The sequence below is a fragment of the Salmo trutta genome, chromosome 3 (genome assembly GCF_901001165.1).
Source record: "Salmo trutta chromosome 3, fSalTru1.1, whole genome shotgun sequence".
NCBI lineage: Eukaryota > Metazoa > Chordata > Actinopteri > Salmoniformes > Salmonidae > Salmo > Salmo trutta.
The window spans coordinates 71423095-71495183 of NC_042959.1; the positions used below are offsets into that span (position 1 = coordinate 71423095).

General features: G+C 43.8%; 2 protein-coding genes across 4 annotated transcripts; one reads left to right on the plus strand and one right to left on the minus strand.

The window, feature by feature from the left end:
• Window positions 1–397: 397 nt before the first annotated feature.
• LOC115187322 (multidrug resistance protein 1) lies at window positions 398–25636 on the plus strand. Of its 2 annotated transcripts, none has more exons than XM_029746399.1 (28): window positions 398–739; window positions 1215–1284; window positions 1507–1600; window positions 2591–2747; window positions 3403–3451; window positions 6761–6952; window positions 7420–7591; window positions 7737–7861; window positions 8269–8440; window positions 10202–10315; window positions 12617–12727; window positions 12823–12948; window positions 13065–13268; window positions 13536–13706; window positions 13826–13987; window positions 14146–14322; window positions 15033–15179; window positions 15343–15447; window positions 15769–15846; window positions 16956–17039; window positions 17111–17314; window positions 17490–17590; window positions 17763–17903; window positions 21250–21406; window positions 21596–21793; window positions 22386–22592; window positions 23366–23512; window positions 25393–25636. In XM_029746399.1, exons 2-28 carry the CDS (start codon window positions 1223–1225, stop codon window positions 25597–25599), a joined length of 3864 nt encoding a protein of 1287 aa, XP_029602259.1. In that variant the 5' UTR covers window positions 398–739; window positions 1215–1222; the 3' UTR covers window positions 25600–25636. The 2 variants fall into 2 exon arrangements, with proteins under 2 accessions (XP_029602259.1, XP_029602261.1); XM_029746401.1 differs by having other exon boundaries at window positions 401–739; window positions 1525–1600; window positions 25393–25635.
• Window positions 25637–27269: 1633 nt separating this feature from the next.
• On the minus strand, window positions 27270–54549 carry LOC115187336 (peroxisomal carnitine O-octanoyltransferase). 2 transcript variants are annotated; one of them, XM_029746408.1, is made up of 16 exons: window positions 54369–54549; window positions 38238–38357; window positions 38018–38142; window positions 36777–36958; window positions 34251–34375; window positions 32859–32967; window positions 32529–32622; window positions 32287–32412; window positions 32104–32205; window positions 31895–31978; window positions 31466–31573; window positions 31153–31283; window positions 30384–30507; window positions 30093–30265; window positions 29812–29931; window positions 27270–28835 (listed from the first exon to the last, which is right to left on the minus strand). In XM_029746408.1, the coding sequence occupies exons 2-16, from the start codon at window positions 38350–38352 to the stop codon at window positions 28715–28717; spliced, it is 1839 nt and encodes a 612-aa protein (XP_029602268.1). In that variant the 5' UTR covers window positions 38353–38357; window positions 54369–54549; the 3' UTR covers window positions 27270–28714. The 2 variants fall into 2 exon arrangements, with proteins under 2 accessions (XP_029602268.1, XP_029602274.1); XM_029746414.1 differs by lacking the exon at window positions 54369–54549 and adding an exon at window positions 54226–54331.
• Window positions 54550–72089: the final 17540 nt, after the last annotated feature.

The window sequence follows — 72089 nt, forward strand, 5'->3', positions numbered from 1 at the left end:
ACTGCCCTATAGGACTCTCAATCACGGTCGGATGTGATACAGTCTGGAATCGAACCAGGGACTGTGGTGACGCCTCTTGCACTGATATGCAGTGCCTTTGACCACTGCGCACTCGGGAGTTTTACTATAGGCTAGTCCTAGATCATTTATAGTCATTGTTCACTCTGTGTTCTAGGCACGTCAATAGATGAGACAGTCAATAAGATGTTCATTTTGCTGAACTGGTAGGCTCTCCATTCTTTATAAGAGATTGGACATATGGATGCTATATGGCTATATGGATGCCCCCTGCTGGTTCACGATGTTGTGAGAGAAAAATAACATCACTTTTGTAGAGTAGCGGTGGTTGTCTCTCAAATAGCGACAACATGAGATGGCCATGTTCGGTATCTAATGTAAGTTACACAGACACACACTCAGCCATAACCCTATAGGTCATTGTCGCCTCCCTTAAAGCAGCTCCTGACGTCGAAGTCAAGGACAGACAGACGTTTGATGGACATCAGAAGGTGTGATTTGAGCAGGGCGGCACGCGGCAGTGAATGATGTCACCGCGGTGTAACTATGATATAAGAGAGGAGCTGCTGCCTCGTTTCTCTATTGTGAGAACGAAACAGAGGTAGATAAAGAGAGGACAGCACCGGAGCTGGGGGGGTAAGCACCGATAGTGGACCAACTATTGTCAAAAATAGAAACGAGGGAAGAGAGAGGTCCTGTGCGGGGTGGCGGGAAAGAAGCGGTGAGTTTATCTAACAACCATTATGTATTTCTAATGTGCTCGACCGTTACACTTTGTAATGTCAACTGCTTTTTCTAATAGCCTACAAGACAAGTCTAGACTATAGCCTATACCACAAAACTATTTCAAAAGTAGGCTTAATAAATATGAAGTAGACTTCTGGGGCATATTGAGGGTGTTAATTCACTACCCAGTCCAGCCCATAGAAATATCATCTCATTCTAGTTCTGTGGTCAAGATGTTATGAACCGGAGTCAGTATCATGCAACCAGTTCGTTATCGTTTAAACAATGAATTCACACGCACGCCCATGATGAGTTTAGCCTGTGGGTTAGCCCCGTAAATACTTTATTGCAGGTGTCAAAGTTTGTCTTTCCCCAGACTCTTGAGGACGCTTAAATATCTTACCGTTATACGTCTTTGCGATCTAACCTGTACGGTTGTACCTGTCTGTATGTTTCCTACATGCCATAAGACCCAGACATGAGCAAGAAGGACGAGATAGCCTTGGCCAAAGTCAAGATTGAGCAAAACGGAGGCATTGGGTAAATATTTAGGTGCTATGCTGAGAATGTTGTCTTTGGGTGTTTGTATTTTGCCAACAATTGTTTCTATAGTCATTATAATATCGACTTGTGTTATTATTCCTTCATTGGGATTACGGTCTAGTTCCTGAGTTAACTAACTCAATAACTTAATAACTTTATCTACCGTTTTTAAAGTTGAAAGATTATTATATAAAATGTATTTATAAAATGATGTTGTAGATATTCTGTCTCTTCTAGAGAGGATAAAGATGAAGAGAAAAAGGGAGAAAAGGAGAAAGAGCCAAAGATGCCGATGATTGGTGCCATAGCTCTGGTGAGTAGCCCTGACAAACTGTCACATACTCCTCCAGCTTTACACACTGGAAACTAGTTATTATCAGGGTTCTGAGGTATTATTTGTGTGTGTGTGTGTGTGCGTGCGTGCGTGCGTTTGTGTGTATGGGTGGGTGGTTGCGCGAAGGTGTGTGCATGTGACTGTGTGCCTGCATGTGAACGTGTGCGTGCAACATACTTGCATGCTGTAATCATGTGGAAATAGGCGGGGTTGGGGAGTGGTCTGTTTCCTCTGGTCCCCTGCTGGGCCAGTAGAATAGCTGAAGGTTGAATTTCCTCTGGTCCCCTGCTGGGCCAGTAGAACAGCTGAAGGTTGCATTTCCTCTGGTCCCCTGCTGGACCAGTAGAATAGCTGAAGTTTGAATTTCCTCTGGTCCCCTGCTGGGCCAGTAGAACAGCTGAAGGTTACATTTCCTCTGGTCCTCTGCTGGGCCAGTAGAATAGCTGAAGGTTGAATTTCCTCTGGTCCCCTGCTGGGCCAGTAGAATAGCTGAAGGTTGCATTTCCTCTGGTCCTCTGCTGGGCCAGTAGAATAGCTGAAGTTTGAATTTCCTCTGGTCCTCTGCTGGGCCAGCAGAATAGCTGAAGATTGAATTTCCTCTGGTCCCCTGCTGGCCCAGTAGAATATCAGAAGGTTAAATTTCCTCTGGTCCCCTGCTGGACCAGTAGAATAGCAGAAGGTTACATTTCCTCTGGTTAGGAGCCTCTACCACTGGAGAAACATACTGGAGTTCTACATACAAAATTACTCAGAGTATTCATTACCTTCATATGTTCTCTTTCTCTCTGCTCATCTGTCCATCTCTGTCCCTTTTCCTCTCCACTTTCCTTCCCCTCTTTAATTCTTTCTCCCCTTCCCTCTCCCCTGCCCATTCTCACTCCCTTTCTCTCTCTCCTTCCCAATCTCTCACTTTCCTCATATCCCCACCCTGCCCCTCACTCTCGCTCCTCTTCCCCCATGCCTCTATAGTTCAGGTTTGCTGATGGTTGGGACAGGTTGATGATTGTGCTGGGGACCATCATGGCTATGGTTAATGGAACGGTCCTCCCTCTCATGTGTATCGTCTTTGGGGACATGACTGACAGCTTCATAGGAGACTCCATACAGACACAGAATAACTTCACCAGTGAGTCAGTCGCTACACACACACACACACACACACACACACACACACCCACGCACCCACCCACCCACCCACCCACCCACCCACCCACACACACACACACACATAAGCATGCACGCAAATATACACACACACACACACACACCCACACACACACACACACACACACACACACACACACACACACACACACACACACACACACACACTCATACACTCTTAAAGGACAACACCACCACTTTTCAACCTCATTTTCATCTCCAACGCAATACCAGTGCCTACATGTGAAAACAACGCATTTCTACATTTTTTTAGGAAAAAATATAAAGTTAAATAGTTATAGCTGATTACATCATAAAAAGCTAAAACAAAAAAAAAAACTGTGATTTTCAAACAATATGAGATTTGAGGTGATGCAGGGAGCAAGAAAATACCCTCTGGCTAGAAACTCATTGCAGGTTTTGAAAATCACAGTTTTTTTGTCACAGATAACAATTTTTGTTAGGACCTTTCTTCTTGTCTTTTTAACCACAGATCATAGAAACAGGCTGTTTTCACATATAGACACTGGTTTGGTGTTGGAGATAATGAACATGAGGTTGAAAAGTGTTGGAATTGCCCTTTAACTGTCTAACTGTCACATCTTTTCCTGCTCTAGACATCACATTCCCTGTTTCCAACACCACTCTGGGAGAGGAGATGACTGGGTGAGGCTAAGACTCAATGATATTTCAGTTAACCAAGAAGGGAGTAGTTCCTGATCTTTGACCGGATTTATTTCAGAGGCTCCGTATCCGTGAGTCCGCAAATTCTCACATCATCTCACGGGAACTTGGACTTAATCTATTTTCATAACCTAGACAGGGTGAACTGCATAGTTAAAGGGCAATTCCACCACTTTCAACCTCCTATTCATTATCTCCAGCACCATACCAGTGTCTCCATGCGGAAAGTATTCAGACCCCTTGACTTTTTCCACATTTTGTTACGTTACAGGCTTATTCTAAAATATATTAAATTGTTTTTTTCCCCTCGTCAGTCTACACACAATAATGACAAAGAAAAAACTGGTTTTTAGAAATGTTTGCTAATTTATAAAAAAAATTCTACTGAAATATCACATTCACATAAGTATTCAGACCGTTTACTCAGTACTTTGTTGAAGCCCCTTTGAAAATGATTACAGCTTCAAGTCTTCTTGGGTATGACGTTACAAGCTTGGGGAGTTTCTCCCATTCTTCTCTGCAGATCCTCTAAAGCTCTGTCAGGTTGGATGGGGAGCGTTGCTGCACAGCTATTTTCAGGTCTCTCCAGAGACGTTTGATCGGGTTCAAGTCCGGGCTTGGCTGTGTGCTTAGGGTCGTTGTCCTGTTGGAAGGTGAACGTTCACCCCAGTCTGAGGTCCTGAGCGCTCTGGAGCAGGTTTTCATCAAGGATCTCTCTGTAATTTGCTCTGTCATCTTTGCTTCAATCCTGACTAGTCTCCCAGTCCCTGCTGCTGAAAAACAACCCCACAGCATGATGCTGCCACCACCATGCTTCACCGTAGAGATGGAGCCAGGTTTCCTCCAGACGTGACGCTTGGGATTCAGGCCAAAGAGTTCAATCTTGGTTACATCAAATCAAATTTAATTTGTCACATACGCTGAATATGTACATGTAGGTAGAGTTATTAAAGTGACTATGCATAGATAATAACAGAGAGTAGCAGCAGCGTAGAGTGAGGGGAGGGGGTAATGCAAATAGTTTGGGTTGCCATCTGATTAGCTGTTCAGGAGTCTTATAGTCTTATGGCTTGGTGGTAGAAGCTGTTTAGAAGCCTCTTGGAGCTAGACTTGGTGCTCCAGTACCGCTTGCCGTGCAGTAGCAGAGAGAACAGTCTATGACTAGGGTGGCTGGAGTCTTTGACAATTTTTAGGGCCTTCCTCTGACACCGCCTGGTGTAGACTGGGACTTACGAAAGCTAAGGCTAGCTTTTTCTAACAGAAATTTGCATCCTGTAGCACTAATTTCAAAAAGTTTTGGGACACTGTAAAGTCCATGGAGAATAAGAGCACCTCCTCCCAGCTGCCCACTGCACTGAGGCTAGGAAACCCTGTCACCACCGATAAATCTACGATAATTGATCATTTCAATAAGCATTTTCTAAGGCTGGCCATGCTTTCCACCTGGCTACCCCTACCCTGGCCAACAGCTCTGCACCCCCTGCAGCAACTTTTAAAAAGAGGTCCTGGATGGTAGGAAGCTTGGCCCCGGTGATGTACTGGGCGGTGCTCACTACCCTCTACAGGGCCTTGCGGTCAGAGGCCGAGCAGTTGCCATACCAGGCAGGGATGCAGACCAGAGAATCTTGTTTCTTATGGTCTGAGAGTCTTTAGGTGCCTTTTGGCAAACTGCAAGTGGGCTGTCGTGCCTTTTACTGAGGAGTGGCTTCCGTCTGGCCACTCTACCATAAAGGCCTGATTGGTGGAGTGCTGCAGAGATGGTTGTCCTTCTGGAAGGTTCTCCAATCTCCACAGAGGAACTCTAGAGCTCTGTCAGAGTGACCACCTCCCTGACCAAGGCCCTTCTCCCCCGATTGCTCAGGTTGGCTGGGCGTCCAGCTCTAGGAAGAGTCTTGGTGGTTCCAAACTTCTTCCATTTAAGAACGATCGAGGCCACCATCTTCTTGAGGACCTTCAATGCTGCAGAAATATTTTGGTACCCTTCCCCAGATCTGTGCCTCAACAAAATCCTGTCTCGGAGCTCTACGGACAATTCCTTCGACCTCGTGGCTTGGTTTTTCCTCTGACATGCACTGTCAACTGTGGGACCTTATATAGACTGGTGTGTGCCTTTCCAAATCATGTCCAATCAATTGAATTTACCACAGGTGGACTCCAATCAAGTTGTAGAAACATCAAGGATGATCAATGGAAACAGGATGCACCTGAGCTCAATTTCGAGTATCATAGCAAAGGATCTGAATACTTATGTAAATAAGGTAATTTAAAAAAAAAAAGTTTTTTATACATTTGCAATAATTTCAAAAAAACTGTTTTAGCTTAGTCATTATGGGGTATTGTGTGTAGATTTCTGAGGAATGTTCTTTTTTAACCCATTTTAGAATAAGGCTGTAAAGTAACAAAATGTGGAAAAAGTCAAGGGCCTAAATACTTTCCGAAGGCACTGTATGTGAAAACTGTTTCTATGTCCTGTGGTTAAAAAGATAAGATAAAAGATCTTAAAAAATTCTGTCATTAAAAGTAAACACAATGAGATGAAGCGGTGACGCGGGTAGCAGGACAATTGCACTCCCCCCGGGCTTGAAACTCGTTGCAGGTTTTGAAAATCACTTTGTATTTTAATTTTAATTATATTAATTGTAAGGATCGACGCCTGGGACGAGAAGCAGGTACAGGGAGTGAACATTTAATTAACCACGAACATGGAACAGGACAGCGTCTGGACAGGAACACACAACGACATTAATGCAGACACAGGGAACACACGGGGAAGCAGACAGTTATAGACAGGGCAATCAACAAAGGGAAGGAGTCCAGGTGAGTCCAATGAGCACTGCTGCGCATAATGAGCGCCAGACAGGGAGAGCGGGAGCAGGCGTGACATTAATGAGGTCATAGGGTAGGATTGTGTAGGACCTTCTTTTATTTTGAACCACAGAACGTTGAAACACACCGATTTGACATATGTCAGATATGTGAACGGATACAGAGCCTCAGAATTTAAAGATCTGGTCCCAGATAAGGAGCTACTTCCCTATAAAATAAATTGTAATGTCAAATGGCATATTCAAGAGATCACCTTTACCTCTCTGCCTTTTGTATAGATTTATACGTATAGATTCACCTGTGTAATGTAAACACACATACAGTCACGTAATGCCCTGTGTCACCGTCATGTTTACAAAGTCATTATTCCCTAAAATGTACCTCTGTGCCCCAATTATCTACAAACCATCATTAAGGTTTTGTCTGTCTGGATGTGTGTTGACCAGCTGTATGTCTGTATTCCAGCCATGCTATCTACTACTCTATAATGGGTGCAGTGGTGTTGGTAGCAGCCTACATGCAGGTGGCCTTCTGGACCCTGGCGGCAGGCAGGCAGGTCAAACGCCTCAGGAAGCTCTTCTTCCACTGCATCATGCAGCAGGAGATCGGCTGGTTTGACGTCAACGAGACGGGAGAACTGAACACACGCCTAACAGAGTGAGGAGCTCCTATAGGAATGGATTGGTGTTTATAGGGGAAGGTGTTTTTACATTGATACCATCTGGATGTAGCTTCAGGGTTTAAACAGGCCTGGCCAATCAAATATGGGGAGTGTGCGCATGCGTGTGTGTGCACATGCATGTGTGTATGTTTGTGTGCGTGTTTATGTCTGTGTGTGTGTGTGTGTGTGTGTATGTACGTGTGCTTGCATGTATTTGTGTGTGTATGTGAGTGTGTGTGAGTGTGTGTGTGTATGTGAGTGTATGTGTGTGTATGTGTGTCTGTATGTGAATGTATGTGTGTGTATGTGAATGTGAGTGTGTATGTGAGTGTATGTGTGTGTGAGTGTGTGTGTGTATGTGTGTATGAGTGTATGTGTGTGTTTGCGTGTGTGTATTAGTTGTGTGTGTGTGTGTATGTGTGTATGTGTATATGTTATATTCTGTATTTCCTCCCCTCCACAGTGACATCTATAAGATCAATGAGGGGATAGGTGACAAGGTGGGCATGTTGATCCAGTCCTTCACCACCTTCATCGCTTCCTTCATCATCGGCTTCAGCAAAGGATGGAAGCTCACCCTGGTCATCCTGGCTGTCAGCCCTGTGCTGGGCTTCTCAGCTTTTATATTCAGCAAGGTGGGCTTCACACACACACACACACACACACACACACACACACACACACACACACACACACACACACACACACACACACACACACACACACACACACACACACACACACCTCTCTTGACTGTCTTTCTCCGTTGTGTGTCTCTAGGTACTGACGTCCTTCACATCCCTGGAGCAGAGTGCTTATGCTAAAGCTGGAGCCGTGGCTGAGGAGGTGATCTCTTCTGTCAGAACAGTCTTCGCCTTCGGTGGACAACAGAAGGAGATAACCAGGTGTGTGTGAGAGAGAGAGGGGGGGTAGAATGGAGGCTTTTTGCTAACGTTAAAGGAGCGGTAACTAAGGCAACAGACGGGTCACCAGGATAATGTTCCTAAAGGACTTGTTGCTGCTGTGAAGACCATTAGCCTGAGCAGAGTCAGTAGTTGTTATTGTTCTATAAGTGGATAGACCAGTCCACACCACTCTGTGTAAAACCATCAGTGAGGAGGATAATTGGATTAGTGTGGTGTGTTTGTATATGTATACCATCTCTCTCTCTCTCTCTCTCTCTCATTCCCTCTGTCTCACTCTGTATTTCCCTCTCATTCCCTCTGTCTCTCTGTGTTTTTCGCTCTCTTTCAATTCTTGTGCGTGTGCGTTTCTGTGTGTGTGTGTGTGTGTGTGTTGTTTTGTACCACAGGTACCAGAAAAACCTGGAGGATGCTAAGAACATGGGGATCCGTAAAGCCATCTCTGCTAACATCGCCATGGGCTTCACCTTCCTGATGATCTACTTGTCCTACGCTCTGTCCTTCTGGTACGGCAGCACACTCATCCTATCTGGAGAATACACCATTGGAACTGTCCTCACCGTGAGTACTCACACACACACACACACACACACACACACACACACACACACACACACACACACACACACACACACACACACACACACACACACACACACACACACACACACACAGTCTTGTATAACTAACCTAGTGGGGATACACAATTCAGTCTCATTCAAAATCTTATTTTCCCGAACCCCTAACCCTAGCCCTAACCCTAACCCTAGCCCTAACCTTAACCCCAAAACCTAACATTAACTCTAACCCTAACCCCTAACCCTAGCCCTAACCTTAACCCCAAAACCTAACATTAACTCTAACCCTAACCCTAACCCCTAGCCCTAACCTTAACCCCAAAACCTAACATTAACTCTAACCCTAACCCCTAGCCCTAACCTTAACCCCAAAACCTAACATTAACTCTAACCCTAACCCCTAACCCTAGCCCTAACCTTAACCCCAAAACCTAACATTAACTCTAACCCCTAACCCTAGCCCTAACCTTAACCCCAAAACCTAACATTAACTCTAACCCTAACCCCTAACCCATCCCTAACCTTAACCCCAAAACCTAACATTAACTCTAACCCTAACCCCTAACCCTAGCCCTAACATTAACTCTAACCCTAACCCTAGCCCTAACCTTAACCCCAAAACCTAATATTAACTCTAACCCTAACCCTAGCCCTAACCTTAACCCCAAAACCTAACATTAACTCTAACCCTAGCCCTAACCTTAACCCCAAAACCTAACATTAACTCTAACCCTAACCCCTAACCCTAGCCCTAACCTTAACCCCAAAACCTAACATTAACTCTAACCCTAACCCTAGCCCTAACCTTAACCCCAAAACCTAATATTAACTCTAACCCTAACCCTAGCCCTAACCTTAACCCCAAAACCTAACATTAACTCTAACCCTAGCCCTAACCTTAACCCCAAAACCTAACATTAACTCTAACCCTAACCCTAGCTCCTAAACCTAGAATGAACCCTAGCTCCTAACCCGAGAATTAACCCTAGCTCCTAACCCTAGAATTAACCCTAGCTCCTAACCCTAGAATTAACCCTAGCTCCTAACCCTAGAATTAACCCTAGCTCCTAAACCTAGAATTAACCCTAGAATTAATCCTAGCTCCTAAACCAAGAATTATCTCTAGCTCCTAACCCTAGAATTAACCCTAGCTCCTAACCCTAGAATTAACCCTAGCTCCTAACCCTAGAATTAATCCTAGCTCCAAACCCTAAACCTAATTCTAACCTTATGTAACGATCGTCTGGAAGAGGGGACCAAGGTGCAGCGGAGTTAGTGTTAATCTTGATTTTTAATGATACACTTCAAAAAACAAACAGGGAAAACGAAAGCCAACATTTCTGTCAGTGCAAACCACACAACAGAAACAACTACCCACAAAACCCCAAAGGAAAACAGGCTGCCTAAGTATGATTCCTAATCAGAAACAACGATAGACAGCTGCCTCTGATTAGGAACCCTACTCGGCCCAAAACAAAGAAATACAAAAACATAGAAAAAGGAACATAGAACGCCCACCCAATGTAACACCCTGGCCTAACCAAAATAAAGAACAAAAAACCCCTCTCTATGGCCAGGGCGTTACACCTTAACACTAATTCTAACCTTAACCCTAAACCCCACTAGAAATAACATTTGTAGGGACCAACAGAATGTCCTGAGTTGGTCAAATGTGTGTTTGTTTACTATAGTTACACACACACACACACACACACACACACTGATGTTTATTTGTGTCCTGTAGGTGTTCTTCACAGTGTTGATCGGGGCTTTTGCCATGGGACAGACTTCTCCTAATGTCCAGGCCTTTGCCAGTGCCCGGGGAGCGGCACACAAAGTCTACAACATCATCGACAACGTGAGACACACACCCTCTCCTCACACACACACACACACACACACCACACACACACACACACACACACACACACACACACACACACACACACACACACACACCACACACACACACTCTGGGCTGATCAGGGTTAACACGCAGCTAAGCATCACTGTGGTTATAGCAGAATGGACTGTTCTTAGTTCACTGTGCATTTGTGAATGGTTCACGATTGTTAATGTTTCACGATGACTTGAGTTTACAATGCACAGTCAGACAGTCAGAGCTGCTCTTATCATGCTTATATACAGTATTTACACACTGAGGAACGTGGTTGAATATGAATACCCTGACCATCAAAATGTTGTTGTAAAACTAACTTTTTACTATCAAGAGAAATCAAAGTTACATTCTTTAAACTCTCCCCCCAATCACACACACACACACACACACACACACACACACACACACACACACACACACACACACACACACACACACCAAAGACAAAAACAAGGGGAAACTGTGGAAGGGTGAGGTACCCAGGGGAACTTACATATTGTAAGATCTGAAAGAGAGAGAGAGAGACACAGACACACACACACTCCCTGGTACAGACACACACACACACACACACTAAAACACACACACACACTAAAACACAAACACACTAAAACACACACTGTAACAGACAGGCACACACACGTACTGTTCATGCTCTGTAACACGAAAACTAGTGTAAATTAACAGGGCTAAACTAACACGTAGATAAACCTGCCCTCTGGCTAACACTCTTCCTCCTATTGTCCCTCTGAGAGGGGAGAGAGAGGCGGGGGGCTCACAGAGAGAGGGGAGAGAGAGGCTGGGGACTCACAGAGAGGGGAGAGAGAGGCGGGGGACTCACAGAGAGGGGAGAGAGAGGCGAGGGACTCAGAGAGAGGGGAGAGAGAGGCGGGGGACTCACAGAGAGAGGGGAGAGAGAGGCGGGGGACTCACAGAGAGAGGGGAGAGAGAGGCAGGGGACTCACCGCGGGAGGGGAGAGAGAGGCGGGGGACTCACAGAGAGAGGGGAGAGCGAGGCGGGGGACTCACAGAGAGAGGGGAGAGAGAGGCGGGGGACTCACAGAGAGAGGGGAGAGAGAGGCGGGTGACTCATAGAGAGAGGGGAGAGAGAGAGGTGGGGGACTCATAGAGAGAGGGGAGAGAGAGGCGGGGGACTCACAGAGAGAGGGGAGAGAGAGGCGGGGGACTCACAGAGAGGGGAGAGAGAGGCGGGGGACTCACAGAGAGAGGGGAGAGAGAGGCGGGGGACTCACAGAGAGAGGGGAGAGAGAGGCGGGGGACTCACAGAGAGAGGGGAGAGAGAGGCGGGGGACTCATCGCGGGAGGGGAGAGAGGTGGGGGACTCATAGCGGGAGGGGAGAGAGGTGGGGGACTCATAGCGGGAGGGGAGAGAGAGAGACGGGGGACTCATAGAGAGAGGGGGGAGAGAGAGACGGGGGACTCATAGCGGGAGGGGAGAGAGAGGTGGGGGACTCATAGAGAGAGGGGAGAGAGAGACGGGCGACTCATAGAGAGAGGGGAGAGAGAGGTGGGGGACTCATAGCGGGAGGGGAGAGAGAGGCGGGGGACTCATAGAGAGAGGGGAGAGAGAGGCGGGGGACTCATAGAGAGAGGGGAGAGAGAGGTGGGGGACTCATAGAGAGAGGGGAGAGAGAGGCGGGGGACTCATAGAGAGAGGGGAGAGAGAGTTGGGGGACTCATAGAGAGAGGGAGGTCTGATGGAAAGAAGGAGGGTGGAGGGAGGGGACTAAAAGAGAGGGGCGTAGAGAGCAGGAGGCTAAAGCACAGTCCCCAATCACCAATCACCACACTCCCACCAGAATCAATCCTTTCTGATTTGGCCCACCATTGTAGCTGCAGGCTGCTCTGAGTGGGGCCTTGAATTCCAGCTGGAATTGCTGTCTACTTATATAATGTCTATGGTGTGAATGGGGAAACTTTTTGGACTCTGTAGAGCGCTTAACACACAGTAGAATAACACACATCTTTCCCCACTGAGCAGTCAGGAATACAGGGAGTCTTCAGAAGGGGATGTTTATGCTGCTGTATAAACCAGGCCTCTGTGTCTGTGTGTGTTTATGCTGCTGTATAAACCAGGATACTCTTCTCATGCACCATATTGGTTGAAAAATATTTACCGGCAATATACTACGCCTGTAGTATTTTATGGTATCATTTATGTGTACAGTAATTAGTTGAATGTTCCCAAGTATATGTTTATGTTCTAAGTCTCACTGCTGTTGATGTTTGTCTGTTCAGAAACCCCACATCAACAGCTACTCAGACCACGGCCACAAGCCTGATGTCATCAAAGGAAACATAGAGTTTAACAACATCCATTTCACCTACCCCTCACGACCCGACGTCAAAGTATGTGCTGCCTTCTTTACGTGTGCGCGTGTGTTGATGTCCAGTAGATGTTTGTAGATGTTAAACAGTGTGTTTCTGTGTGTGTCTCTTTGTAGGTGTTGAATGGAATGTCTCTGAGCGTGCGTAGTGGCCAGACCATAGCACTGGTAGGCAGTAGTGGCTGTGGGAAAAGCACCGCCGTTCAGCTGCTGCAGCGGTTCTATGATCCACAAGAGGGATCAGTGAGTATCATAGAAAACACACACACACACACACACACACACACACACACACACACACACACACACACACGCGCGCACAGTATCTGTTCTGTAACTATGCCCTCTGTGTTCTGTAGGTGTGTGTAGATGGTCATGACGTGCGCTCCCTGAATGTGCGCTTCCTGAGAGAGATGATTGGCGTTGTCAGTCAGGAGCCCATTCTGTTTGCTACCACCATCGCTGAGAACATCCGCTACGGTCGACCTGACGTCACACATCAGGAGATAGAACAGGCTGCTAGGGAGGCCAACGCCTACGACTTCATCATGACACTACCTGATGTACGTTACTGTGTCTGTGTGTGTGGTGTCTGTCTGTGAGTGTGGTGTCTGTCTGTCTGTCTGTCTGTCTGTCTGTCTGTCTGTCTGTCTGTCTGCCTGCCTGCCTGCCTGCCTGCCTGTGAGTGTGGTGTGTGTGTCTCTGTGTGTGTGTGTCTGTTTGTCTGTCTGTGTGTGTGTGTGTGTGTGTGTGTGGTAGTGGTAGTACTATAACTAATGCTAGATAATGATTGATTACAGTATATTGATAATATTGTTTCTGTTGAGCAGAAGTTTGAGACTCTAGTTGGAGACAGAGGAACCCAGATGAGTGGAGGACAGAAACAGAGGATCGCTATCGCACGCGCTCTCGTACGCAACCCCAAGATCCTCTTGTTGGATGAGGCTACCTCAGCCCTCGACGCCGAGAGTGAGACCATCGTACAGGCTGCTTTGGACAAGGTAGAGGACACACACACACACACACACCCTTTGCACCAGTTTATCAACATCTACTAAACATTGCTATGCCCCCCTCCTCCCCACTCCCTCCCTCCCTCCCACCCTCCCACCCCCTCCAGGTGAGACAGGGTCGTACTACCATCGTGGTGGCCCATCGTCTGTCTACTATCCGTAATGCTGATGTCATCGCAGGCTTCCAGAAGGGAGAGATCGTAGAGCTGGGAACACACAGCCAACTGATGGGAAAAAAAGGTGTCTACCACACACTGGTCACCATGCAGGTAACATACACACACACCCTCCTCACACCCTCTTCAAACATCTTGCATCTACGTCACCATTTAGGTAACAGCGTTATCAAAACAGTGTCACACACACGCCACATAACAAACAAATACACACATTTTACTCTATATTCTATTCTGTTGTGTTCTTCCAGACATTTAAGAGTCCTGAGGAGGGCAAGGAGGCTGTGGAGGAGCAGGTTCTGGAGGGGAAGAGTCCGTCAGTGACGCCGTTCTTAGAGACCACCCTCATCAGGAGGAAATCTACCAAGGGATCGTCCTTCATCAGCTCAGAGAAAGGAGACAAGGACAAGACTGAGGTGGAAGAAGAGGTAAGGCTATGGAGCTAGAGGTACTAGCTAGAATGGATATTCCCATTTCAATCCAGGATCAGTAGTGGACACACTGTGGGTCATAATTGGTGTACCATTCAGAATGTTTCTGATGATCTCTCTCTCTTTCTCTCTCTCCTTCCTTCCTTTCTCTCTCTCTTTCTCTCTCTGTCTTCTCTCTCTCCTTTTCTCTCTCTTTCTCTCTCTCTTCTCTCTCTCCTTCCTTCCTTTCTCTCTCTCTTTCTCTCTCTGTCTTCTCTCTCTCCTTTTCTCTCTCTTTCTCTCTCTCTTCTCTCTCTCCTTCCTTCCTCTCTCTCTTTCTCTCTCTCTTTCTCTCTCCTCTCTCTCCTTCCTTTCTCTCTCTGTCTTCTCTCTCTGTCTTCTCTCTCATTTTCTCTCTCTCTTCTCTCTCCTTCCTTTCTCTCTCTCTTTCTCTCTCTCTTTCTCTCTCCTCTCTCTCCTTCCTTTCTCTCTCTCTTTCTCTCTCCCTCTCTCTCTTTCTCTCTCTCTTCTCTCTCCTTCCTTTCTCTCTCTGTCTCCTCTCTCTCCTTCCTTTCTTTCTCTATCTTCTCTCTCTCTTTCTCTCTCATTCCTCTCACTCTCTGTCTTCTCTCTTTCTCTCTCTGTCTTCCCTCTCACTTATCTCTCCTTCCTTTCTCTCTCTCTTTCTCTCTCCTTCCTCTCTCTCTCTGTCTTCTCTGTCTCCCCAGGATGAGGAGATTCCTCCTGTGTCGTTTCTGAAGGTGTTGAAGCTGAACCTTCCTGAGTGGCCCTATATGGTGGTTGGTGTGATCTGTGCCACTATCAACGGGGGCATGCAGCCTCTATTCGCTGTCATCTTCTCTAAAATCATCGCTGTATGTTAAATATCAGTTAATACCAGATCTCATCATTCTACGTTTACTCATTTATTTCAGTTTATTCATCTTCTCCCACGTCATTACTGTAAGTTGAATTAGTCATATTCCATCAAATAGCATCACCTCAGATGATCAGGTTTGTGTTGTTGTCATGTTTCAGGTGTTTGCAGAGCAAGACCAGGAACTAGTTAGACAACGCTCCTCGTTCTACTCTATCATGTTCGCCTTCATTGGAGTCGTCTCCTTCATAACCATGTTCCTACAGGTACGCACACACCTCACCTAATGCTAAATAATATGATGAATGAGTGACAGAATGTGGGAGGGGCTTCGGTTTGTATCTATCCTACAGCAGGTCAGTGGTCCCTAATGTATTTCTATTGATCGACAGCATCTTAAAGTTTTACTTACTATGACTGTGATACGTGCTTGTTGTAGTTGTTGTGAATTGTTAGGTTATATTACTGTTAGATATTACTGCATGGTCGGAACTAGAAGCACAAGCATTTCACTACACTTGCATTAACATCTGCTAACCATGTGTATGTGACAAATCAATTTGATTTGATTTGATTCTTCTCTCCAGGGATTCTGTTTTGGGAAGGCCGGTGAGATTCTGACCATGAAGCTGAGACTGATGGCCTTTAAAGCCATGATGAGACAGGCAAGACAGTTTATTTAGGCTTATAGGGTGTTTAATAAATGTGTTTATTTAGGCTTATAGAGTGTTTAATAAAGGTGTTTATTTAGGCTTATAAAGTGTTTAATAAAGGTGTTTATTTAGGCTGATAGAGTGTTTAATAAATGTGTTTATTTAGGCTGATAGAGTGTTTAATAAAGGTGTTTATTTAGGCTGATAGAGTGTTTAATAAAGGTGTTTATTTAGGCTTATAGAGTGTTTAATAAATGTGTTTATTTAGGCCTATAGGGTGTTTAATAAAGGCAAGACAGTTTATTTAGGCTTATAGAGTGTTTAATAAATGTGTTTATTTAGGCTTATAGGGTGTTTAATAAAGTCAAGACAGTTTATTTAGGCTTATAGGGTGTTTAATAAAGGTTAGACAGTTTATTTAGGCTTATAGAGTGTTTAATAAATGTGTTTATTTAGGCCTATAGAGTGTTTAATAAAGGTGTTTATTTAGGCTTATAGAGTGTTTAATAAAGGTGTTTATTTAGGCTTATAGAGTGTTTAATAAAGGTGTTTATTTAGGCTTATATAGTGTTTAATAAAGGTGAGACAGTTTATTTAGGCTTATAGAGTGTTTAATAAATGTGTTTATTTAGGCTGATAGAGTGTTTAATAAATGTGTTTATTTAGGCTGATAGAGTGTTTAATAAAGGTGTTTATTTAGGCTTATAGAGTGTTTAATAAAGGTGTTTATTTAGGCTTATAGAGTGTTTAATAAAGGTGTTTATTTAGGCTTATAGAGTGTTTAATAAAGGCAAGACAGTTTATTTAGGCTTATAGAGTGTTTAATAAATGTGTTTATTTAGGCCTATAGAGTGTTTAATAAAGGTGTTTATTTAGGCTTATAGAGTGTTTAATAAAGGTGTTTATTTAGGCTTATAGAGTGTTTAATAAAGGTGTTTATTTATGTTTAATAAAGGTGTTTATTTAGGCTTATATAGTGTTTAATAAAGGTGAGACTGTTTATTTAGGCTTATTGAGTGTTTATAGGCTTATAGAGGTTATAGGGCTTATGGACTGTTTATAAAGGCTCAAATAGGTTACAGAGACAATTTTAACATGTCACTCTCTTCGTCCTCCTGTAGGAGTTGGGCTGGTATGACAGTCACAAGAACAGTGTTGGAGCTCTCACCACTAGACTGGCTACAGACGCAGCACAAGTACAGGGGGTAGGTAGTAAGTACACACATGAACACACAACACACACACACACACTAACCCTCCCTCCCTCCCTCTCCAGGCTACAGGAGTGCGTTTGGCCACTCTGGCCCAGAACGTGGCTAACCTGGGCACCAGTCTGATCATCTCGTTTGTGTACGGCTGGCAGCTGACTCTTCTCATCCTGTGTGTGGTACCTGTCATGGCTGTAGCTGGAGGCATACAGATGAAGATGCTCTCTGGTCACGCCGTCAAAGACAAGAAAGAGCTAGAGCAGGCTGGCAAGGTACACAACCACTCACACACACAGTCTTATTCACTCTCTTCATAGCTCCCAAAATTTGCCACGTTCTTCTCTCCAGTCTAACCAGTGCGTGTCTGTGTGTGTGTGTGTGTGTGTGCGTGCGTGTGTGCGTGCGTGTGTGTGTGCGTGTGCGTGTGTGTGTGTGTGTGTGTGTCAGATTGCCACAGAGGCCATAGAGAACATCCGTACGGTAGCGTCTCTCACCAGAGAGCAGAAGTTTGAGTCTCTGTACCAGGAGAACCTCATAGTGCCTTACAAGTACGTGTGCTACAAAGTTGATCATTTCCATGATAAAAAGTCCTAGTCATTGCTGTGTTTTTAATGTGTCAACAGTGTCAGTCTTGTAAATGTACTATATTACGTTTGTTTATGTAATCACCCCTCTCTTTAATCTCTCTCTCTCTCCCCCTCTCTCGCTTTTCCTCTGTAGGAACTCTCAGAAGAAGGCCCATGTGTATGGCATCACATTCTCCTTCTCTCAGGCCATGATCTACTTTGCCTATGCAGGTTGCTTCCGCTTCGGAGCCTGGCTCATAGAGGAAGGCATTATGACCTTTGAAAATGTCTTCCTGTGAGTACAGCAGCTACCTTTGATTGGGTTACTTCAGTCATGGGTCCATGTTCACAACTGACCTCATAGCCTTTTCCTATGTGACTATAAGGCCATGTTGGAACGACTCACTTGCTTCCCTAATATGGGTGCTGGGTGGAACAGTAGTGTACCGATGTGTGTATACATTGTACAATACAGCTCAGGTACAGTAGTGGAGGATGTGTGTGTGTACATTGTACAATACAGCTCAGGTACAGTAGTGGAGGATGTGTGTATACATTGTACAATACAGCTCAGGTACAGTAGTAGAGGATGTGTGTATACATTGTACAATACAGCTCAGGTACAGTAGTAGAGGATGTGTGTATACATTGTACAATACAGCTCAGGAACAGTAGTGGAGGATGTGTGTATACATTGTACAATACAGCTCAGGTACAGTAGTAGAGGATGCGTGTATACATTGTACAGTAGTGGAGGATGTGTGTATACATTGTACAATACAGCTCAGGTACAGTAGTAGAGGATGCGTGTATACATTGTACAATACAGCTCAGGTACAGTAGTGGAGGATGTGTGTATACATTGTACAATACAGCTCAGGTACAGTAGTGGAGGATGTGTGTGTACATTGTACAGCTCAGGTATAGTAGAACACACCCCGGCCCAGCTCATCTAGGCCTGACAGGAATGTCCAGTATTACAGTGGTCAAAGGTGGTTGTGGTTAATCATTACCTTACTGGGAAGTGTGTTGGAGGTCAACGCTGATCTAGGGACTCATCACCATAGCAACAATGGCCATATAGCCATGACATGTCTAACATGTGACCCATAGAAATGGATGTTATAGAGTAGATATCAAGACTAAAGGCTTAGATAACATTTTATTTGAAAAGGTGTACATAAGGCAGTCATAACACTGTCATAACAGCAACATAACGTCTGTCATAAACAGATGTTACTATTGTCATTAAAGCTGCAATATGCAACTTTTTGGGCGACCCAACCAAATTCACATAGAAATGTGAGTTATAGATCTGTCATTCTCATTGAAAGCAAGTCTAAGAAGCGGTAGATCTGTTCTATTTTCTATATTTCCATGCATTCGTTTTTTAAGTTTAGTTTTTGGGTCTTTTACTTTAGTTTTTTTTTTTTACAGCAGCTTCAAACAGCTGAAAATACCATATTTTGGGTTATTGAAAATATATTTCACAGCGGTTTAGATCGTACAATGATTCTCTTCTACTTGTTTTGTCACAAACTAAAATTAGGCACACTATTAGAATTTTAGCAACCAGGAAATGGCAGAGCGATTTCCTACATATTGCTCCTTTAAGTGTCATGCGGTTGTATTATTTCACTTTCAATGTGAAGATCAAATTTCTCTGGCATGACTTCAAGATAATTTAAGTTTAACCTAAATTGGACTTTAGCGAGCTTGATACAATAGTTTCCGAGCTTGATACACTGTTTTAGCATTTGTGACGCAAAACCAATGCAAATTTTTTCGTGCTTCATTTCCAAATCATAGCATCTTAAATTGATTGTGTAACTCGATGCAGTTATTTATCGCTTTTCATTACAGTGTTATCTCAAAGCTCTACATGGGCAAATCATTTGAATCAAGGCAGGAAATAGCAAAAGTAGGCTAGGTGCTAAAATACTTTTCAGATTAGGACTATGAGAAAGATAGTCTGTAGAAATGTGTTTTAAAGGCTCCAGTTGATGTAGCGGCTCTCAGATGGTCAGGGAGAGCATTCCATAGGCGAGGGGCAACGGAGCAGAAGACTCGGTGCCCCATAGTACAGAGACGTGCCTTGGGGACATGAAGCAGTGGTGATTTGGACATGATTTGAACATGAAGCTCGTAAATATAATATCGGTAACATTGACTTGCATTGGATTTGTGCCACGAATGCTAAAATGTTACCATTTGGAAACAGTGGCCAGGTAAACAAAACCAAAGCAGCCCATAGACTGCTTACAGGGTAAGGAAACCAATATGTAATTTTGAACTTTGGGTGAACTACCCCTTTAAGATACATGTTAGATAGAGAGAAACCTGTTCTCTCTGTCTCGCTCTCCAGGGTGATCTCTGCAATGTGAACTATCCTTTTAAGATACATGTTAGACAGAGAGAAACCTGCTCTCTCTGTCTCTCTCTCTCCAGGGTGATCTCTGCAGTGTGAACTATCCCTTTAAGATACATTATATATACAAAAGTATGTGGACACCCCTTCAAATGAGTGGATTTGGCTATTTTAGCCACACCCCTTGCTGACAGGTGTATAAAATTGAGCACATGGCCATGCAATCTCAATAGACAAACATTGGCAGTAGAATGGCCTTACTGAAAAGCTCAGTGACTTTCAACATGGGACCGTCATAGGATGCCATCTTTCCAACAAGTCAGTTCGTCAAATTTCTGCCCTGCTAGAGCTGCCCCAGTCAACTGTAAGTGCTGTTATTGTAAAGTGGAAACGTTTAGGAGCAACAACGGCTCTGCCGCGAAGTGGTAGGCCACACAAGCTCACAGAACGGAACCGTCGAGTCGAACTGCAAAATCGTTTGTCCTCGGTTGCAACACACTACCGAGTTCCAAACTGCCTGTGGAAGCAATGTCAGCACAATAACTGTTCGTCGGGAGCTTCATGAAATGGGTTTCCATGGCCAAGCAGCCGCACACAAGCCTGAGATCACCATGCACAATGCCAAGCGTCGGCTAGAGTGGTGTAAAGCTCGCCACCATTGGACTCTGGAGCAGTGGAAAATCGTTCTCTGGAGTGATGAATCACGCTTCACTATCTGGCAGTCCGGGTTTGGTGGATGCCAGGAGAACGCTACCTGGCCCAATGCATAGTGCCAACTGTAAAGTTTGGTGAAGGAGGAATAATGGTCTGGGGCTGTTTTTCATGGTTCAGGTTAGGCCCCTTAGTTCCAGTGAAGGGAAATCTTAACACTATAGCATACAATGACATTCTAGACGATTCTGTTCTTCCAACTTTGTGGCAACAGTTTGGTGAAGGCCCTTTCCTGTTTCAGCATGACAATGCCCCCATGCACAAAGCGAGGTCCATACAGAAATGGTTGGTAGAGAACAGTGAGGAAAAACTTGACTGGCCTGAACAGAGCCCTGACCTCAACCCCATCTAACACCTTTGGGATGAATTGGAACGTCATTGGGTCACGTGATGTTTAGAAGCCCAAAAAAACTTATTTGGCACTATATATAACCATTTGTTTTTAGTGTATAACCTGTTCTCTGTCTCTCTCTCTCTTCTGGGTGATCTCTGCAGTATGAACTATCCCTTTAAGATACATGTTAGATATATTGTAACCTGTTCTCTGTCTCTCTCTCTAAAGGGTGATCTCTGCAGTGCTGTACGGAGCCATGGCAGTAGGAGAGGCCAACTCCTTCACGCCTAACTACGCCAAAGCCAAGATATCAGCATCTCACCTTATGTTCCTCATCAACAGAGAACCTGCCATAGACAACTGCTCACAGGAGGGAGAAACACCGGTACACACACACACACACACACACACACACACACACACACACACACACACACACACACACACACACACACACACACACACATCACACCCAGTGGCTATCACAGTGGAGAATTGTGGAGGGATTGTATAGTACATGCCAGGAGATTATTTCATGAACGGATGTTCTTCTGCCTCCCTCTCTTCCCTCCAGGACCACTTTGATGGTAACGTGCGTTTCCAGGGGGTGAGGTTCAACTACCCGTCCCGTCCAGACCTTGCTGTCCTGCAGGGACTGGATCTGAAGGTGCAGAAGGGCCAGACTCTAGCCCTGGTGGGCAGCAGTGGCTGTGGGAAGAGTACGACCATACAATTACTGGAGAGGTTCTACGACCCACTACAGGGCACAGTGGTGAGTACACACACACACACACACACACACACACACACACACACACACACACACACACACACACACAAACACACGGGAGAAAATTGTTTTACTATCCTTATGAGGACTTTTGGAGATTTTAGGTCCCCACAAGGATAAAAGAACCAACCCACACACACACACACACACATTTTCACACACGTGTATACGCACATTGATTATTAAAGCTATATGTACTGTACGTTTAATGACCACTGTCATCAGTCAGACAGTGAGATATTTGCTGGAATTTTTATATGCAAAAATCCATGAAAACATAGAGCCCTCATGTGTCTCCATGTGTGACTGTGTAGATATTCTCCTACTGAAACACGGTTCTATAATTACTGATTGACAGGCCAGGATGTTGACACTGTTGCTCATAACGCTCTAATATACTGGCTTTACTGTACTGAGACCCTGTACTGAGACCTTGTGGGTTATGATCCTGCTCAAAGTGCATTTGTGTGTTCATGTGGAGGTTATTGCCCTGCTAAGGCCACTGATAAAATGACAAACACTAGAGGATTATCCAACTTTGATGTTAACTCTTCCTCCTCCTCTTCTTCCTCAGATGTTGGACAACAGTGATGCTAAGAAGCTGAACATCCATTGGCTCAGGGCCCAGATGGGCATCGTATCCCAGGAGCCTGTGCTGTTTGACTGTAGTCTGGCAGAGAACATTGCCTACGGAGACAACACACGCAAAGTTACCATGGAGGAGATCCAGAGTGCTGCTAAAGCTGCCAACATACACAGCTTCATAGACGACCTGCCTCAGGTACACACTAATACTACTACTGTCACCACTACTACTACCACCAATACTACTACTACTACTACTACTACTATTACTACTACTACTGTCACCACTACTACTATTGCTACTACTGTCACCAATAATACTGTACTACAACTGTCACTAATACTACTACTACTACTACTTCTACTACTACTTCTACTACCGCTACTGCTAATACTACTGTAAGCATCTTCTGCTTTTGTAAGCACCAATACACTAATAGTGGCTGCATGGTCAGATAACCACAGACAAACTGATAGTGGTATCAGCTTCTCTCAGATGCCGTGCCAGAGATAACACTGCAGGTCATTACTGGAGTAATGTCATCTTAGTGCTGTTCCCTGTGTAAGGGTGAACTGTCTTTCACTCTGAGGGCTTACCACCTGTAGGACTGAAAGAGGTTATGAGCTGGTTTCACACACAGATTAAGCCTAGTCCCAGACTAAAAATAGATTTTAAATGGCCTACGTGTGTTAGTCCCGGGCTAGTTTTAGGCTGGGATTCAATGCAAGGCACATTATAGGCACAGAGCACTACACAGCCAACAATGTGCCTTTCAAATACATTTTCCCCAGATGTTCACGGAGATCGCGTTCATGGGAAACGCTGCGCATGTCAGCTCAATCGTAAATTGAATCCCGGCCTTAATCTGTGTCCGTAAAACCAGCCCTAGGAGTTATGTCATGTGTGAGATGACGAGGATAACCTCTTTCTTTCCCTCCATCTCCTCTTCCCTCCATCTCACTGAGTAGAAGTATGACACCCAAGCTGGTGACAAGGGGACCCAGTTGTCAGGAGGACAGAAGCAGCGTATAGCCATTGCCAGAGCCATCCTCCGCAACCCCAAAGTCCTGCTGCTGGACGAGGCCACCTCCGCACTGGACACAGAGAGCGAGAGGGTGTGTGTGTGTTTGTGTTAAACTATATATACAGTGGGGAGAACAAGGATTTGATACACTGCCGATTTTGCAGGTTTTCCTACTTACAGAGCATGTAGAGGTCTGTAATTTTTATCATAGGTACACTTCAACTGTGAGAGACGGAATCTAAAACAAAAATCCAGAAAATCACATTGTATGATTTTTAAGTAATTCATTTGCATTTTATTGCATGACATAAGTATTTGATACATTAGAAAAGCAGAACTTAATATTTGGTACAGAAACCTTTGTTTGCAATTACAGAGATCATACGTTTCCTGTAGTTCTTGACCAGGTTTGCACACACTGTAGCAGGGATTTTGGCCCACTCCTCCATACAGACCTTCTCCAGATCCTTCAGGTTTCAGGGCTGTTGCTGGGCAATACGGACTTTCAGCTCCCTCCAAAGATTTTCTATTGGGTTCAGGTCTGGAGACTGGCTAGGCCACTCCAGGTCCTTGAGATGCTTCTTACGGAGCCACTCCTTAGTTGCCCTGGCTGTGTGTTTCGGGTCGTTGTCATGCTGGAAGACCCAGCCATGACCCATCTTCAATGCTCTTACTGAGGGAAGGAGGTTGTTGGCCAAGATCTCACGATACATGGCCCCATCCATCCTCCCCTCAATACGGTGCAGTCGTCCTGTCCCCTTTGCAGAAAAGCCTCCCCAAAGAATGTTTCCACCTCCATGCTTCACGGTTGGGATGGTGTTCTTGGGGTTGTACTCATCCTTCTTCTTCCTCCAAACACGGCGAGTGGAGTTTAGACCAAAAAGCTCTATTTTTGTCTCATCAGACCACATGACCTTCTCCCATTCCTCCTCTGGATCATCCAGATGGTCATTGGCAAACTTCAGACGGGCCTGGACATGCGCTGGCTTGAGCAGGGGGACCTTGCGTGCGCTGCAGGATTTTAATCCATGACGGCGTAGTGTGTTACTAATGGTTTTCTTCTTTCTTTCTCCAAAAAGTCCGATCTTTGTCCCCATGTGCAGTTGCAAACCGTAGTCTGGCTTTTTTATGCCGGTTTTGGATCAGTGGCTTCTTCCTTGCTGAGCGGCCTTTCAGGTTATGTCGATATAGGACTCATTTTACTGTGGATATAGATACTTTTGTACCGGTTTCCTCCAGCATCTTCACAAGGTTCTTTGCTGTTGTTCTGGGATTTATTTGCACTTTTCGCACCAAAGTACGTTCATCTCTAGGAGACAGAACGCGTCTCCTTCTTGAGCGGTATGACGGCTGCGTGGTCCCATGGTGTTTATACTTGCGTACTATTGTTTGTACAGATGAACGTGGTACCTTCAGGCATTTGGAAATTGCTCCCAAGGATGAACCAGACATGTGGAAGTCTACCATTTTTTTCTGAGGTCTTGGCTGATTTCTTTTCATTTTCCATTGATGTCAAGCAAAGAGGCACTGAGTTTGAAGGTAGGCCTTGAAATACATCCACAGGCACACCTCCAATTGACTCAAATGATGTCAATTAGCCTATAAGAAACTTCTAAAGCCATGACATCATTTTCTGGAATTTTCCAAGCTGTTTAAAGGCAGTCAACTTAGTGTATGTAAACTTCTGACCCACTGGAATTGTGATACAGTGAATTACAATTGAAATAATCCGTCTGTAAACAATTGTTTGAAAAATGACTTGTGTCATGCATAAAGGAGATGTCCTAACCGACTTGCCAAATCTATAGTTTGTTAACAAGAAATTTGTGGAGTGGTTGAAAAATGAGTTTTAATGACTCCAACATAAGTGTATGTAAACATCCGACTTCAACTGTAAATCTCTATGTGGATTCATGATACAGACGTTTTAACTACTGGATGTATTTGTCTCTGTTCTCCCTCCTTCCCCAGGTGGTGCAGGAGGCCCTGGATGTGGCTCGACAGGGCAGGACGTGTATCGTGGTGGCCCACCGCCTTTCCACCATCCAGAACGCTGACCTGATTGCTGTCTTCCAGAAGGGAGTGGTGGTGGAGCAGGGCACTCATCAACAACTACTGTCCCAGAGAGGAGTATACTACTCACTGGTTACCACACAGCTGGGCCATGGCAGAAACTGAGGGAGGAGAGGTGGATGGGGGGAGGGAGAGGCTGAGGGGGCAGGGGGTTGCTGGTAGGGGCTGAGTGTGCAGGGAGGGGTTGAGGGTGTATTTTGTATATAAAAGGAAGAGGTGGTGGTGCTGTATTTCAGTTATTTATTCAAAAAGTATCACATCTGTACCATAGAGTGTCTGTGTGCCAAATGAATACATGGAACGCACACACATATACACACACATCTGCGCATTACTGTAAACTGCACGGAACTAAGCCAATGAGACTCTGAAGCAGTGTGTATCCTCAACATTCAGATTATTACATTGATTTGTTCAATTGTTTTGGGCTGAAAGTAAAACTCCACCCAAAAACTATATTTTGGTATTTATTTCATTAGTCCAGGTTATGTAACTTTCAATATACAGAAATCATCCCTATATGGGGCAGCAGGTAGCCTAGTGGTTAGAGCATTGGACTAGAAACCGAAAGGTTGCTAAATCGAATCCCCGAGGTAAAAATCTGTCGTTCTGCCCCTGAACAAGGCAGCTAACCCACTGTTCCTAGGCCGTCATTGTAAAGGATTTGTTCTTAACTGACTTGCCTAGATAAATAAAATGATGCATTTTGCATCATATCATATGAAGCAAAAGGCATCATACAGGGATGATTTCTGTATTTTGAAAGATACATATCTTGACATTTTGAGTGCTGACAAGCAAAACATTTGGGACCATGTCAACAAAAATGAAACAAATACCACAATATCGTTTTTGGGTGGAGTTTTCCTTTAAAGGCCCAGTGCAGTCAAAAACTAGATTTCCCTGTGCTTTATTTATTTCCACACTATCAGGATGGAATAACACAGTACACAAAATAACTGCACTACACTGCATTTGCACTCTGTTCATCTCTCTGCATTTAGATATATTCATACTGATACTGTAAAATTGTACATCCACTGTATGTCATCTGTATACCAACTTATATATTTTCACACTATGAGAGAATAAAGGTGATTCTAAAATTGTGAAAATTATGAAAATGCCCTTTTAGTGTAAGAGCTGTTTGAAAAGCCCGCCTGAAATTTCTGCCTGCTTTGGTGGGATGGAGTTTTGGCCTGCCTGGTGACATCACCAGGCATACATTGGTTAATAGACCAAAAAGAAAGAGTTCCAAAACTCTGACAATAACAGCTAGTTTTCAGTTTTCCCCTCCCCACTCTGACAGTCCTAGCAAAATTCTTGCTTGAGAAATTGCTCTTCGCTAAGAAGTAATTTTTATTAAAAAAATTTACATTTTAATTGAAAACAATCACAATAAGGTACTTAATTGTTACCCAGAAATTATTTGATATTGCGATTAAAAACAGCTGCATTGGACCTTTAATTTTGAGAGGAATTATATTTTTAATTATCATGAGATGTGGCCTTCCAAACTGTCTCTGTGCTATCTATGCTCATGCTACTGGAAGTGCCTGAGGTATTTAAAAGGAGTTCCTGAATGTTTTGTTTAACTTAACTGTAGGTAATATGTTGAGTGATATACACACACACACCTGAGGGTTGGGGCTCAAGCACTAACAGTATATTGATACAAACCACGTTCCTGTTTCTACAATTGCACTGAATTAACTGACCTCTGCTTGGGTATGTACTTTATGTATGCATAACTTTTTTCCTTATGTAAACAGGAGTCATTAATAAAGATGTTTTATTTGAATATTTGGGCTCATGGCATGATTCATTCACTTTGATTTGTCAGTTCAATCACACCAAACAACTTTCATATTCAATGAAACATTTTCCAAGTTTACATTGTCAGTAAGTCAATACTATAATGTTCCTACTGTAAAGTGGGTTACATAATTTTCACTACTTTAGGCATTAAAACAGCTTCTTTTCATTCTGTTGAATCAAATGCAGCGCTCGTCTTTTATCACTTTTCTATCATTTACAACAAAAAAACATGCTGAAAACCTCAAGAATGTCTGAAAGGTATTAACACAATGGCAGTGTTCGAGAGCATCAAAACCGTGATGTATCATGGGTAAATTGTGACAGGAATGTTCATTATTACAGACATCTACTACATAAAATGGCATATTGCATAGGGTGGCAGCCTATGGATCTGGCATAGGAGTGGTAGAGTTATTCAGCAGCTTTTGAAGTCTAAAAAGTCAGGTCAATTAGGGAGCTATTCAATCAAAACCACTAACCAGATCTCTGGGGACAGACTAAAATAAGGACACAGCAAAAAGGCACATTTGAATTTACTTGGGTTTCTTTCCGTCTCATCCAAACACCGTTTCATTGATCATATCCAGCCAAATGCATAATCCTCTAGTGATGTGCAAAACATAAAAACAATAATATTTCTTGCCCTGGAAACTGGAAAACAGTTTTGATTGAGTAGGGCCCTTACATAATACCCATGAAGCCTGAGGTGAGACAGTAGTCAAAGACAACATGACCCGTTTCTCTCTGTTTCTTAATTTCACAGCTACAACGACAGTTACGTTCTAAAAGAGTCATTTCAACCAATCAAGAACATCTATACTTCAGTCACTCTTCTGGAAAAGCCAACCAATATAGAAAAATAATACTATTCATGAATCACTAATGACCAGGGACAGGTGACGCGATGCTACGCTGGTCACTGCAGGCTGGAAGTGTTATGGTGAGGGCGAGTTAGGATGTGTATGTTAGCTTAGCGGTGTACAATGCATGACATGGGTTAACACTAAAGGTTTCTCACAACATAAAAACAACAAACTAAATCGTGGTAGGAAATTCAATCTATACATTTTGAAAACAAGGAATCCCCGATCTAGCTGCTACATAAATCGCAGAGAATGATTCACTAAGTGCAAAATAAACTAATTTGTTGAGCTGCATTTAAACAAATAATAAAATTTTATTTTTTAAATGTAGAAAACAATAAATGTGCCTTTGCATTGATCTGTGCAGAACTAAACTATTATTGACTACCATCTACAAATTGTGTGTGTGTGTGTGTGTGTGTGTGTGTGTGTGTGTGTGTGTGTGTGTGTGTGTGTGTGTGTGTGTGTGTGTGTGTGTGTGTGTGTGTGTGTGTGTGTGTGTGTGTGTGTGTGTGTGTGTGTGTGTGTGTGTGTGTGTGTTAGAGCTGAGCTGTGGTAGCGAGATGTAGCATCTCATGTAGGGAGGTAACCAGGTTCTGGAACAGTGTCTCTGCATCTGTCTCTGGACTGGACTTCCACGCCGAACAGGAAGCCACGATCCTGAAACAGGAAGTACAAGTCAAATACTGGACACTTGTAGAAGTTTTAAAAAATCTGTCCATCATGGAAAGGACGGAACAACACAGCTGCACTTTCTAACTACTACTATTAAACTTCACCCTTGACCTCACCTTGATCCCCACTAACTAGATGACACATCAAACAGCTGGAATAGTAACTGTTATCTCACCCAGAATGTATTGTCCAGAGTCCAGGACCTAAAGCACCAACATTGATCTAGAAGTATCTACTCAGAGGGATATCTAAATACCATCACTCTCCCTACAGTATTATGTCATCAGAGAGACGGGGAGGGGAGGAGGGTCCCAAATGTTTTAACATCCTCTAGTCTACCTAAAATGTAGTTTATTATAGTAATGCACTCGTGTTAAAGGTTGGAGCTAGGTGGTAATGTTGTGTGTGTGTTTACTGGTCAAACTGGATGATGAAGCGTGGGGTGTGTGTGTGTGTGTGTGTGTGTGTGTGTGTGTGTGTGTGTGTGTGTTTACTGGTCAAACTGTGGATGATGAAGCGTGGGGTGTGTGTGTGTGTGTGTGTGTTTACTGGACAAACTGTGGATGATGTTGTGTGGGGTCAGTATGTGTGTGTGTGTTTGTGTGTGTGTGTTTGTGTGTGTGTTTGTTTACTGGTCAAACTGTGGATGATGTTGCGTGGGGTCAGTGTGTGTGTGTGTGTGTGTGTGTGTGTGTGTGTGTGTGTGTGTGTGTGTGTGTGTGTGTGTGTGTGTGTGTGTGTTTACTGGTCAAACTGTGGATGATGTTGTGTGGGGTCAGTGTGTGTGTGTGTGTGTGTGTGTGTGTGTGTGTGTGTGTGTGTGTGTGTGTGTGTGTGTGTGTGTGTGTGTGTGTGTGTGTGTGTGTGTGTGTGTGTGTGTGTGTGTGTGTGTGTGTGTGTTTACTGGTCAAACTGTGGATGATGTTGTGTGGGGTCAGTGTGTGGATGTGTAATAGCCCACCTGTCGTCTCCGATGCGGTAGAAGAACCCGTAGCCATGGTGCACCATGGGAGCAACCGCTCCCAGGACTGTGGTGTAGCCAACCAGACTGGTGGACAGGGTAAAGTTACCGCCCCCACCACTGGAGAGAGAACACACACAAATGACACACACCATAAACACACACACACACACACACACACACACACACACACACACACACACACACACACACACACACACACACACACACACACACACACACACACACACACACACACAAACACACACACACACACCTACCTCTTGGAATACAGTGGATCAGTGAAAAGGTCTGGCATAGGAAGTCCCTCCTCCTTGGCGATCAGGTACAGGCCCAGGAGATGTCTGTCAAAACCTTTTCCGTTCTGTGCCTCAGCCATCAGTTTGTTGTGCTTGTTGAAGGCCAGCAGCAGGGCTTTCCTCTTAGCCTCAGCCTGGGAGACATACACAAAGTCAGAGTGTAAGTAGCCTGGTCGCCAGATTTACATGTATGGCATGACAATGTATGAAGACCTAATCGTTTACTGGATACACACACACTCTCACACTTACGCTGGCTGCAGGGAGGAGCATGGTATGGCACCAGTTCTGTGCCTCCAGGGTACAGGGCCTCATGGTCTCAGTCCTGCCGTGGTAGAACCTTCTGGTCATCGCTGTCTCATAGCAACTACCTAACCTGGGAGGGGGGATTATCATCAATCATCAGTTATGGAGAGAATATTGGGGAGGAAGGATAGATGAATTTGATGGACAGATGGATGGGCGGGTGGGTGGATGGATGAATGTTGGGTGGATGGATGGATTCATTGGATGGATAGTGGATGCAGGGCCGGCTCCAAGCATAAGAGACATAAGCCGTTGCTTAGGGCCCCAGGCTGCTAGGGCGCCCTCAACCTCCCCCAAAATTATTATTATTTGAGAATTAGAATAGTAGAATACACCAGTTGCAAGGTCGAAATGTGGTTCTGCAGAAGCAATTTCTCTCTTGTTATGTCAGCCATTCAATTCACCATGTCTTCTAACATTTTTTAAATTGGTAAGTTAGCCTAGCCAGCTATCTAAACTTGTAATAATGGCTGAACACCAACCAGGGTGCCTGGGGGCCCTGACCTCCAGGGGGCCACTATTGATTTTGTTAGTCACTCCCTCTATCGTCATTAACATGCCATAAGTCACGGCAAAATGTGTAGAATTACAAGAAGTTAGCTTTAAAACTGAAAATAATGTCTCTCGACCCCATGGCCTAGCTTAGGCCCCAACGAAATCTCGCTTAGGGCCCCCAAAAGGCTAGAGCCGGCCCTGGCCGGATGGATGGTATTACCTCCCATGCTGTCTGTAATAAGCCAGTTGAAGGGCCAGTTGTATGAAGGTGTCTGGGTGGAGCTTCCTCTGTTTGATGGCTGCTTTCCCAAACGAGGTGAACGCATAACACACCACCTGCAAGTCCTGAGTCTGGAGACACACACAGGTGTCTGTCAAACCAGATATCACACACAGATTAGAGTTGTGTGTGTGTTGGGGAGTGTAAGGGCCTGTGAGGGTGTGTTTGTGATCAACACAACACCTGCGATGGTCCAATCTGACCACCACGGGGAAGCAGAGTCATGAATGCGTATGTGTATGTGTGAACTCACAGTCTCTAAGTACTGTTGCTTGGCATGTGCAACGTCACTCCTGACTCTGTCATCCACAGTGAAGACCAACTCTTCAGGAAGAGGCATAGGCCGCACTGTCTCAGAGCCCTACATAGACACACACAATACAAATGATACTGTTGCTTACTCACAGTGAAATTAACCTATTTATTACCTGATACATGGAAGCATAATAGCATATCCTGTTGTTCTCAGGTGTGGGCTACAGCGTAAAATCTTCTAAATAGAACCAGAGTGTAGTTTTATGCTGAGCTGGCATGCTTACGCCCAGGTTTCACTGAAATTAACAGGAGTGTCTCACACTCAGCAATACTTATGCGTCCGGTTTAGCAGGCCAGTAAGGCACTTAGAATTAAGGACAAACAAGATATAGTCACTGAAAATAAGTTCAATAGAAACGGTATTTACCTTCCACTTGCCGTCTGTAGCTTTGAGCTGCTGATCCACATAGTAACCCTGAGTTACCAGTACCATGGCATCGTAGGGGGCATGCTGCAGCACACACCAGCAATTACCATACATAGGAGCACACTCACAACAAAACATCATTACACTACTGCTAACAGAGGAGTATTGTTATTTCAAATCATCTCTCTCTCTACAAAACAGTAACACACGTCACAATTGGATCCGAAGGTTCCGTCAGCGAAGGAGATGGAGTTGTAGGACTTGTCTCCCCAGCGGATGGTGGAGTCTCCTGTCAGCGCTTCCCGGGTCACCTGGGGGCAAAGGCCAAAGGTCAGATTATACCATACTAAGGATGGTATGGATGCCTGTGGTGTGTGTGTGTGTGTACATACCGGTGTGTAGTTCTCTGCAGTAGCGTAGGGTTTAGCATCGTCCAGTGAGACCACAAACAGACTGCTTTGGATGGTCTCTAAGATCGTCTTATTGGCTGGATCTATACCTATCAGATACTCCCTGGCCTACAGACACAGAGAGAGCGAGAGAGCGGGAGAGCGAGAGAGCGGGAGAGCGAGAGAGCGGGAGAGCGGTTTAGGGCATGGTGATGTCCATTCTATACAGCCAACTTCACACACACCTTAGCCCAGCGTGTCCTCTCCTCTGAGGTGAGAGCAGCGACACCATCTCCCGCTGGCTCCCCTTCACAACACTGCTTCACATGGGTCAGCTGCCTATACACACACACACACACACACACACACACACACACACACACACACACACACACACACACACACACACACACACACACACACACACACACACACACACACACACACACACCCACACACACACACACACACATACACACACACACACACACACACACACACACACAGGCACATAAATACATGCAAATATATGCAGATGCACACAAATATACCTAAATATCCACTGGCCAGAATACCTGAGCAGCTCTGGAGGGGTAAGAATGTGTCCATCACACACTGCATCAAACGAGAAGAAACGCCCCTTACACATCACCACCACATGGGAGGGGCATGGACCCTCGCTCTCTACAACACACACAGAAAAAACATCAATACATACAGTACCAGTCAAAAGTTTGGACACACCTACTCATTCCAGGGTTTTACTTTATTTTTTACAATTTTCTACATTGTAGAATAATAGTGAAGACATCAAAACTATGAAATAAAACATATGGAATCATGCAGTAACCAGATTTTTTTTAACAAATCAACCTATATTTTATATTTAAGATTCTTCAAAGTAGCCACTCCTTGCCTTGATGGCAGCTTTGCACACTCTTGGCATTCTCTCAACCAGCTTCACCTGGAATGCTTATCCAATAGTTTTTAAGAAGTTCCCACATATGCTGAGCACTTGTTGGCTGCTTTTCCTTCACTCTGCGGTCCAACTGATCCCAAATCATCTCAATTGGGTTAGGTCGGGTGATTGTGGAGGCCAGGTCATCTGATACAGCACTCCATCACTCTCCTTAGTCAAATATCCCTTATTTTGGGTCATTGTCCTGATGTGTTGGGTCATTGTCCTTTTGAAAAACAAATAGAAGTCAAACCAGATGGGATGGCGTATCGATGCAGAATGCTGGGGTAGCCATGCTGGTTTAGTGTGCCTTGAATTCTAAATAAATCTCTGAGTGTCGCCAGCAAAGCACCCCCACACAATCACACCTCCTCCTCCATGCTTCACGGTGGGAACACCACATGCAGAGATCATCTGTTCACCTACTCTGCGTCTCACAAAGACACGGTGGTTGGAACCAAAAATCTCAAATCTGGCCTCATCAGACCAAAGGACAGATTTCCACCGGTTTTATGTCCATTGCTTGTGTTTATTGGCCCAAGCAAGTCTCTTCTTCTTATTGGTGTCCTTTAGAGTGGTTTCTTTGCAGCAATTCGACCATGAAGGCCTGATTCAGATGGTCTCCTCTGAACGGTTGATGTTGAGATGTGTCTGTTACTTGAACTCTGTGAAGCACTTACTTGGGCTGCATTTTCTGAGGCTGGTAACTCTAATGAACTTATCCTCTGCAACAGAGGTAATTCTGGGTCTTCATTTTCTGTGGCGGTCCTCATGTGCCAGTTTCATCATAGCGCTTGATGGTTTTTGTGACTGCACTTGAAGAAACGTTCAACGTTCTTGAAATTTTCCAGATTAACTGACCTTCATGTCTTAAAGTAATCAATACACACCTCCACACACACATGGAAAACACACACACACACACCTAAATAAATAACACAGAGTACTACACACAAAAACAAAACACAAACATCATATTGCATGGTGGTGTTGGGGGGGGGTCACCTACCTGTCTTAAAGTAGTTGATGATGGTATCCTTGGTGACTCCAGGAACTTTACATGTACAGAACAGCATTCTGAACTGGTCCATATCCAACACCACATTACCAGCTTTATGAGGGTCCAGCCTCTCCCTGGCAGGGACCACACAGTCAGAGAGTGTGTGTACTGAACGTGTGTGTTTAGGGATACACAAGGTACACCGTCCAACTAAATGCTTAGTTGCAGGTTCCTTCTCGACAATGAAACAACAATAAGAAATAAAATATAATAATATGAACATAAAGTAGCTGGCTCAGTAGAATAGAATAAATATTTGAAACAACTATAATACACGAAGGCACAATTTATAGTTCAATATAAACACGTGTTTTGGGGAAGAGGGGGATTGGAGGGCAAGTGTTTAAATTGTGCATTATTTAGCAATCGTAGCAGTAGTTGTGATGCGTGTGTAACCTTAATACAGTGAGGGAAAAAAGTATTTGATCCCCTGCTGATTTTGTACGTTTGCCCACTGACAAAGAAATGATCAGTCTATAATTTTAATGGTAGGTTTATTTGAACAGTGAGAGACAGAATAACAACAAAAAAATCCAGAAAAACGCATGTCAAAAATGTTATAAATTGATTTGCATTTTAATGAGGGAAATAAGTATTTGACCCCTCTGCAAAACATGACTTAGTACTTGGTGGCAAAACCCTTGTTGGCAATCACAGAGGTCAGACGTTTCTTGTAGTTGGCCACCAGGTTTGCACACATCTCAGGAGGGATTTTGTCCCACTCCTCTTTGCAGATCTTCTCCAAGTCATTAAGGTTTCGAGGCTGACGTTTGGCAACTCGAACCTTCAGCTCCCTCCACAGATTTTCTATGGGATTAAGGTCTGGAGACTGGCTAGCCCACTCCAGGACCTTAATGTGCTTCTTCTTGAGCCACTCCTTTGTTGCCTTGGCCGTGTGTTTTGGGTCATTGTCATGCTGGAATACCCTGGAATACATTTTCAATGCCCTGGCTGAGGGAAGGAGGTTCTCACCCAAGATTTGACGGTACATGGCCCCGTCCATTGTCCCTTTGATGCGGTGAAGTTGTCCTGTCCCCTAAGCAGAAAAACACCCCCAAAGCATAATGTTTCCACCTCCATGTTTGACCATGGGGATGGTGTTCTTGGGGTCATAGGCAGCATTCCTCCTCCTCCAAACACGGCGATTTGAGTTGATGCCAGAGCTCCATTTTGGTCTCATCTGACCACAACACTTTCACCCAGTTGTCCTCTGAATCATTCAGATGTTCATTGGCAAACTTCAGACGGGCATCTATATGTGCTTTCTTGAGCAGGGGGACCTCGCGGGTGCTGCAGGATTTCAGTCCTTCACGGCGTAGTGTGTTACCAATTGTTTTCTTGGTGACTATGGTCCCAGCTGCCTTGAGATCATTGACAAGATCCTCCCGTGTAATTCTGGGCTGATTCCTCACCGTTCTCATGATCATTGCAACTCCACGAGGTGAGATCTTCCATGGCGCCCCAGGCCGAGGGAGATTGACAGTTCTTTTGTGTTTCTTCCATTTGCGAATAATCACACCAACTGTTGTCACCTTCTCACCAAGCTGCTTGGCGATGGTCTTGTAGCCCATTCCAGCCTTGTGTAGGTCTACAATCTTGTCCCTGACATCCTTGGAGAGCTCTTTGGTCTTGGCCATGGTGGAGAGTTTGGAATCTGATTGATTGATTGCTTCTGTGGACAGGTGTCTTTTATACAGGTAACAAACTGAGATTAGGAGCACTCCCTTTAAGAGTGTGCTCCTAATCTCAGGTCGTTACCTGTATAAAAGACACCTGGGAGCCAGAAATCTTTCTGATTGAGAGGGGGTCAAATACTTATTTCCCTCATTAAAATGCAAATCAATTTATAACATTTTTGACATGCGTTTTTCTGGATTTTTTTGTTGTTATTCTGTCTCACTGTTCAAATAAACCTACCATTAAAATGATAGACTGATCATTTCTTTGTCAGTGGGCAAACGTACAAAATCAGCAGGGGATCAAATACTTTTTGCCCTCACTGTATGTATGTATGTATATATATATATATATATATATATATATATATATATACACACACACACACACACACACACGGAGTGTACAAAACATTAGGAACACCTTCCTAATATTGAGTTGCACGCCTTTTTGCCCTCAAAACAGCCTCAATTCGTCGAAGCATGGACTCTACAAGGTGTTGAAAGCGTTCCACAGGGATGCTGGCCTATGTTGACTCCCCGTTCAAAAGGCACTTAAATATTTTATCTAAGCCCATTCAACTTCTGAATGACACACACACATACACAATCCATGTCTCAATTATATCAAGGTTTAAAATCATTCTTTAATGAACCTGTCTCCTCCCCTTCATATACACTGATTGAATTGGATTTAACAGGTGACATCAATAAGTGATTATAGCTTTCACCTTGATTCACCTGGTCAGTCTATGTCATGGAAAAAGCATGTTTTGTACACTCAATGTGAGTATCTTACGTGCGAAGCAGGTCCCAGTACTGTAGAGTGTGCCACATGCTTATGCTGGTCCTCTGTAGCTGTACTCCCTCTGTAGAGGGCCAGCAGTGCTCTAGGTAGGGTGCAGGACCTCCGAAGTTCACATTCAACTGGGAGGGGTAACGCATTTCCAGATAGGCTGCATCCAACCACCACTCCTCCAACTGGGGGAAAACACACACACACAGAATAAAGATGAAACACTGCAGGGAGACACCATAATGACTGCAGTATTTAAAACACTCAAAGATTCCCTTTCGCAGTTGCTCAGGGTCGAGCATGGTGTGTGACCAGTTCCCACAGGTTCTAGCTGTGCAGTGTGTTGTGTGTGTGTGTTGAGTGTAGAGGTCAACCGATTAATCGGAATGGCCGATTAATTAGGGCCGATTTCAAGTTTTCATAACAATCGGTAATCTGCATTTTTGGACACCGATTATGGCAGATTACATTGCACTCCACGAGGAGACTGCATGGCAGGCTGACTACCTGTTATGTGAGTGCAGCAAGGAGCCAAGGTAAGGTGCTAGCTAGCATTAAACGTATCTTATAAAAAACAATCAATCTTAACATAATCACTAATTAACTACACATGATTGATGATATTACTAGTTTATCTAGCTTGACATGCGTTGCATATAATCGATGTGGTGCCTGTTAATTTATCATTGAATCAAAGCCTACTTCGCCAAACAGGTGATTTAACAAGCGCATTTGCGAAAAAAGCACTGTCGTTGCACCAATGTGTATCTAACCATAAACATCAACGCCTTTCTTAAAATCAATACACAAGTATATATTTTTAAATCTGCATATTTAGTTAATATTGCCTGCTAACATGAATTTCTTTTAACTAGGGAAATTGTGTCACTTCTCTTACGTTCTGTGCAACAGAGTCAGGGTATATGCAGCAGTTTGGGCCGCCTGGCTCGTTGCGAACTGTGTGAAGACCATTTCTTCCTAACAAAGACAGCCGACTTCGCCAAACTGGGGATGATTTAACAAAAGCGCATTTGCAAAAAAAGCACAATCGTGCACGAATGTACCTAACCATAAACATCAATGCCTTTCTTAAAATCAATACACAGAAGTAGATTTTTTTAAACCTGCATATTTAGTGTCATGTAGAGTAGGCCAGAAGGCTAAACTGGAAAACCTAACCACTATCCAAATAAAATCGGCGTTGAAAAATCATAATTGGTCAACCTCTAGTTGAGTGTGTGTACCCAGTTCCTGCGTGTCCTGGCTCTCTGCAGTAGTTTTTGGTGCAGGTCTTTGCCGATGCCCTCTCCAAACCTCTTCACTACGGCCGCAGTCACCTGGTACTCCTCCTCTGTAGCAAACGGCCGCACTGGAAAATACACACAGACATTTCAGTAACTAGACATATTTTTATCCAGGGTCCATGCTAACGGCGCTTCTCTGTCACACATGCAGGAATCTCACCTGCATCCAGGTACTTGGCAAGGCTCCCCTCTAGAGACGGTACAGGGAGAGGAGGCAGGCTATGCTGGTACTGGAACGTCCGCTCAGTGGGGAACTCTGACACCTGGTTGGTCATGTCACCTACAGCACCAAAACACCTGGTTAGCCATGTTGTCACCTACAGCACCAAAACACCTGGTTAGCCATGTTGTCATCTACAATACCAAAACACCTGGTTAGCCATGTTGTCACCTACAATACCAAAACACCTAGTTAGCCATGTTGTAACCTACAGCACCAAAACACCTGATTAGCCATGTTGTCACCTACAATACCAAAACACCTGGTTAGCCATGTTGTCACCTACAATACCAAAACACCTGGTTAGCCATGTTGTAACCTACAATACCAAAACACCTGGTTAGCCATGTTGTCACCTACAATACCAAAACACCTGGTTAGCCATGTTGTCACCTACAATACCAAAACACCTGCTTAGCCATGTTGTCACCTACAGCACCAAAACACCTGGTTAGCCATGTTGTCACCTACAATACCAAAACACCTGGTTAGCCATGTTGTCACCTACAGCACCAAAACACCTGGTTAGCCATGTTGTCACCTACAGCACCAAAACACCTGGTTAGCCATGTTGTCACCTACAATACCAAAACACCTGGTTAGCCATGTTGTCACCTACAATACCAAAACACCTGGTTAGCCATGTTGTCACCTACACCACCCAAAAACCTGGTTAGCCATGTTGTCACCTACAATACCAAAACACCTGGTTAGCCATGTTGTCACCTACAATACCAAAACACCTGGTTAGCCTTGTTGTCACCTACAACACCAAAACACCTGGTTAGCCATGTTGTCACCTACACCACCCAAAAACCTGGTTAGCCATGTTGTCACCTACAATACCAAAACACCTGGTTAGCCATGTTGTCACCTACAATACCAAAACACCTGGTTAGCCATGTTGTCACCTACAATACCAAAACACCTGGTTAGCCATGTTGTCACCTACAATACCAAAACACCTGGTTAGCCATGTTGTCACCTACAATACCAAAACACCTGGTTAGCCATGTTGTCACCTACAGCACCAAAACACCTGGTTAGCCATGTTGTCACCTACAATACCAAAACACCTGGTTAGCCATGTTGTCACCTACAATACCAAAACACCTGGTTAGCCATGTTGTCACCTACAATACCAAAACACCTGGTTAGCCATGTTGTCACCTACAATACCAAAACACCTGGTTAGCCATGTTGTAACCTACAATACCAAAACACCTGGTTAGCCATGTTGTCACCTACAATACCAAAACACCTGGTTAGCCATGTTGTCACCTACAATACCAAAACACCTGGTTAGCCATGTTGTAACCTACAATACCAAAACACCTGGTTAGCCATGTTGTCCCCTACAGCACCAAAACACCTGGTTAGCCATGTTGTCCCCTACCGCACCAAAACACCTGGTTAGCCATGTTGTCACCTACAATACCAAAACACCTGGTTAGCCATGTTGTCAGCCAACAGCACCAAAACACCTGGTTAGCCATGTTGTCACCTACAATACCAAAACACCTGGTTAGCCATGTTGTCCCCTACAGCACCAAAACACCTGGTTAGCCATGTTGTCGCCTACAGCACCAAAACACCTGGTTAGCCATGTTGTCACCTACAATACCAAAACACCTGGTTAGCCATGTTGTCACCTACAATACCAAAACACCTGGTTAGCCATGTTGTCACCTACAATACCAAAACACCTGGTTAGCCATGTTGTCACCTACAACACTGTAAAAGGAATTTCCAGGTGAACAAAAGAGAAGAGCAGTCGCAGATGAAGACAATTTAAAATCATTCCTGTTTATTACAAGTTGCAACAGGGAGACACCACCCAGCATTGAAGCAGAGAAAATGTCTAACTGGCCTCCTGGACACAGTTCTTTAATGTCCTAATCAGACAGCGCCAAATGATCTGGAAACAGCAGCCTGAGAGGCTTGTAGGAAGTCAAAACAAACGACTTTGTCGGCTGCTACTGAATCACAGGGTCCACAGGATGTCATCAATACCATACAACAGTGAAATATCAGCGTGTCCTCCAGTCTGGCATTATGCACTATCGACAAATATGAGAATAATCCATCTTTTTTTATGTTTTATTTTTAATTTAACATTTATTTAACTAGGCAAGTCCATTAAGAATAAATTATTATTTACAATGACGGCCTACCAAAAGGCAAAAGGCCTCCTGTGGGGACCGGGGATAAAAAAATTAACATAATAATAATTCAGCATCATGTCTATTGACCATCAACCCGCAACTTGAATGTCACAAAACAGAAAATCCAATATGCTAACCATTGTGTAGATTACTCTAAACTAAATATTAACTTCAGTCATCTTAGATTTCCCCATTACAAGCACCAAAACACCTGGTTAGTAATGTTGTCATCTACAGCACCAAAACAAAACTGTTTAGACATGTTGTCCCCTACAGCACCAAAAACTTGTTTAGCCATGTTGTCACCTACAGCACCAAAACACCTGGTTAGCCATGTTGTCACCTACAATACCAAAACACCTGGTTAGCCATGTTGTCACCTACACCACCAAAACACCTGGTTAGCCATGTTGTCACCTACAATACCAAAACACCTGGTTAGCCATGTTGTCACCTACAACACCAAAACACCTGGTTAGCCATGTTGTCACCTACAATACCAAAACACCTGGTTAGCCATGTTGTCACCTACACCACCAAAACACCTGGTTAGCCATGTTGTCACCTACAATACCAAAACACCTGGTTAGCCATGTTGTCACCTACAACACCAAAACACCTGGTTAGCCATGTTGTAACCTACAATACCAAAACACCTGGTTAGCCATGTTGTCACCTACAATACCAAAACACCTGGTTAGCCATGTTGTCATCTACAGCACCAAAACAAAACTGTTTAGCCATGTTGTCCCCTACAGCACCAAAAACTTGTTTAGCCATGTTGTCACCTACAGCACCAAAACACCTGGTTAGCCATGTTGTCACCTACAATACCAAAACACCTGGTTAGCCATGTTGTCACCTACACCACCAAAACACCTGGTTAGCCATGTTGTCACCTACAATACCAAAACACCTGGTTAGCCATGTTGTCACCTACAATACCAAAACACCTGGTTAGCCATGTTGTCACCTACAACACCAAAACACCTGGTTAGCCATGTTGTAACCTACAATACCAAAACACCTGGTTAGCCATGTTGTCCCCTACAGCACCAAAACACCTGGTTAGCCATGTTGTCCTCTACAGCACCAAAACACCTGGTTAGCCATGTTGTCACCTACAGCACCAAAACACCTGGTTAGCCATGTTGTCCCCTACAGCACCAAAAACGTGTTTAGCCATGTTGTCACCTACACCACCAAAACACCTGGTTAGCCATGTTGTCCCCTACAGCACCAAAACACTTGGTTAGCCATGTTGTCACCTACACCCCCAAAACACCTGGTTAGCCATGTTGTCCCCTACAGCATCAAAACACTTGGTTAGCCATGTTGTCACCTACATTACCAAAACACCTGGTTAGCCATAGACCTACTGTCCCCTAGCCTGGTAGACTCTAGGAATCCAAGTGTGGACTGGTCAATCCTCCACTTTCGTCAATTTTAAAAAATATCTTGGATCTTGGACCATGCTAACTGTACGGGAGAGAGAGGTAAGTTGAGACATTTTTCAAGGGAAATATAGTATTCTTTCTAAAAAAATATATATTTCAGGATGTTGTGCATCGCTGGAAATAATCAGAATTAATGTAAACAGTTTTGAAAACATAACTTGTCACACAAAAAGTGGTCTCTTGGCACCACATACCATGGGGTAAGTTGAGCTGCAGGACAGGGTGAATTAAAGCACCTACATATTTCTGTACCGAATGAAATAATACCACTACCTTTTAAAACCATGTCTATCTTTATTTTCTAAACACATCTTCTTTTTAGCATTTAATCACTTTAAGCACATTTTTAAGCTGCAAAATGTAACTTTTTGGGCAACCTAACCAAATTCAATGTGAGTTCTGTCATTCTCATTCAAAGCAAGTCTAAGAAGCAGTAGATATGTTCTATGTGGGCTATTTCTATGCTTCCCATTCTTAAGTTTAGTTTTTGCGTCTTTTACTTTCGGTTTTGTACACCAGCTTCAAACAGCTTAAAATACAATATTTTTGGTTATTGAAAATATTTCACAGTGGTTTAGAAGGTTACAATGATTCTCTATACTCCTCACACTCAACTCTGGACCTCGAAGCCAGTTCCCCTGAATTTTTTCATTGCAAGATGGCGCCGACAGATGGTCGCCTCGCTTCGAGTCCTTAGGAAACTATGCAGTATTTTTTTTTTTATGTATTACCAGCATTTTGCTACACTCGCATTAACATCTGCATGTGACCAATAAAATTGTATTTGATCAAGGACTGATTTAGCCCTGGGACATCAGGTGGGTGCAATTTATTATCAGATACAACAGAAAACCAGTAGGCTTCAGATCTTGTAGGGTAAGAGTTGAATACCACTGCTCTACACACTGAGTACACAAAACATTAGGAACACATTCTTAATATTGAGTTGCACCCCCATTTGCCCTCAGAAGAGCCTCACTTCATTGCTCTTCACTTCATTGGGGAATGGACTCCACAAGGTGTCGAAAGCATTCAACAGAGATGCTGGCCCATGTTGACTCCAATGCTTTGTCAAGTTGACTGGATGTGCGGTCCTGTGTGGCTCAGTTGGTAGAGCATGGTGTTTGCAACGCTAGGTTTGGGAGTTCGATTCCCACGGGGGACCAGTACGGAGAACGAAATGTATGCATTCACTACTGTAAGTCGCTCTGGATAAGAGTGTCTGCTAAATGACTAAAATGTAAATGTGAAAAAATGTGCTTTGGGTGGTGGACTACTCTTGATACAGATGGAAAACTGTTGAGTGTTAAAAACCCAGCAGTGTTGCAGTTCTTTTTTGTATATTTTTTTCTTTGACCCTCTTTTTCGATATTGTCTCAAACCTGCAACTTTCCAACAGGCTCGGGAGAGGCGATGGTGGAGTCATGCGTTCTCCAAAACATCACCTGCCTAACATCACTCCTTAACCAATGTGTCGGAGGAAACACTGTTCAACCGGCGACGGCCCGCAGACACCCGGCCCACCACAAGGAGTCGCTAGAGCACGATGAGACAAGTAAAGCCCCACCGGCCAAACCCTCCCCTAACCTGGACGACGATGGGCCAATTGTGCACCGTCCTATGGGACTCCCGGCCATAGCCGGTTGTGGCACAGCCCAAGAATGAACCCGGGTCTGTAGTAACGCCTCAGACCGCTGCGCCCCTCGGGAAGCCCTAGTGTTGCAGTTCTTGACACACTCAAACCGGTGCGCCTGGCATCTACTACCATACCCCATTCAAAGGCCATAAAATAGTTTGTCTTGTCAAGTCACCCTTGCAATAATGCATTGCGCTACGCCTGAATTAAAAAAAATTAAAATGATTTGCTCAACTTGCCATTGGCTAAATTTACTCCAAGGTAAACATTTACTATATTAGCCCACACAGCTACAAGGATGCACTTTCATGCTAGGTTTCAGACCTCATACTGAAGCTTATAGAGACCCCAAGTGAGGCAGCAGCTACTCTTCCTGGAGTCCAAACACATTAACCTGTTATGTTACATTAACCGTTTGTGCCTTCCGGTCTGGAGCGTGCAGTCGCACTTCGCTTCGCTCCACAGGTAATATTACACTTCATTACATTACAACGGTTTGGTTTGTTTGATCTGAGCAATTTTTCTTAGCTAGCTACATAGCCGTCTTTGTATCAAAGATAATTGTGTAGTTTAGAGTAATTAGAGTAATTATCGAGGCTAGCTATTTTTTCGTCCTCCTAACGTAGTCAACACTGCTAGCTAGCTAGTCAACACTGCTAGCTAGCCAACCTCTACCGACTAGCAGCACTGTAGAAACTATTACATTACAACGGAACGACTTGATTAGTGTAGTGTTAGTGTTAGTTAGCTAGCTACATAGTTGTCTTTGCTGTCTTTGTATCTAAGATAATTGTGTAGTTTAGAGTAATTATCGAGGTTAGCTAGCCAGCCGCGACGCGACGCCTTGTCCAGACTCCAGACTTAGTCAACACACCTAGTCATCAAACCCACTGCTAGCTAGTGGGTTTGCTAGCTAGCCAACCGTTACCGACTAGCAGCGCTGTAGATACTAATACATTACAACGGAACGATTTGACTAGTGCAGTGTTAGCTAGCTAGCTACATAGTTGTCTTTGTCATAGCTTGATAATTGTGTAGTTTAGTAATTATCGAGGTTAGCTAGCCAGCTATTTCCGTCCCCCGCGACGCCATTGTTCCATACCTAGCCAACTATTACCGACGAGCAGCATTGTAGAAACTAAATACATTACAAAGGAACGTCTTGATTAGTGTTATGTTAGCTAGCTACAAAGTTGCTTTTGTATCATCACAAGGTGTAGTACTGAAACTATCGAGGTTACCTAGCCAGCTACACGTTCAAACAAAGTCAACAACGCAGCCACTGCTAGCTAGCCTACTCCACCAGCCAGCAGTACTGTATCATTTTCGTCATTTTAGTCAATAAGATTTTCGCAACGTAAGCTTAACTTTCTGAACATTCGAGACGTGTAGTCCACTTGTCATTCCAATCTCCTTTGCATTAGCGTAGCCTCTTCTGTAGCTTGTCAACTATGTGTCTGTCTATCCCTGTTCTCTCCCCTCTGCACAGGCCATACAAACGCTTCACACCGCGTGGCCGCTGCCACTCTAACCTGGTGGTCCCAGCGCGCACGACCCACGTGGAGTTCCAGGTCTCCGGCAGCCTCTGGAACTGCCGGTCTGCGGCCAACAAGGCTGAGTTCATCTCAGCCTATGCTACCCTCCAGTCCCTAGACTTCCTGGCGCTGACGGAAACATGGATTACCACAGATAACACTGCTACTCCTACTGCTCTCTCCTCGTCTGCCCACGTGTTCTCGCATACCCCTAGAGCATCGAGCCAGCGGGGTGGTGGCACTGGAATCCTCATCTCTCCGAAGTGGATATTCTCTCTTTCTCCCCTGACCCATCAGTCTATCTCCTCATTTGAATTCCATGCTGTCACAGTTACCAGCCCTTTCAAGCTTAACATCCTTATCATTTATCGCCCTCCAGGTTCCCTTGGAGAGTTCATCAATGAGCTTGACGCCTTGATAAGTTCCTTTCCTGAGGATGGCTCACCTCTCACAGTTCTGGGTGACTTTAACCTCCCCACGTCTACCTTTGACTCATTCCTCTCTGCCTCCTTCTTTCCACTCCTCTCCTCTTTTGACCTCACCCTCTCACCTTCCCCCCTACTCACAATGCAGGCAATACGCTTGATCTCATCTTTACTAGATGCTGTTCTTCCACTAATCTCATTGCAACTCCCCTCCAAGTCTCCGACCACTACCTTGTATCCTTTTCCCTCTCGCTCTCATCCAACACTTCTCACTCTGCCCCTACTCGGATGGTATTGCGCCGTCCCAACCTTCGCTCTCTCTCTCCCGCTACTCTCTCCTCTTCCATCCTATCATCTCTTCCCTCTGCTCAAACCTTCTCCAACCTATCTCCTGATTCTGCCTCCTCAACCCTCCTCTCCTCCCTTTCTGCATCCTTTGATTTTCTCTGTCCCCTATCCTCCAGGCCGGCTAGGTCCTCCCCTCCTGCTCCGTGGCTCGACGACTCACTGCGAGCTCACAGAACAGGGCTCCGGGCAGCCGAGCGGAAATGGAGGAAAACTCGCCTCCCTGCGGACCTGGCATCCTTTCACTCCCTCCTCTCTACATTTTCCTCTTCTGTCTCTGCTGCTAAAGCCACTTTCTACCACTCTAAATTCCAAGCATCTGCCTCTAACCCTAGGAAGCTCTTTGCTACCTTCTCCTCCCTCCTGAATCCTCCTCCCCCTCCCCCCCTCCTCCCTCTCTGCGGATGACTTTGTCAACCATTTTGAAAAGAAGGTTGATGACATCCGATCCTCGTTTGCTAAGTCAAACGACACCGCTGGTCCTGCTCACACTGCCCTACCCTGTGCTTTGACCTCTTTCTCCCCTCTCTCTCCAGATGAAATCTCGCGTCTTGTGATGGCCGGCCGCCCAACAACCTGCCCACTTGACCCTATCCCCTCCTCTCTTCTCCAGACCATTTCCGGAGACCTTCTCCCCTACCTCACCTCGCTCATCAACTCATCCTTGACCGCTGGCTACGTCCCTTCCGTCTTCAAGAGAGCGAGAGTTGCACCCCTTCTGAAAAAACCTACACTCGATCCCTCAGATGTCAACACCTACAGACCAGTATCCCTTCTTTCTTTTCTCTCCAAAACTCTTGAACGTGCCGTCCTTGGCCAGCTCTCCTGCTATCTCTCTCAGAATGACCTTCTTGATCCTAATCAGTCAGGTTTCAAGACTGGGCATTCAACTGAGACTGCTCTTCTCTGTGTCACGGAGGCTCTCCGCACTGCTAAAGCTAACTCTCTCTCCTCTGCTCTCATCCTTCTAGACCTATCTGCTGCCTTTGATACTGTGAACCATCAGATCCTCCTCTCCACCCTCTCCGAGCTGGGCATCTCCGGCGCGGCCCACGCTTGGACTGCGTCCTACCTGACAGGTCGCTCCTACCAGGTGGCGTGGCGAGAATCTGTCTCCGCACCACGTGCTCTCACCACTGGTGTCCCCCAGGGCTCTGTTCTAGGCCCTCTCCTATTCTCACTATACACCAAGTCACTTGGCTCTGTCATATCCTCACATGGTCTCTCCTATCATTGCTATGCAGACGACACACAATTAATCTTCTCCTTTCCCCCTTCTGATAAGCAGGTGGCGAATCGCATCTCTGCATGTCTGGCAGACATATCAGTGTGGATGACGGATCACCACCTCAAGCTGAACCTCGGCAAGACGGAGCTGCTCTTCCTCCCGGGGAAGGACTGCCCGTTCCATGATCTCGCCATCACGGTTGACAACTCCCTTGTGTCCTCCTCCCAGAGTGCTAAGAACCTTGGCGTGACCCTGGACAACACCCTGTCGTTCTCCACTAACATCAAGGCGGTGACCCGATCCTGTAGGTTCATGCTCTACAACATTCGCAGGGTACGACCCTGCCTCACACAGGAAGCGGCGCAGGTCCTAGTCCAGGCTCTTGTCATCTCCCGTCTGGATTACTGCAACTCGCTGTTAGCTGGGCTCCCTGCCTGTGCCATTAAACCCCTACAACTCATCCAGAACGCCGCAGCCCGTCTGGTGTTCAACCTTCCCAAGTTCTCTCACGTCACCCCGCTCCTCCGCTCTCTCCACTGGCTTCCAGTTGAAGCTCGCATCCGCTACAAGTCCATGGTGCTTGCCTACGGAGCTGTGAGGGGAACGGCACCTCCGTACCTTCAGGCTCTGATCAGGCCCTACACCCAAACAAGGGCACTGCGTTCATCCACCGCTGGCCTGCTCGCCTCCCAACCTCTGAGGAAGCACAGTTCCCGCTCAGCCCAGTCAAAACTGTTCGCTGCTCTGGCTCCCCAATGGTGGAACAAGCTCCCTCACAATGCCAGGACAGCGGAGTCAATCACCACCTTCCGGAGACACCTGAAACCCCACCTCTTTAAGGAATACCTGGGATAGGATAAAGTAATCCTTCTAACCCCCCCCCCTTAAAAGATTTAGATGCACTATTGTAAAGTGGTTGTTCCACTGGATATCATTAGGTGAATGCACCAATTTGTAAGTCGCTCTGGATAAGAGCGTCTGCTAAATGACTTAAATGTAAATGTAAATGTTATGGATAGGGGGCAGTATTTTCACGGCCGGATAAAAAACGTACCCGATTTAATCTGATTATTACTCCTGCCCAGAAACTAGAATATGCATATAATTATTAGCTTTGGATAGAAAACACTCCAAAGTTTCTAAAACTGTTTGAATGGTGTCTGTGAGTATAACAGAACTCATTTGGCAGGCCAAAACCTGAGAAGATTCTGTACAGGAAGTGCCCTCTCTGACCATTCCTTGGGCTTCTTGACTCTCTTTATTGAAAACTGAGGATCTCTGCTGTAACGTGACACTTCCTACGGCTCCCATAGGCTCTCAGAATCCGGGAAAAAGCTGAATGATGTCTTTGCAGCCCCTGGCTGAAAAACATTAGCGCCTTTGGTAAGTGGTCTATCAGAGGACAATGAGACTGAGGCGCGTGCACGAGCCAACCCCATGTTTTTATTCTTTCGTCTTTGAACGAAAACAACGACTCCCGGTCTGAATATTAGCGCTTTTTTACGAGAAAAATAGCATAAAAATTGATTTTAAACAGCGGTTGACATGCTTCGAAGTACGGTAATGGAATATTTAGAATTATTTGTCACGAAACATGTCGGGCACGTAACCCTTCGTCACCCTTGGATAGTGTCTTGAACGCACGAACAAAACGCCGCTATTTGGATATAACTATGGATTATTTTGAACCAAACCAACATTTGTTATTGAAGTAGAAGTCCTGGGAGTGCATTCTGACGAAGAACAACAAAGGTAATCCAATTTTTCTTATAGTAAATCTGAGTTTGGTGAGGGTCAAACTTGGTGGGTGTCAAAATAGCTAGCCTGTGATGGCGAGTTATCTACTCAGAATATTGCAAAATGTGCTTTCACCGAAAAGGGTATTTTAAAATCGGACACCTCGATTGCATAAAGAAGTTCTGTATCTATAATTCTTAAAATAATTGTTATGTTTTTTGTGAACGTTCCTGCATGGAATCTTCTCAGGTTTTTGCCTGCCATATGAGTTCTGTTATACTCACAGACACCATTCAAACAGTTTTAGAAACTTTAGGGTGTTTTCTATCCAAAGCCAATAATTATATGCATATTCTAGTTACTGGGCAGGAGTAGTAACCAGATTAAATCGGGTACGCTTTTTATCCGGCCGTGTAAATACTGCCCCCTAGCCATAACAGGTTAAAATGGTGTAAAATAGTAATATGTTTGAAAAATTGAAGTTTTTGGATTTTTGAGGAATTTGTAATTCGCGCCACGCCTATCATTGGATATTGGAGCAGGTGTTCCGCTAGCGGAACGTCTAGATGTAAGATTAAGGCACTTACTATTACGCGGACCCAAGTGCAGACTCAGATGAGGAGACTGGGATAATGTAACCAAGGTATTTATTGAAAAACAGGGGGAAGAAGGGGTGCAGGCCAGGGAAAGCTTGGGCGGGTTGCAGGGAGCCAGGTGCTGAGGCTGGAGCGAGGGGAGTTGGGGCTGGGTAAGCTGGTCTGGAGAGGAATCCAAGGAAGCAGTAGAGTGGGGGGGTCCAGGACAGGGTAGGAGGACTGACAAGACGTGGGACTGTAGACAGGGACCAGAGTCAGAGCGGACAGAACTGTAGCGGAGAGGAAAACATCATCAGGCAAAGGAAAACAGGCACAACACAAGAACAGGATCTATGCAGGAACAAATGGCTGAAAACACAGACCGACTGAGCAGAGGTTACGATCTGGCAGCGTGGAAATGGCAGGGCTGAGTATTTGTAGAGGTCTTGATTATGGAACAGGTTGCAGCTGGTGGGGATCTGCTCTGCTTCCAGCACACCTGTCTCCACCCACATAATCACACACACACACACACAAAGAGGGAGAGAGCACTGGGGGAGTAGCGGCAGGTTAGGGAGACACAGGATGAGCAGTAGAGGGCGTGGCAGGCACAGATGTAACAGTACCCCCCCCTCTACGGGCGCCAACTGGTGCCCAACCAGCCTTATCTGGGTGTGAGGTATAGAAAGCACGTAAGAGGAAGGGGTCCAGAATATTATAGCGGGGAACCCAACAGCGCTCTTCAGGCCTGTATCCTTCCCAGTCTACCAGGTACTGCCAGCCACGACCCCGGCGGCGCATGTCCAGAAGCTGCCGGACGGTATAGGCAGGATGGTCATCGATGAGCTTAGCGGGGGTGGAGGAGCTGCTGCAGGAGAAGACATGGGACTGGAACTGATCAGGGATACATGGAAGGTAGGATGGATCTTGAGAGTAGAGGTCGACCGAGTATGATTTTTCAACGCCGATACTGATTATTGGAGGACCAAAAAAAGCCGATACCGATTAATCGGCCAATTTTTTTATATATTTGTAATAATGACAATTACAACAATACTGAATGAACACTTTTAATTTAATATAATACATAAATAAAATCAATTTAGTCTCAAATAAATAATGAAACGTTCAATTTGGTTTAAATAATGCAAAAACACAGTGTTGGCGAAGAAAGTAAAAGTGCAATATGTGCCATGTAAAAAAGCTGACGTTTAAGTTCCTTGCTCAGAACATGAGAACATATGAAAGCTGGTGGTTCCTTTTAACATGAGTCTTCAATATTCCCAGGTAAGATGTTTTAGGTTGTAGTTACTTTTGTAGGCACTTTAGTATTGCCAGTCTAATCTCGGGAGTTGATAGGCTTGAAGTCATAAACAGTGCTGCTAAGAGCTGCTGGCAAATGCAGTAAAGTGCTGTTTGAATGCTTACATGCCTGCTGCTGCCTACCACCGCTCAGTCAGACTGCTCTATCAAATAGCAAATCATAGACTTAATTATAATATAATAAATACGAGCCTTAGGTCATTAATATGGTCAAATCCGGAAACTTATTTCGAAAACAAAACGTTTATTCTTTCAGTGAAATACGGAACCGTATTTCTGTTATATTGCTGTTACATTGCACAACCTTCAATGTTATGTCATAATTATGTAAAATTCTGTCAAATGAATTACGGTTTTTGTTAGGAAGAAATGGTCTGAGCCAGGCGGCCCAAACTGCTGCATATACCCTGAGTCTGCTTGCACTGAACGCAAGAGAAGTGACACAATTTCCTTAGTTAATATTTCCTGCTAACACGAATTTCTTTTAACTAAAAATATATACTTGTGTATTGATTTTAATTAAGGCATTGATGTTTATGGTTAGGTACATTGGTGCAACGATAGTGCTTTTTTCGCGAATTCGCTTTTGTTAAATCATCACCCGTTTGGCGAAGTAGGCTGTGTGCAACGCAGGACAAGCTAGTTAAACTAGTAATATCATCAACCATGTGTAGTTAACTAGTGACTTTGTTAAGATTGATTGGTTTTTATAAGATACGTTTAATACTAGCTAGTAACTTACCTTGGCTCCTTGCTGCACTCGCGTAACAGGTGGTCAGCCTGCCACGCAGTCTCCTCGTGGATTGCAATGTAATCGGCCATAATCGGCATCCAAAAATGCTGATTACCGATTGTTATGAAAACTTGAAATCGGTCATGCCTGTTTACTCCAAGCAGTTTAGTCACCTCAATTTCCTCATTATTCATTACAATATTTAGTTGAGGTTTAGGGTTTAGTGAATGATTTGTCCCAAATACAATTTTTTGTTTTTGAAATATTTAGGACTAACTTATTCCTTGCCACCCATTCTGAAACTAACTGCAGCTCTTTGTTAAGTGTTGCAGTCATTTCAGTCACTGTTGTAGCTGACATGTATAAGGGTAAGGGGGATACCTAGTCAGTTGTACAACTGAATGCACACAACTGAAATGTGTCTTCCACATTTAACCCAACCCCACTGAATCTGAGAGGCGCAGGGGGCTGCCTTAAATCAACATCCACGTCTTCGGTGCCCGGGAACAGTGGGTTAACTGCTTTGCTCAGGGGCAGAACGACAGATTTTTACCTTGTCAGCTCAGGGATTCGATCCAGCAACCTTCCGGTTACTGGCCCAATGCTCTAACCACTAGGCTACCTGCCATAGTGTCCAGTCATCCACATACATAGACACACTGGCATGTTGTTGGTAAAGATTGAAAAAAGTAAGGGGCCTAGACAGCTGCCCTGGAGAATCCCTGATTCTATCTGGATTATGTTGGAGAGGACTACACCCTCGGTGTTCGGTTATCCACATTACAGCAGGGGGTGTAAAGCCATAACACATACGTTTTTCCAGAAGCAGACTATGATCGATAACGTCAAAAGCCGCACTAAAGTCTAACAAAACAGTCCCCACAAACTTTTTATCATAAATGTATCACAGCCAATCATCAGTCATGTATGCAAGTGCTGTGCTTCCCAATAAGCATGCTGCCGAAAGTCTGTTGTCAATTTGTTTACTGCAAAATAGCCATGTATCTAGTCAAACACTCTAAAAAAAGCCTGTCCCTTTAAGAACTCAGTGATGACATCACAGCTATCACAAGCTGGCAGAGTGTTTAGTTCATTACTAAGTGCAGCTGGCAACCTACTGCTGTGAACACAAATCTCAGTTTTGGACATTATTTTCTTTCTGGACAATTTATTCATCACTGTGCGTGAAAACCAAAACTGTAAGTAATGTATATGTTTTCCCCTTGTTTTACTGACGACGTTGTCAATCGTTAAAGAATATTTCTGTAATTATTACAGCATTATGTGTCTCGTTGTTATGCTCGCTATCTAACATTCTTAGCTACATTTTCGCCTGTCATTGTTAGCTGGTTAGTCTGATGTTGCTAGCCACTTGTATTTTCGTTTCAGTCATTGGTTTAGTATAACAGATGAGAGCTGTATATCTTGTTTGTTATTGCTAAATGAATGTACATTATCTTAGTACTTGTGCCATTGCATTCATGTTTATTATTTCCAGATCACATCTTGTATGGATAAATGGACAATTAATTGGATAATACCAGCTGAATGACATGGAACAGAATTGCAAACATTGTTAATCTCCAATCAACATGAAGAACCCTAAACTGAGGAACTGTCTTTCTCACCGTTTCTCTAATAAGAGTACAATCGCCATAACAATAACCTACTCAATCAATGTATGCATTCCAGAGGCATTAACCTCTAATTCGAAAACAAAAAAAATCTCCAAAAGTGTACTAAGGGTTGGTAACAGGCTGATTGGTCGGCTATTTGAGCCAGTAAAGGGGGCATTAGTATTCTTGGGAAGCAGAATGACTTTTGCTTTCCTCCAAGCTTGAGGGCACACACTTTCTAGTGGGCTTAGATTGAAGATATGACAAATAGGAGTGGCAATATCATCCGCTATTATCCTCAGTCAATTTCAATCCAAGTTGTCAGAACCCGGTGGCTTGTCATTGTTGATAGACAACAATCATTTGTTCCTCTTCCACATTCTCTTTGTGGAATTCAAAATTACAATGCTTGTCTGCATTTGTTGTTGGCATGTCATGCTTAAGTTTCCTAATATTGCCAATTGAAAAAATTATTCAAGTAGGTGGCAATATCAGAGGGTTCATCTGATTCAATGAATGATGGAGCTGAGTTTGCATTTTTACAGAACAATCTTTAAATTATTTACTTTGATTTAGATACAAGCATCATGAAACCTCCCAAAAAATGTATGACTTGATGAAATTCCAGTTTTTTTGGACCTAACGTTAACTTCCTTACAACGTTTTCCATATTTGGTCAAATTATAAATGTTGTTTATGGTTTCCTAGAAACAAGGGTGGCTCAACCTACCCCTTTGGCTCAATGTACCCCAATCTCCCCTACTACAGTAGTCATTATCTACAAAGATAGTTGTAGAATTTGTAGCTGGGCAATTCCATTGTAACGGAATTACGCTGAGACTCAGGTTTTTCACTTTAAAATGTATGCCAAACAAAAAACATTGATTTCAAAGTTTAACAAACCATACAACCAAATCGGAGTATCAGAGTAATTCCACATAAACATGAAAATTGTCCAGCTAGCTTGACTCGCAGGCCAGATGCAACTTTTATTGTTCGAGATCAAATTCCATCTTTGCCGAGGCGGCGCAGCCTTGTACCAATCGCATTAATAAGCACTTTTATAGCACAATTGCTCAGCAATTGATTACCATATAAATTCTGGCTACATAACCATATGATGAAACATAGCTAGCTGGTCAGTTCTACTTACTGCAGAAACAAGTGCACTAGCTAGCTATAAAATAGTTGGCCCCTGAGGCCATTGCATTGTTTTCACGGCTCGAATGTAGGTCAGTTTCAGTTTGCAGTCCGATCGAAGCAGCTTAATCCCACAAACATGACAAGCAAACTCACTTTAGTATTTTGCGATATTCTGCTAATTCCGATATGTGAAAAGTTGTTTTCTCTCGTTCATTCAAAATAAAAAATATGTTGCAGCTATTTTCTAAACTAGACTGTAGAGGAAGGCGCTTGCGGTAGTTTTGTGTTGTTGCCCCGCTCGTGGTGTATGCAGCGCTTCTCATCACCTTTCACCCAGTAAGAGGTCATGGCTAGAAGGGCTACAGCTTTTGTCAAAAGTGTATTTATTTTGGCATTTTAGCTAACTCTGACCTTTTTCCAAATCTTACCCTAATTCGCCTAACGTGCTACGTTAATTATCCTAACATGCTGTGTAAATTCTCCTAGCCTGCTACGAAAAGTCAAATTTGACAAAAGCGGTATCCCATCTAATCAACCCCAGTTAGCGGACTGCCAACACCCGGAAGAGTGGAGTGGTGATATTATTACACGTGACTTGGCTTTATTCATTTTTCATGGATATCTATTGTGAGACTGCTAAAACACTCCTCTTAAAATAGTTGTTTGATCTTTACACGAGGCCAGATGTGCATGCATTCTTGTACGGTTGCACTTTTAGATGGTGCATTGTCAGCATTAGATCCTTGTGCATTTCCTGCCATTACAGTCTATTTGAAACATCACACTCACAGCACCATACAGATTACAGAAACAGCATCATTTTAAGGCTGCGTTACACATTTAATGCGCAATGGGTTGTACCGTAACTGTGTGTTATTTATATATATATATATCTCAAAACAAGCACATAAAGGCTTCATAATTCATAAAGGTCACGTTAACTGACTGATATTATCTCATAGAATACAACATATTAGATCTCCTAAGCCAACATTTCTGTGTATATCCCCAAATCCCATTATTTCCCTATTAGAAATGGCCAACAAAGCAAAGACAGAAAATGCTAACTAATTTCTGTTTTTGAGGACTACAAGCTGGCTAGCTCTATATGCAACTGGATTTCCAGCAAAGTTGCTCATTGGTTGTTGAAAATAACATAAATATTTTCCGTGACAACATTTGAAGCCTTAAAAATAGAATTGGAATTATAAAGTCTAAAACGAACATTTTAGCTGTTAGCTAGGCAAGTTGTTGTATTTTAAAGCTTAAAGCCAGACTCAGTAAGTCTCATTTACATCATTTGTGATTATGAAGTGAGTTCATAAATACATTTTGACTATCTACACCGATTTGTAGAGCACTCTCGTTTGAGTTTGCCAGAGCGGAGAATAACTGATGAATTTACAAACGCACAACACCCGTTGAATATGACAGGTGTCAGTAAAGGTTGGGAAAAAAACAATACAATTGTTGCTAGCAGCACAGCTAGTCACTCATGTTTCAATTGTGGTGGGAACCATGGAATGCCCAACAAGGGTGAAAGAGAATGAGGTGTCCGAAGTCAGGGCTATCCAGAGCATTTCATATGCAGCGGCTGTTAAAAGGTTTGAGGGTTCGAATGTCGCTCCTGAAGAGTCCATGGTGGTGGATAGGCCTTCACTGAAGGCTGCAGGGGTTCCCTTTCAACAGCAGGACCCAGATATGTTAAAGGTTAAGAAGGTGGACTTTGTGGCCTTTATAGCCAATGTTGATTAATGGCACTGCCAAGGTGGAGAGGAAGTCCAGGAAAATAGATATCACTGTCGTTGCAGTGGAGACTTCTCGTGGAGGAGTTGCATGGAGTATTGTCACAAGCCTTACTACCCTCAGGTCATCGAGCCTGAGAAGGGAGATATTCAGATTCGAAAGAAGGGATTTTGGTTTTGTCAATGTGTTTTTTTAATAGTTTTATTTTGGGGTGGATTCAGTTAGGAAAAACTATCATGTATGGGTAGTATTTTTACCTTGTTTTTCTCAACCCCGTCCAGTTGGTGACGGTAATAGACCTTTTTGGGTTGTAGTCTGCCATAAAACCCACAGAAGAATAAGAATTTACAGTCACTAAACACCATACCCAAACCGGACGTGGGTCCGCTAGCGATGGGCATTCCGGCTCTTTTGGATCCCAAACGGCTCTTTAAAAAAATATGTTTTGTATTTTTTCAAGTCAAACAGTTTGCGATAGTTTGACTATGATTGGTGTTAAAACAATTCTAATTAAATTATTAAATGAATTTGTACTCTACCTTAACCACAATCTATTTAAAAATGCATTGGTTTGTTATGAAAAAGAATGCTACTAAACATTTGCATTTAAAGTATAACTTTTTAATATATATAAACAAAGTGCATTTAAATCTAACCATTCAAAACAAATAAAATCTGAACAGCATAATAGAATATTGCACCATATCAAAGAAAAATAAATGATGTGCAAAACTGCAGCATCCCACTTAAAACATTAAACTGGTCCCTCTTTTCTCGCTCTTCTTTATTGCCATGTTATAACTAGCAGCACACAGCAATGCTGACCATATTTAGCTTTTATGAGAGAATTGCATTCAGAAATGTAAGCTGCCTCACTTTCGAGGGGCTGATGCGGTTTCTTCTCTCAGTAATTATTTGTCCCATTTTCGAGAAGACCCTCTCGGAGGGAACGGATGTGGCCACTATGCAGAGTCTCCCTGTCATGACTTTAGTAAGCCGTGGGTAGACAGAGGCCTTGTTCTTCCACCAGCTCAGAAGATCTGCAGATCTTTGGAGGAGGGGCTCCTCCATATAGGACCGGACCTCCATTATGGCATCTGCTGAGGGATTCCTTCGTGCTGCATCCCCATTTGCTCTCTCGTCAAACAGCATCCAAACAGCAGACATTTGTGGCACTACTGCTGGTGCTTCTGCTCCATCTGATCCCTCTTCTTCCTGTTGCCCTGGTGCCTGAGCCAGCTGACTGCTGGGGCTATCCCTCCCTGCTGCTGAGGTTATTCTTTGAAGAGCCTCATCAATCACTCTGGCATTACTGAAGGCTAACTTCTTAAACCTGGGGCCAAGTGCAGTGGTTTCTGATAGCACGTGATTATATTCTATTCTGTGGAACTTTCTGTCCATTGATGATCATAGGATGTCCATCAACTCTGTCACATGTCCTGTGGTTACATTTGCTTCTCTCTGGTGGCTTGCTGTGATTCGCTGCAGACCCTTACACAGGAGTATAATTTTTGAGGCTGTCACATAGCTGAAAAGAGAGAACAGTAACTTATTAGTTCAGGTTCATGTTTTGTCTACTGATACTACATGCTCATATACATATATAATACTAGATTAAATAATATGGTAATAAATGCTTACTGTACCTCTCTCCACAGTGACCTGCTCAAAGGGTTCCAGGACTCTGCACACCTCCATCACCTCCCATTCCTCTTGGGTCAGAGCATCAACAGGTGCATTGACAATGGCCAGGGTAAAGATGATGGCATCCTTTGACTCAAGAAACCGCTTCGACATATAAAATGTTGAATTCCACCTTGTAGTGCAGTCTTGTTTAGGCCTCAGCTCAGGCATCCCCATCTGGCGTTGAGTAGACTTTAGTTTTTCAGCACCTACTGTGCTCCTGTGGAAGTATTCCACAGCTGCTTTCACTTTGTTCACAGTGGGCTTCATCACCTTCAGAGCATCTCTTACAATCAGGTTGATTGTGTGGGCAAGACATGGATGATGGATCCATTTTAACATTTTAATGGCTTTGGTTATGTTAGCTGCATTGTCGCTAACACAACAGACCACTTTTCCATCTACTTGCCATTCTCTGGCCACTCTCAACAGTTCCTCTGCCAAGTTCTCTGAGGTGTGTCTGTCACTGAACTCAAAGCGGTCCAGAATACAGCTAGACATCGAGAAATCTTCAATGAAGTGACATGTAACCGACATGTAAGAAGGGGTTACCCTTGATGTCCTGCTCAAAGGGTAACCCCTTTGAGTGGTAAGGCAAACTGCAGTAGCTTTTTGGACTCTTTCCCGCACTGAAGCCTGTGTGCTCTTGTACAGTTGTGGAATAAGTGATCTTGAAAGGGTTTTCCTGCTTGGAATTGTGTACATTGGATTTAGACTATTTCTAAAACCTCTGTCCTCCACGATCGAAAATGGCTGGAAATCAGTGGCAATCATTTTAGCCAATGCAATATCAATTTGGCCTTGTTTTGCTTCAGACATAGACTTTGGCATAAACTGGTCCATAGAAGACTGTGTTGCTGTGGGTCACGGAGTAGGCCTACTTGACTGAGTGGATACATCTCCACGTGTGGAGGTGCTGGCTCCACCACTATCACTAGCAGGCCTGCTAGTTTCTTGACGCTCCGCTACAGCTAGCTTCACAGTTGGGTGCACAGTTCGCATGTGTAGGTTATGCGTAGAACCGGCTTTATGAGATTTAGTTTTGGCAAATTCTACACTGTGCTTTAACATTGTCTACATTATTAAAATGCATCCAAATGCTACTGCTTCCAACTCATTTTCCAGCTGTTGTTTTCACAGCTGTCTTTCTTCTCTCTCCTTGGTCAACATGTTGCGCACTTGATAACATAAACAGTCTAACCAACTCTGCTAGGGTGAGTAAAATGGTCAGAGTGAGGTGTTCTCTCATTTGTGTCTGGAAGTAGCTAAACAACTTTAGCCAGTTAGCTTGGGAGTATGACTGCCGTTGTGAGGTCAGACCACTTGGATTAACCCTACTCCTCTGCCAGAGTGTCCAGTGTGCGCTCTGCTGAACGCTCTGAGATCGAAACGCTCTGAATTTACCAAAGGACATGTACATCACCAGGACCTGGCTTTCGGCACTTTAGCACCAAATGATTTTGGGTCAACCCCGAATGTTTTGACCTGCTGCTGCAATGGTGTAAAACTGAATGTGGCACTTAGTTCATAGAGCTGTGGTTATGTGAGACTTCTGAAGGCATCCAACAGTTATAATCAGGGGTGTAGTGCTGCTAGCGGTGCTCAGCGGAGTGACGCTCCACAACTTCTCAGAATGGTGCTATGTCTCGATAGATCACTTAATTAATGATTAATTAGTATTCTACATAAGACACCAAATATAATAGCATGATAATGTCAGGCTACTGACATACCAAAACACCATGTAATTTCTTACGACAATTTAGTATGACTGTGCTGGTTATTTTTATTCCATCTGTTCTAAAATGTGATTAGTTAGGCTGGTTAGCCACCCTTACTTATGTAACAGTGTAATTAAGTTGTTAAATTCCTGCATAAAAATAGGTATTATGCCACCTCCTGGTGGATTAGTGTGTTTACATTGTCTAATACACAGGTATGGGATTCTGGGTAAAACACAGCAGATTTATGGAGAATTGCTGTGGTTGAGTTGAAAATTGAATGGTCCTGGGATAGAAATGTATAAAATTGACATTAAATCATAAAATCTACCTTTTACATCGTACATGAGCAATTTATTATTAGTAACTACTGTTGTTGGTTTGGCGTCAAATAAACCACTCTATATGTTATTTGCCGAATCTGTTTGCCATATGGGTTTTATGTTAGCTAAAGTTCCCTCTGAAGTTCTTCTTTAGGAGTGCTATTTATATCCCGTAGACTACTCATCAATCATCCATACTGTGTGTGTCCCATGATTGCAGGTAATTTATGACAAATGTATAAAGTATATGTTTTATAAATGTATGAGCACCAGCAAGCAGCGTAATAGCCTGGTTTTGTTAGTTTAGGAAAATATGTGGTACATTCAAGGTGTATTATACACTGCTCAAAAAAATAAAGGGAACACTTAACACAATGTAACTCCAAGTCAATCACACTTCTGTGAAATCAAACTGTCCACTTAGGAAGCAACACCGATTGACAATAAATCTCACATGCTGTTGTGCAAATGGAATAGACAACTGGTGGAAATTATAGGCAATTAGCAAGACACCCCCAATAAAGGAGTGGTTCTGCAGGTGGGGACCACAGACCACTTCTCAGTTCCTATGCTTCCTGACTGATGTTTTGGTCACTTTTGAATGCTGGCGGTGCTTTCACTCTAGTGGTAGCATGAGACGGAGTCTACAACCCACACAAGTGGCTCAGGTAGTGCAGCTCATCCAGGATGGCACATCAATGCGAGCTGTGGAAAGAAGGTTTGCTGTGTCTGTCAGCGTAGTGTCCAGAGCATGGAGGCTCTACCAGGAGCCAGGCCAGTACATCAGGAGACGTGGAGGAGGCCGTAGGAGGGCAACAACCCAGCAGCAGGACCGCTACCTCCGCCTTTGTGCAAGGAGGAGCAGGAGAAGCACTGCCAGAGCCCTGCAAAATGGCCTCCAGCAGGCCACAAATGTGCATGTGTCTGCTCAAACGGTCAGAAACAGACTCCATGAGGGTGGTATGAGGGCCCGACGTCTACAGGTGGGGGTTGTGCTTACAGCCCAACACCGTGCAGGACGTTTGGCATTTGCCAGAGAACACCAAGATTGGCAAATTCGCCACTGGCGCCCTGTGCTCTTCACAGATGAAAGCAGGTTCACACTGAGCACGTGACAGACGTGACAGAGTCTGGAGACGCCGTGGAGAACGTTCTGCTGCCTGCAACATCCTCCAGCATGACCGGTTTGGCGGTGTGTCAGTCATGGTGTGGGGTGGCATTTCTTTGGGGGGCCGCACAGCCCTCCATGTGCTCGCCAGAGGTAGCCTGACTGCCATTAGGTACCGAGATGAGATCCTCAGACCCCTTATGAGACCATATGCTGGTGCGGTTGGCCCTGGGTTCCTCCTAATGCAAGACAATGCTAGACCTCATGTGGCTGGAGTGTGTCAGCAGTTCCTGCAAGAGGAAGGCATTGATGCTATGGACTGGCCCGCCCGTTCCCCAGACCTGAATCAAATCAAAATCAAATCAAATCAAATGAAATTTATTTATATAGCCCTTCGTATATCAGCTGAAATCTCAAAGTGCTGTACAGAAACCCAGCCTAAAACCCCAAACAGCAAGCAATGCATGTGAAAGAGGCACGGTGGCTAGGAAAAACTCCCTAGGAAAAACTCCCTAGAAAGGCCAAAAACCTAGGAAGAAACCTAGAGAGGAACCAGGCTATGAGGGGTGGCCAGTCCTCTTCTGGCTGTGCCGGGTGGATATTATAACAGAACATGGTCAAGATGTTAAAATGTTCATAAATGACCAGCATGGTCAAATAATAATAATCATTGTAGTTGTCGAGGGTGCAACAAGCACGTCCGGTGAACAGGTCAGGGTTCCGTAGCCGCAGGCAGAACAGTTGAAACTGGAGCAGCAGCATGGCCAGGTGGACTGGGGACAGCAGGGAGTCATCATGCCAGGTAGTCCCGAGGCATGGTCCTAGGGCTCAGGTCCTCCGAGAGAAAGAAAGAAAGAGAGAGAGAGAATTAGAGAGAGCATATTTAAATTCACACAGGACACCGGATAAGACAAGAGAATACTCCAGATGAAACAGACTGACCCTAGCCCCCCGGCACATAAACTACTGCAGCATAAATACTGGAGGCTGAGACAGGAGGGATCAGAAGACACTGTGGCCCCATCCGATGATACCCCCGGACAGGGCCAAACAGGCAGGATATAACCCCACCCACTTTGCCAAAGCACAGCTCCCACACCACTAGAGGGATGTCTACAACCACCAACTTACCGTCCGAAGACAAGGCCGAGTATAGCCCACAAAATTCTCCGCCATGGCACAACCCAAGGGGGGGGGCGCCAACCCAGACAGGAAGACCACGTCAGTGACTCAACCCACTCAAGTGACGCACCCCTCCCATGGACGGCATGGAAGAACACCAGTAAGTCAGTGACTCAGCCCCTGTAATAGGGTTAGAGGCAGAGAATCCCAGTGGAAAGAGGGGAACCGGCAAGGCAGAGACAGCAAGGGCGGTTCGTTGCTCCAGCCTTTCCATTCACCTTCACACTCCTGGGCCAGACTACACTTAATCATAGGACCTACTGAAGAGAAGTCTTCAGTAAAGACTTAAAGGTTGAGACTGAGTCTGCGTCTCTCACATGGGTAGGCAGACTATTCCATAAAAATGGAGCTCTATAGGAGAAAGCCCTACCTCCAGCCGTTTGCTTAGAAATTCTAGGGACAATTAGGAGGCCTGCGTCTTGTGACCGTAGCGTACGTGTAGGTATGTACGGCAGGACCAAATCGGAAAGATAGGTAGGAGCAAGCCCATGTAATGCTTTGTAGGTTAGCAGTAAAACCTTGAAATCAGCCCTTGCCTTAACAGGAAGCCAGTGTAGGGAGGCTAGCACTGGAGTAATATGATACATTTTTTTGGTTCTAGTCAGGATTCTAGCAGCCGTATTTTGAGCACATCTGGGACATCATGTCTCGCTCCATCCACCAACGCCACGTTGCACCACAGACTGTCCAGGAGTTGGTGGATGTTTTAGTCCAGGTCTGGGAGGAGATCCCTCAGGAGACCATCCGCCACCTCATCAGGAGCATGCCCAGGCATTGTAGGGAGGTCATACAGGCACGTGGAGGCCACACACACTACTGAGCCTCATTTTGACTTGTTTTAAGGACATTACATCAAAGTTGGATCAGCCTGTAGTGTGGTTTTCCACTTTAATTTTGAGTGTGACTCCAAATCCAGACCTCCATGGGTTGATAAATTGGATTTCCATGGATTATTTTTGTGTGATTTTGTTGTCAGCACATTCAACTATGTAAAGAAAAAAGTATTTAATAAGATTATTTCTTTCATTCAGATCTAGGATGTGTTGTTTAAGTGTTCCCTTTATTTTTTTGAGCAGTATATTTCCTCGCCACAAGTGTGACGTTGAGTCATTTCAGGTTCATTTGATACATTTTGAATACTAAAATGGATAGTTTATACTGATGTTGTGAATATGAGATTACACATGGAAACAATATTTTTATTATAGTAAATGGGTGATTATGCAACTTCGGCACTTTGGCCGTGCAAACCTTCAGAAATTAAAACTTATTCAAACACCATTTTACCAGTATTGTACTTGTCTTTGATTTGTCTAGAAACTATATCTGATAATGGCTGCGATCGTACTATTCAGGAATTTATATATTTTTGTAATTTTTCCCACACAGCCATAGACAAATGTCATTAAACATCCATTTTAGCTGAAAATGAAATATCATTCAATTGAATTATAATGGATTTCTTATACATTTGTACATGAACTTGTATTGAATATTATTTAAAGTGATTCTTAAGGTTTTCCTAATATTAATAATTCAACACGACACCTGAATGTTTAAACTTGCCTTGGTGACAGCTGAAAACATTTATTTATCATGAAAAATATGATATTTGCACCCAACCTTTTTGTGAGATTATGATAACAACCATATGATTTCCATATCTAAAACAAATAAATGTATGTAAATTATTAATAATATACTCATTTACCTCAAAATATGGGTTGTGATGGAAATGACAAGGTGTGGTGGAAATGACATTATGTTAAAAAAAAATGTATGAAAACATTTTATTGCAAACATTTTGAACAACAACCATTGTTAAACATTTCAGACCTATACTGGGTTGTTGGGCCATCACTCAAAGTGTACAGCAGTAGCCGATGGGCAGAGCTCAAGGAAGTAGGCCAGTGTTTTGAGAGATGGGCCCAGATAGCAGAGGGATCATGCCGCATAGAAGAGCTCAGTGAGCAAAGTGAAACTGTATAATTTGTGGTATATCCAACACAGGTGTGGAGGGTCACCTGCTTGTGAGAATCACCAACGTGAACTGCCTGGATTTCACTGGTGTATTTACACAGGTAGTTCTCTGCAAAGTCAATATGCACAATGATCTCCTCTTTCCCAGGATTCTCTTAATTCTCTCAGTTTGGAGTATTGGTGTCGAATGTTGTACACGCGTTTCCCCAACTTCTCTTTCAATCCTTTGGAGAAGTCGTCCAATAGAATCTGCAGTGTGCCACATACCTTTTATTTTACTCTCAAATGTAATGTTTCCCTCTTTGTTTTTCTTCTCTCTCTCTCTTCAGCTTTGTTTTCCCACTCAAACCACCATGTCTGCTCACCAGCATCAAAGTCAGATGTTTTAAGCTCTTTTGCTTGGCGAAGGGAGCACTCTCTATACATGCACTCTTCCTTCAGATTCTCACAGCACAAAGACTCAAAAACTTTCTCAATGTTGCTGCAGCTGATCACTGTGATACAGTAGTTTGTCCGCCATGAACTGGAGGTTAGCGTGGGTTTTGCAGAGACATGTGTCCCTATCCTGGACTGTTGGCTTGACAACCCAAAAAGGACGTCTTTTGCAGAATTCACAATAGGAAATTTGAATTTCTGAGTATCCCCTCTTAAACTTCTGATAAAGGTTCTGAATTGTGCCATTCAAGAAGCGCTTCTGCTTTTTCTTGTTCCTCGTTAATGTGTCCTTTTTCCCTGTAGTTGCTCTGCTGTTGTCATCACGTTCATAGAATCTAGTGATTTTCTCTTCTGTGGCAGTGATAATTCTGTTACACTGATTTTTCCTGGAGTATTGAAGACTTGATGGCCTGTTTTCATTTGTCCTCATTGCTTTGCTGAAAATCTAAATTCTCTGTTTGCGGCTTTGACCAGGCCATACTTTCTCAGGATGTTGCCTCTGAGCATTTTTGAAGCCACTTGTTTGTCCTTGGCACTGCACATTTTTTATACTTTTGTTTGAACTCTGCAATTATGGCATTTTGAAACAATAAAATCCTTCTCAAGTTCTTCGGAGTTCCCTTCATTTGCTGTTTTGTCTTTGGGGAATCTTGTCTCTTCAGTTCGTTCATCAGTCGATCATACCTTTTATAGTATTTCTCGGCTTTCCGTAAAGCATTATTAAGTTTGACATTTGTCATACTAAGATCTCTATGCTTTTGAGTGACCTCTTCCAACCTTTTTCCTTCCAGCAAGTATTCGACTTCTCATTCCTGTTGCAGACGATGAGGAAGGGGTATTAGGGCATGCATCAGGGCAGGTAAGTTAGGGGCAGGTATGTTAGCCTCATGTTCTGGCTGCAAGCCATCGTGTGACTGAGGTGGTGTGTTGCCTGATAGGTAGGTCTCCATCTGGTGACTGAGGTGGTGTGTTGCCTGATAGGTAGGTCTCCATCTGGTGACTGAGGTGGCGTGTTGCCTGATAGGTAGGTCTCCATCTGGTGACTGAGGTGGTGTGTTGCCTGATAGGTAGGTCTCCATCTGGTGACTGAGGTGGTGTGTTGCCTGATAGGTAGGTCTCCATCTGGTGACTGAGGTGGTGTGTTGCCTGATAGGTAGGTCTCCATCTGGTGACTGAGGTGGTGTGTTGTCTGATAGGTAGGTCTCCATCTGGTGACTGAGGTGATGTGTTGCCAGATAGGTAGGTCTCCATTGCAACTGTTCTCTTTAAAGTCTGTCTTCTATTCCGTTGGTTACATTTCCATATCTTGTTTCTTTGTTCTCACTTTGTAAGCTCAGAGAGATTTCACTTCTCCCTTCTCTTTTTTCTTCCAGTATCTCTCCCTGTCTTTTTGCAGATGTTCCTGGTATCGTATACGATCATTTTTTATTTTGTTTCTATGTCTGTGACCTCTCTGTGCTGTTTGTGGCATCTTCTAAAAAAAAAAATAAAAAAAAATACATAGTACTTAGTTTTCAACTTTCAACCTTGGATCATTTTCTAGATTCAATTAATTGAAAACATGATTAAATAAGCCTAAAGTAAAAAGTAAAGTAAAAACAAATAAGATAATGGATTTGTGTCATTTCCACCACACTTAAGGTTGTGATGGAAATGACATTTCTACAGTTTCTGAAAATTGACAGACAGCTTAGCATGCTTTGATTAGTATTACAGCTAGCATATTGTTTACACTAAATACATAAAATATTTTTAAAAAATCAAAAGTTCTACCACAAATTAAAGAAATTATAGCCTGTTTGGAAATGACTGACAATTAAAATATTCTCTACACAAGCAAAATTTACCTAAATTTTTCTTCAACTTCTGGACATCACATCTGGAACAACTGTCCACTGCAGCCATGTGCTTCAGTGTCACAATGTTTCCATGGTAACTAAATTAACATTCTCTTAAACTTTATTAATGAGGAATTTGTCCTCAGTGGTAGAAATGACACCACTCCCAAAGGACAGGTATATTTTGTGTAAAAAACAATATAAAAGGGCATACTCACAAATACTGATATAGATTTTATTTAATTGACTCTTTCTATAGTACATAACAATAATTACACATTATATAATGTTTTCTCATAGAAAAACATAATATAAGCTTAAGTCTGTGTCAAGGGCAAAAAAGTGAAATTGAGGTATAAAATGCATCTGAAAAGTTGCTAAAATATTTGATAGAGAGGTGTTTAAAAAAGTATGGGGTGATTCCAGTGTGAACTTAACATACAAATATTGGTTTTATTTTTTATAAAATCCCCAAAATTGACCCGAGGACATGGACGTGCCCATAGTTGCAGAATCACCCAAATTAGGAATTATTAGAAATTGTTAAATCCACTATACGATCCCAATGACTTTGATAGACATTTCAATTGTTCTTTTGTTAGTATATTATACAGCAGATTGATGGAGAATTGCTGTGGGAGTGCTATTTATATCGGTACCAAATTTCATTCAGAAATGATGGCTTAATAATAGAAATGGTGTCCGGTAGCCTACCTACAATAATGGCACTATCCCATGGTTGAAAACAATGCCGATCTTCTCTACACACGCATTAGGCCTACAACTTACATGTTTTTCTGAACTTTCCAATACTTTTGAGTCACTTCACTCACTTAGCCTAATTACACATTGTTTTACACTTTTCTCATAGGCTATTCAAGTAATTTGACATATTTTAGTATTGTTTAAAAAGGTCATAAGGACTGCATTGTTTCAATAACAATATAGCTGAAACCACTATTGGCTTTATTAACTTACTGAATGTATTCTCGTAATTGTCTACAGTAGGTCTACCTACACTATAACCTCATGGGGTTACTGATCACAATCAATTGAATTAATAATTCAATAGAAGTGTTGATGAATTTATTTGGCAATGGGGAGAGCACAGTGCATGGAAGAAAACAGGGGTGCTGGAATTGCTGCAAAATAAATTGAAATACATTTGCCAAATTATAATTAATCCTGTCTCTATAAATAAATGAAATCATTAAATACTACACCATCATAATTTATCCGCAAGGATCAATAGCTTTAAAAAAAAAAAATGCTGTAGATTGTTTTGTCACATTATGAGCGCATAGGCCTAGTCTATTGTCGGAAATCCAGCAATTGGGCAGTCAACTCAGCAAATATAAAATTGTTGACTTGTGGCTGTCAATGAACAGCAGGCAGCAGCTAGAAGATATTTAGCAATATTTTAAAATACAATTGTGGGAAAAATCTGTTTGAATAGGTGAGTGCAACTGAAAAGTTGATCATTTCCTCCTCATATTGTAGGCCTAAAATCTGTATCCACTCTTGTCATTGGCCTATGCTCAGTGGTGTAAAGAACTTAAATTAAAATACTTTAAAGTGCTACTTAAGTAGATTTGGGGTATCTGTACTTTACTATTTATATTTTGTACAACTTTTACTTCACTACATTCCTAAAGAAAATAATGTACTTTTTACACCATACATTTTCCCTGACACCCAAAAGTACTAGTTACATTTTGAATGCTTAGCAGGACAGGAAAATGGTCTAATTCACACTTATCAAGAAAACATCCCTACTGCCTCTGATCTGGTGGACTCACTCAACACATGCATTGCTTTTAAATGATGTCTGTGTGTTGGAGCATGCCCCTGGCTATCCGTACATTTAAAAAAAACAAGAAAAATGATGCCGCCTGGTTTGCTTTATATAACGAATTTGAAAGGGTTATTACTTACTCATACTTACTCATGTGCAAGACAAAGTCTTCTTTTGAACTGTTCATCCCAGACTCTATCCAGAAAATCATTCTGGACTGCACTAATTTGGAGGAAAGGCATGTTTTTGGAGAGAGATGGACCGAGCTCATTTACATGCATACTTTGGGTGCTTATTCTTGTTGGTGTTTTTGGATCCAATGGGAAATCCACAGAATCCTGGTGGGATAACTTTTCTGTGCAACAATGTCTCTGGAAAACTTCCACATTATTTCCAGGATTATCCGCTTCGATAACCGAGACACTAGACCAGCTTTGCAATCAGGTCAGTGTGGGACAAGTGGTGGATCGCCTTCCACTGTTTTACAACCCTGGTCCTAACGTTACTGTTGATGAGCAGCTTATGCCATTTAGCTTATGCCATTTGTTCTTAACTGACTTGCCTAGTTAAAAAAAAGACAATTCCTCATCGGAGGCCTCCTCCCCACCAAACAACGAGACAGAATTGGTGGAAGGCACAGGTAACAACGTGACACTTTCAGAACTTACCCGGGCTCTAGGAGAACTACGTGTTGCTATAGCTGAGGATTTTAAGGCTACTATTGCTGAACTGGACACCAAAATCAAGAGCACCATTCGAACAGTTGCTTCGCAGGGCCAGAGTATTGTGGACCTTGAGAAGGCTTCTGAATTCATTGCTGGTAGGATCGACGAGTTGGAGAAGCTATGCACGTCCTTGCAGGAGAGTGTGCAAGGCTTTCTGTGAAAGTGGTTGACCTAGAGGGCCGATCCAGACGTCATAACCTTCGCGTTGTTGGTCTGGCAGAGGGGGTAGAGGCTGGCTCTCGCCCCACTGACTTCTTCGCCAAGCTATTGAGGGATACAATGGGATCGGATGTTTTGGCTTCGGATCTGCAGCTGGACCGTGCACATCATGCTCTTGTCGCCGTGCCTGGACCGGGCCAACGTCCCCGCCCAGTAATCATCTGTTGTCACAGACCAAGGATCTTATCCGGTGTGAGGCTCGAATGAGGGGTAACCTGTTACATAAAGGACATCCCTTCCGTGTCTATGAGGATTATGCGCCCGATGTGGCAAAGCATCGCGCCGGCTACAGAGATATCATGACCAAACTCTACAAACTCCATCTTCGCCCAGCCTTGCTCTTCCCTGCCAGACTCAGAATTACCCCTAAGGGCTGCCAACTGAAGTTTTATTGTCGCTCCCGGACATGTAAGACGCTGAGCCGGCCAATGGAGGGCGGTCAGAGTTTTCATTTAACTTTAATTTTACTTTCATTCCGGCTGGACGACTGACCTGTCGTTGAAGTTTAGAGCGATGCCTGTTTGAGTGGCTTTCCAGGTTTGATCATTGACACTTTCAGATGGATATACTTATATTCCCCCATTTTTTTGTTTTGTTATTTATTTCTCATCATACCATTTATTTACTGTTTGCAGGGGACTGGTGGTGATGGATGGGGCGGGGCAGATGGGGTGACATCAGACACCTGGATATCATGTTGGTGTTTTGTGCCGTTCTGCTTGTCATAGCTGTGGGCCGCTCTCCCCATTAGGTTCCCACCAGCCTTCTGTGGTGTTTGTGTATAGTTGTGTGTACATATAATTATTATTTGTACTTTTTTTCCCCTCTTAGAATTGTATTATTATGTATGTGTATATTTTAATTTAGATCATTATTTTGGGGTATACATGTTTGTAGAAATTTGTGTATGTGTATATATATATATATATATATGTATATATATGTATATGTATATGTGTGTGTATGTATATATATATATATACATACTGCTCAAACCTGAAATGACTCAACGTCACACTTGTGGCGAGGAAATATACTGCTCAAAAAAATAAAGGGAACACTTAAACAACACATCCTAAATCTGAATGAAAGAAATAATCTTATTAAATACTTTTTTCTTTACATAGTTGAATGTGCTGACAACAAAATCACACAAAAATAATCAATGGAAATCCAATTTATCAACCCATGGAGGTCTGGATTTGGAGTCACACTCAAAATTAAAGTGGAAAACCACACTACAGGCTGATCCAACTTTGATGTAATGTCCTTAAAACAAGTCAAAATGAGGCTCAGTAGTGTGTGTGGCCTCCGTGCCTGTATGACCTCCCTACAACGCCTGGGCATGCTCCTGATGAGGTGGCGGATGGTCTCCTGAGGGATCTCCTCCCAGACCTGGACTAAAGCATCCGCCAACTCATGGACAGTCTGTGGTGCAACGTGGCGTTGGTGGATGGAGCGAGACATGATGTCCCAGATGTGCTCAATTGGATTCAGGTCTGGGGAACGGCGGGCCAGTCCATAGCATCAATGCCTTCCTCTTGCAGGAACTGCTGACACACTCCAGCCACATGAGGTCTAGCATTGTCTTGCATTAGGAGGAACCCAGGGCCAACCGCACCAGCATATGGTCTCACAAGGGGTCTGAGGATCTCATCTCGGTACCTAATGGCAGTCAGGCTACCTCTGGCGAGCACATGGAGGGCTGTGTGGCCCCCCAAAAATGCCACCCCACACCATGACTGACCCACCGCCAAACCGGTCATGCTGGACGATGTTGCAGGCAGCAGAACGTTCTCCACAGCATCTCCAGACTCTGTCACGTCCGTCACATGTGCTCAGTGTGAACCTGCTTCATCTGTGAAGAGCACAGGGCGCCAGTGGCGAATTTGCCAATCTTGGTGTTCTCTGGCAAATGCCAAACGTCCTGCACGGTGTTGGGCTGTAAGCACAACCCCCACCTGTGGACGTCGGGCCCTCATACCACCCTCATGGAGTCTGTTTCTGACCGTTTGAGCAAACACATGCACATTTGTGGCCTGCTGGAGGTCATTTTGCAGGGCTCTGGCAGTGCTCCTCCTGCTCCTCCTTGCACAAAGGCGGAGGTAGCGGTCCTGCTGCTGGGTTGTTGCCCTCCTACGGCCTCCTCCACGTCTCCTGATGTACTGGCCTGTCTCCTGGTAGCGCCTCCATGCTCTGGACACTACGCTGACAGACACAGCAAACCTTCTTGCCACAGCTCGCATTGATGTGCCATCCTGGATGAGCTGCACTACCTGAGCCACTTGTGTGGGTTGTAGACTCCGTCTCATGCTACCACTAGAGTGAAAGCACCGCCAGCATTCAAAAGTGACCAAAACATCAGCCAGGAAGCATAAGAACTGAGAAGTGGTCTGTGGTCACCACCTGCCGAACCACTCCTTTATTGGGGGTGTCTTGCTAATTGCCTATAATTTCCACCTGTTGTCTATTCCATTTGCACAACAGCATGTGACATTTATTGTCAATCAGTGTTGCTTCCTAAGTGGACAGTTTGATTTCACAGAAGTGTGATTGACTTGGAGTTACATTGTGTTGTTTAAGTGTTCCCTTTATTTTTTTGAGCAGTATATATATATATATATATATATATTTATTTATTTATTTTAAAAAATTTGATTGGGGGGTGCGTTTATTTTAGCAAAATCCTTGTTCCGATCTCCCAACCCACAATATGTAAATGTACTGCTGTCTATATTGGTTGCTGATGGTTTATGTTTAGACCAGCATTGCTTAGCAATATAACCTTGCGCTGTTATCTTGCTTATCTCAGGGATCAACACAGGGTGACACTTAAGTGCACAATATGTTTACGTTGCAACTTATTCTGTTTTGGTTTATTAGATGCTAAATGAACACTTTATCTGCGGGAGCCTCCTCAGTTCATATGTTAGTAGAAGTTCTAGGATAGTGAGAGGAACGTATAATTGGGATTTCATTTTTGTTTTCTCTCTCGTTCGAGGTCGCACCGTGCATTTTTGGCATCTGCCAGACAATGCGTTTCTTTTTTTTCTCTATTTGTGTATGCCTGTTAAAGGTGGGTTGAGGGGGAGGGTACATGTTGGGGGACAGGGTGGAGA

Coding starts and splice junctions, on each gene's coding strand:
- LOC115187336 (XM_029746408.1), bottom strand. CDS start 38,352: ATGACCAACCAGGTGTCAGAGTTCCCCACTGAGCGGACGTTCCAGTAC. Junction 32,623..32,858: donor ACCCCTCCAGAGCTGCTCAG/GTATTCTGGCCA, acceptor GTGTGTGTATAG/GCAGCTGACCCATGTGAAGC. Junction 30,508..31,152: donor TATTACAGACAGCATGGGAG/GTAATACCATCC, acceptor CCCCCCTCCCAG/GTTAGGTAGTTGCTATGAGA.
- LOC115187322 (XM_029746399.1), top strand. CDS start 1,223: ATGAGCAAGAAGGACGAGATAGCCTTGGCCAAAGTCAAGATTGAGCAA. Junction 2,748..3,402: donor GACACAGAATAACTTCACCA/GTGAGTCAGTCG, acceptor TTCCTGCTCTAG/ACATCACATTCCCTGTTTCC. Junction 13,988..14,145: donor ACACACTGGTCACCATGCAG/GTAACATACACA, acceptor GTGTTCTTCCAG/ACATTTAAGAGTCCTGAGGA.